This window comes from Engystomops pustulosus, chromosome 6, assembly GCF_040894005.1.
Source record: "Engystomops pustulosus chromosome 6, aEngPut4.maternal, whole genome shotgun sequence".
Lineage (NCBI taxonomy): Eukaryota > Metazoa > Chordata > Amphibia > Anura > Leptodactylidae > Engystomops > Engystomops pustulosus.
This window is the reverse complement of record NC_092416.1, coordinates 64,627,840-64,681,191: the sequence shown is the minus strand read 5'-3', so window position 1 is coordinate 64,681,191 and position 53,352 is coordinate 64,627,840. Positions and strand designations below refer to the sequence as shown.

The 53,352-nt window shown below is 42.6% G+C and overlaps 1 protein-coding gene across 3 annotated transcripts; it reads right to left on the bottom strand.

Moving 5' to 3' along the window:
• Positions 1-30,973: 30,973 nt before the first annotated feature.
• On the bottom strand, positions 30,974-49,540 carry LOC140135194 (nicotinamide N-methyltransferase-like). Of its 3 annotated transcripts, XM_072156347.1 has the most exons (4): positions 49,336-49,465; positions 47,133-47,331; positions 36,916-37,123; positions 30,974-35,202 (listed from the first exon to the last, which is right to left on the bottom strand). In XM_072156347.1, exons 2-4 carry the CDS (start codon positions 47,281-47,283, stop codon positions 34,779-34,781), a joined length of 783 nt encoding a protein of 260 aa, XP_072012448.1. In that variant the 5' UTR covers positions 47,284-47,331; positions 49,336-49,465; the 3' UTR covers positions 30,974-34,778. The 3 variants fall into 3 exon arrangements, with proteins under 3 accessions (XP_072012448.1, XP_072012449.1, XP_072012447.1); XM_072156348.1 differs by lacking the exon at positions 47,133-47,331 and having other exon boundaries at positions 49,336-49,540; XM_072156346.1 differs by lacking the exon at positions 49,336-49,465 and having other exon boundaries at positions 47,133-47,368.
• Between the last annotated feature and the right edge of the window lie 3,812 nt (positions 49,541-53,352).

Genomic DNA, 53,352 nt, shown 5'->3' with positions numbered 1-53,352 from the left:
GTGTGGAGGCAGCAGAAGCAGTAGCAGGAGCCCACAGGTGGCAGCAACAAGGATAGCCACAGAGTGACGTGGGATCCCCTTTATTAATAGGGGGAAACCCACATTCTTTTTTTTCATATATCTTTTTTATAAAAAAAATGACGTGGGGTACCCCCTTACTGAGCTGGGATAGCCCACTGTTAGGGGACTATTCCAGCGCAACAATAACAGCCTGCAGCCGCCCCACTACCTGACCATCTATAGACGTCAGGTACTGGTTTGTACCCGGCTCTTCCCGGCACCCCTGGTGGCGGTGGGTACCGAGGTAATAGTATTGGCGCATTTAAATTTGTCCAAAGAAAAGGGCAAACACTAAGGCCAGCCCTTAGTAATGTGCACTGTCAACTAAACACGTCAACTGCACCCTACTACTATGGCAAACTATACGAAGTGACACAAAAACCCACACATTTTTAATAACAAAAAGAAAGTTTTATTGAAAAAAAAAGCACACACACCCTCGTTGACCATTTTATTTGTAAAAAAAACATGCTGGTCATCGACGTAATCCTTCGAATCCGAAGTAGTCCACTGCATGTATGGTCCTGGAAGACCAAAAAACAAACACATACACAAAAAAAGGGCTCGTTGCCAAGGGGAGTGAGGTACATGCTCGTTGCCAAGGGGAGTGAGGTACATGCTAGTTGCAAAGGATAGTGAGGTGCATGCTCGTTGCCAAGGGGAGTGAGGTGCATGCTCGTTGCCAAGGGGAGTGAGGTACATGCTCGTTGCCAAGGGGAGTGAGGTGCATGCTCGTTGCCAAGGGGAGTGAGGTATATGCTCATTGCCATAGGGAGTGAGGTACATGCTCGTTGCCAAGGGGGTTGTGGTACATGCTCGTTGCCAAGGTATACACATATATACACATATAGATTTATTGTTCACCGCTTCAACGTCCTTGCCCGATCTCTATTAGCGCACATCAAGCGCCGAGAGTGAAGTTAGATTACACAGTACCTTTCTTGATGGAAAAAGGTGTGTTCGTATTCCACGCTCTCACTCAGCTTTCCTCCGGTCTTGCTGGACGAAAACTCCGTGTCAGGATCAGTGGATCCTCTGGACCACCGCGGGAGATGTAACTAGCCAACACCCGGAACCTAGCGGCACCTGGTATTTACCAGAGCCCGCCGCAAAGCGGGTTGGACTTGCTGCGGCAGGATACCACTAGGTCGTTCCCAGGTGTGACTAGCCCACGGTGGCAGCCGAGGTCGAGGTACCTTAGCGGATGACAATCTCATAGACAGGTCCAGGCACAGGGTCAGGGCAGGCGGCAGAGATGCAACATCAGGTCCAAGTCCGGGGTCAGCAACAGGAGGTCCAGGCAGAAGGGGACGGGAACACAGGCACAGGAACACAGCAACACGGAGGAACACTGGAAACACAGGACTTGGGAGCGGAGACACACAGGAACGCAGGAATACACAGGAACGCAGGAATACACAGGAACGCAGGAATACTCGCTTGGAAGCTTTCTCTAAGGCTATGAGGCACAAAGATCCGGCAAGGGTCACAGGAAGGGGAAGAAACTTATAGCAGGCCAGCGCCAATTATTGGCGCGGTGGCCCTTTAAATATAAGAGTGACGGCGCGCGCGCGCCCTAGGAGACGGGGACGCACGCGCCGAGCTGCGGGAGCCAGGGAGGACATCGCGGGAGCCAGGGAAGGTGAGCGGGACCCGGGACCGGGGGCAGCAGCAGGAACACGGTTGCGCCCGCGATCCGAGACAGCGATCGCGGGAGCACCCGTGACAGTACCCCCCCCCCTTCGGCCTCCCCCTCTTCTTCTTGCGGCCAATAAACCTCTGGAGGAGAGTCCGATCCAAAATGTTCTCTTCGGGCTCCCAGGATCTCTCCTCAGGCCCGAACCCCCTCCAGTCTACAAGAAAGAACCGCTTACCCCTCACGAACTTCATGTCCAGAACTTCCTTAACCTCATAGACGTCTGGGGAATCCGCCTGAGGAGCAGGAGGAGGAGATTGTTGGGAGAAGCGGTTCAGGATGACAGGTTTCAGGAGGGAGACATGGAAGGAGTTCGGTATGCACATAGAAGGAGGAAGGCGGAGTTTGTAGGCCACTTGATTGACGCCCTTGATTACCTCGAAAGGACCAAGGGGACCGAGCTTGTAGCTAGGTATCTTGAGTCGGACGTATCTGGAAGATAACCATACTTTTTCACCAGGAGAAAAGACGGGAGGAGCCCGACGCCTCTTATCAGCCTGGGTGTTGATACGGTCTGTAGCTCGCAGAAGAGACTGGCGGGTCTGGACCCAAATAGAGTTGAGGTCCAACAGCAGATCCTCAACAGCAGGGACATCAGAGGGAGTAGACAGCGGAAGAGGAGGGCGAGGAATACGTCCATAGACCACGAAGAATGGAGACAAGCCAGTAGACCCAGAGTCCAGGGAATTATATGAGAACTCAGCCCAGGGTAGGAGGTCAGCCCAGTTGTCCTGACGGGCTGAGACGAAGTGACGGAGATAGCAGCCCAAAGTCTGGTTCACCCTCTCCACTTGACCATTAGACTGAGGGTGGTAGGCAGAAGAAAAGTCAAGGTTGACCTGCAGTTGGTTACACAAGGAACACCAGAATTTTGACACAAACTGCACTCCACGATCGGACACGATGTGCAGCAGAAGACCATGCAGCCGGAAGATATGTCTGAAGAAAAGGCTGGCAAGCTGTGGAGAAGACGGAAGACCTGGAAGAGGAACAAAATGTGACATCTTCGAAAACCGGTCCGTCACCACCCAGATGACAGTACAGCCCGAGGAGACAGGCAGATCAGTGACAAAATCCATTGCCACGTGGGACCACGGGCGACTGGGTATCGGTAACGGTAATAACAGTCCAGCTGGCTTGAGACGAGAGGCTTTGTTGCGGGCACAGGAGGAGCAGGATCCCACAAACTCCCGAACATCTTTGACCAGGTCAGGCCACCAGTAGTAGCGGGAGATGAGGGCCACGGTGCGTTGCACCCCAGGGTGCCCAGCCACACGGGAAGAATGTCCCCAAGACAAAATCCTCTTCCGAAGAGCAGGTCTAACATATGTCTTGCCAGGAGGTAGCTGCCGAAGATCAACAGGAGCTGCAACAACAAGCTGGTCCGGAGAAATTATATGCCGAGGAGCTGGTTCCTCTCCAGTCACATCAGAGGCACGGGATAGAGCATCAGCCTTGACGTTCTTGTCAGCCGGACGAAAATGGATTAGCAGGTTGAAACGGGAAAAGAACAATGACCACTGGGCTTGCCTGGGATTCAGGCGCTTGGCTGACTGGAGGTATAACAAGTTCTTGTGGTCAGTGTACACACAAACAGGATGAAGAGCACCCTCCAGAAGATACCGCCATTCCTCCAGAGCAAGTTTAATGGCCAAGAGCTCTCGGTCACCAATCGAATAATTTCTTTCAGCTGGGGAAAATGTTTTTGAAAAGAAGCCACAAGTGGAAGTTAGGCCCCTGGGCCCTTTTTGGGTGAGGACCGCTCCAGCTCCCACGGAGGACGCATCCACCTCAAGAAAGAAAGGTTTGTCGGTATCAGGCCTAGAGAGTACTGGAGCTGAGGCAAAAGCGGACTTTAACTTGGAGAAGGCCTCTTCAGCTGTAGGAGACCAGGAACGTGGGTTGGCACCCTTCTTAGTGAGGGCCACGATGGGAGACACCACAGTGAAAAAATGGGGAATAAACTGTCGATAATAATTTGCAAACCCCAGGAACCTCTGTATGGCTCGGAGGCCCTCTGGGCGAGGCCACTGCAGAACTGCAGACAGTTTTGCGGGATCCATCTGGAGGCCCTTGTCGGAAATTATATAACCAAGAAATGGAAGACTGTGCTGGTGAAACTGGCATTTCTCCAGTTTGGCGTAGAGATGGTTGGCACGAAGTCGATCAAGAACTTGGCGTACGTGTCTCTGGTGGGATTCAAGGTCCGGAGAGTATACCAGGATGTCGTCCAGGTAGACCACGACACATGTATAGAGGAGGTCCCGGAAAATGTCATTAACAAATTCTTGAAAGACAGCAGGGGCATTACACAGTCCAAAGGGCATTACTAAATATTCAAAATGCCCATCCCGGGTATTCAACGCCGTCTTCCACTCGTCACCTTTGTGGATCCGGATGAGATTGTAAGCACCCCGAAGATCCAGTTTGGAGAACACCTTGGCGCCGCGCAGGCGATCAAAGAGTTCCGTGATCAACGGCAAGGGGTATCGTTTTTTAACCGTGATCTTATTCAGCCCACGATAGTCTATACAGGGACGTAAGGAGCCGTCTTTCTTGGTGACAAAGAAGAATCCTGCGCCAGCCGGAGAGGAGGACTTGCGTATGAAACCCCTCTTAAGATTCTCCTTGATGTATTCAGACATAGCAGCCATCTCAGGAACAGAAAGCGGATAGACCCTACCTCTGGGGAGAGTGGCACCCGGAAGGAGATCCACAGGGCAATCATAGGAACGATTATTGGCGCGCTGGCCCTTTAAATCTAAGAGTGACGGCGCGCGCGCGCCCTAGGAGACAGGGACGCACGCGCCGAGCTGCGGGAGCCAGGGAGGACATCGCGGGAGCCAGGGAAGGTGAGCGGGACCCGGGACCGGGGGCAGCAGCAGGAACACGGGTGCGCCCGCGATCCGAGACAGCGATCGTGGGACCACCCGTGACACTCCGGATCGTTGTTTGTTACCGGTGCGTGGGTAAAATCCTCCGACCAGGAACTGCTGCCACCGTGTGGTGTGTTCCACAAATTTCGCTGTCACTCCGGTTCACTCGTCAAAAGGAAGAGAAGATAACACGCGATAGTGCAGACAACTTTTTGGGTAATTAAGTTGAAACATTTATTCAATATACTCACAAACAAAAGTTAAAATAAGGCCTTTAGTAATTTAAAATTGCACGTTCGGTTTTCCTCGCCCGACTCCGAGTTTCGCCTACACAGCTTCTTCCGGGGCTTACCGACGTGCATGCATTGTTAGCTCTTTATAGTAATTACTCTCCCAGAATACATCAGTGAGATTTACTTGGATGAAACATCCAAGTGGAGGGGGAACATACATATTGAAAATGTATTAAAAGCATATCAAACTATATAAGAAAGTGTTAATACTAAAAAATTATTTTTCATCTTATCAGTAACTTTCTTCTTATATGGATTCCGTAATAAATGTTGATATATATAATAGCAAAGTATTATTCCATTCTAACACAGATATTTATGTATAACATTAAACATAAAATACGAGGTAGATTATGTATTAATACTAATGTGCAAAAATTAAAGTGCTCTGTGTTTAGTGTTCAGTAGTGATTATAAACCTCATACTCAGTTGCAGAGGGATACTAGAGGAAACATTTAATCTCAAAGTCTGCATTGAGTCCCATCGGGATCAGGGTTTTTAATTGATAAATCCAAAAGGATTCTCGTTGGCTCATTTTCTTTTCTAGATCATCTCCTCTCCAATGTGGGGATACCTGTTCAAGGGTAAAGAACTTAGTACCCTTGGGATTGTTTTGATGAAAATTCACATAATGGGCAGACAAAGAATGATCTAATTTACCATTTTTGATGTTCCTAAAATGTTCTCCAACCCTAACCTTCAGTTTCCTTATGGTTCTTCCAATATATTTTAAGCCACATGGACAGATAATCATATAAATAACTCGAATGGAGTCACACGTGGCAAAGTGTTTTCTATTAAAAACTTTATGGTTGATACTACTCCGTACTATACAGTCTTTCACATTCCTTAATTTCCTGTGAACAATTTTTGGTTCTGTTATAAGGTGTCCTATGACTGGATCAAGTTTTAAAATGTGCCAATTCTGTTTAAAAAATTTTTTGATAATGTGTGCGTCCTTCGTTTAATCAGTGATGAATGGAACAACTATTTTTTCATTATTTTCACCCATAATATTATGTTTATTCTTATTTTTCTTTTCACTATCACTCATTCTTGAGGTTTCTTGCTCTAATTCGGTTTGTGCTTTATTTAGCTCCTCTGTTTTATAATTTCTTTGTAAAAAGCCTGCTCTTCGTAATCCTCCTTCTTGGTGCAATTTCTTTTTATTCTTTTTAGTTGTCCCTTTGGAATGCTGTTCAACCACGGCGCATAATGGCAACTGCCGTATTGGATAAAACTATTACAATCAGTATCTTTAAAGAAGGTTTTAGTATAAATGGTGTTTTTGTCTTTAATAAGTTCTAGATCCAGGAAATGTATATTTGACATACTGTAATTGGAAGTAAAAGTTAAGTTAAAATCATTACAATTAATATACCTGATGAAGTCATTTAGTAATTCCTGGGGGCCCTGCCATAAAATTATGACGTCATCTATATACCTCTTATATAGTTTTAGATGGTCTTTGAATGGATTATTGTAAAAGATATGTTTTTCTTCCCAGGTGGCCATATATAAATTCGCATAACAGGGGGCAAGTTTAGCCCCCATGGCCGTTCCTGACTTTTGTAGGAAGAACTTTCCCTCAAACCAGAAATAGTTCCTTTCGAGACCAAAATTTATTAAATTAATTATGAAATTCTTCTGTTCCTCTAAAACCCGTATATCCTTCTCCAAAAATTCTCTTATGGCAGCTACACCTTTCAAGTGTGGTATGCAGGTGTATAGGGAGGTAACATCTCAGGTGCAAAGAATAGTGTCATTGTCTACTTCAATATCCTTAATGATTTGGAGTAGAGCCCCCGAGTCCTTAAGGTAAGCGGGGGTATTACATACATAGGACTGTAGGAATCTATCTATGTATTCTGAAATCCTACTCGATACAGAATCTAAACCGGCGACTATAGGTCGTCCTGGGGGGTCTTCTTATTCTTATGTAACTTAGGTAGGAAATATATAGTTGGAAATTTTGGGAATTTTATGTTTAAATATTCAAACTCCTTATTATCAATAATGCCCAACTCTTTGGCTCCCATTAAAATTGATCTCAATTCTATTTTAAACTTTTCAGTGGGATTCTCTTTTAATTTGCAATATGTTGTTTCATCTGATAAAATATGATACATCTCATCTAGATAATAACTCTTATCCATAATAACAATCCCCCCTTATCCGCTGGTTTTACTACTATTTTTGAAGGTCATGTAACGCATTCCTCTCTTTATTAGAGAGATTAGAGGTGGATATATGTTGTTTTGTAGGAGCGGATTGTTCCAATTGTTTAGTTACAATCCATTTGAAGGTGTTTATACAATCATTGCTCGACAAATTCGGGATGAATTGGGATTTTTCTTTCAATCCACTATGTACATACCTGGTGGGTTTTTGTGAAATTTCATAGGGATGTAACAAAAAATATTTTTTCAAATTAATGGACCGCACAAATTTTTGAATGTCTATATATGTGTCAAATTTGTTCATATTTCTATCTGGAATATATTTTAAACTTTTTGATAGAAGGCTAATATGAGCTGAGGTAAGTACTTTCTTGCTTAAATTAAAAATACCATTTTCTTGAGGGTCTATTTCTCTTTCTGTTTTTTTGGGGCCATCACATTCACCTCCATCTTTCTTACCTCCTCTTCTAATTTTTCTAGTTTTCTTTTTATAGGGGTTGATTTGTTTTCCTGAGTGACCTTCTTTGTTTCCTGTAGTCTCCCTAATTGTCCATTCCCCCTCTGTTGGTGGGGAAAATTCCGTTGATCATTCGGGGGGTTATATTGGAGTGAATTTCTAGATTCACCTCCACTTAGGAGTGGAGTGTATCTATTGGAGGTTGTGATGTCCCTATATTCAGAGGTTTCCCTCCTTCTATAGTCTGGTCTCCTCTCTGGATTTCTTCTAGCTATAAATTGATTCTCATTCGGTCTCCAAATCGGACGATTATAATTGTGTCTATTTTGTTGTCCATATTCATGGCGTTTATGGTAGGGATTTCTATAGTTCCAATTGGTTTCCCAATATGGATTATCGTTCCTACTTTGATGGTATCCATAGCTGGCGTTATTATTTCTATTGTTCCTAACACTTCCTTTATCTCCATACTTTTTGTAACTAAATCCATGGTGAGTGGATTGTGTTTGACTCTTGGTCAATTCATTATGTGGTGTCTCCTGTTTTTCTTTTGCCAGCTTTTTTTGCCATTTAAAAATTGTGTTATTCTCATAATCATTTTTTACTTTAGAATATTTACGTTGTTTTTTCAAATGTACCTCATTCTCCACTTTTTTTAAGGTTTTTTGGCATTGACCTGAAAGCTCTAAATAGTCTTCTAGATTCTTATATGGCTCCAATTTAGTTCTAAGTTCTTTGATAGACTCATTTATTAGTCTTAGCTTAGTTTTTCTCATATGTATGATAAATTCCATTACTTTAAATGAACAATGGCTTAACAAATTCTCCCAGTTAGTCTGGTCCTGCGGACTCTGTTCGCCATTTAGCGGCAGATTCCACCTAAGACCTTCCGGGATCATCTTTTCAGCCATATATTTTTCAAAAGATGCCACATCCCACATAAGGGTAATCTCTTTAGTCATCAAGTTTTGTAGCTGCTTAAAAACAGTTTCCAAATCATCCAGTTGTGATATTTCAACCGGATCACTTAGATTATTAATTTCCTTAACCATTTCTTTCTTAGTCATATCTCTAAATGAAAAGATATCCATGGTTACAAGGTGCGGTAGAGCCTAAGTGTACAGACTTTTACAAAAAGCACAAATAACAAAAATTTCACAAAAGCTCAAACCTTAACCTATTATGTAAAAGAAAAAACATTCGATAAGGGGGGGGGGGGGCGGCGGCGCAGGGGAACACAGGTGAGAAAGTCCAAAACACCTAAAGATTCAACCGAAGAAAAAGATATATTGTTCACCGCATCAACGTCCTTACCCGCTATCTATTAGCGCACATCAAGCGCCGAGAGTGAAGGTAGATTACACAGTACCTTTCTTGATGGAAAAAGGTGTGTTCGTATTCCACACTCTCACTCAGCTTTCCTCCGGTCTTGCTGGACGAAAACTTCGGATCGTTGTTTGTTACCGGTGCGTGGGTAAAATCCTCCTACCAGGAACTGCTGCCACCGTGTGGTGGTCACTCCAATTCACTCGTCAAAAGGAAGAGAAGATAACACGCGATAGTGCAGACAACTTTTTGGGTAATTAAGTTGAAACATTTATTCAATATACTCACAAACAAAAGTTAAAATAAGGCCTTTAGTAATTTAAAATTGCACGTTCGGTTTTCCTCGCCCGACTCCGAGTTTCACCTACACGGCTTCTTCCGGGGCTTACCGACGTGCATGCATTGTTAGCTCTTTATAGTAATTACTCTCCCAGAATACATCAGTGAGATTTACTTGGATAAAACATCCAAGTGGAGGGGGAACATACATATTAGAAAAGTATTAAAAGCATATCAAACAATATAAGAAAGTGTTAATACTAAAAAATTATTTTTCATCTTATCAGTAACTTCCTCCTTATATGGATTCCTTAATGAATGTTGATATATATAATAGCAAAGTATTATTCCATTCTAACACAGATATATATGTATAACATTAAACATAAAATACGAGGTAGATTATGTATTAATACTAATGTGCAAAAATTAAAGTGCTCTGTGTTTAGTGTTCAGTAGTGATTAAAAACCTCATACTCAGTTGCAGGGGGATACTAGAGGAAACATTTAATCTCAAAGTCTGCATTGAGTCCCATCGGGATCAGGGATTTTAATTGATAAATCCAAAAGGATATACACTCATATACACGCACCGGCCACTTTATTAGGTACACCATGCTAGTAACGGGTTGGACCCCCTTAGCCTTCAGAAATGCCTCAATTCTTCGTGGCATAGATTCAACAAGGTGCTGGAAACATTCCTCAGAGATTTTGGTCCATATTGACATGATGGCATCACACAGTTGCCGCAGATTTGTCGCATTGATACAAGGCAGAATGGATCCATGCTTTCATGTTGTTGACGCCAAATTCTGACTCTACCATCCGAATGTTGCAGCAGAAATCGAGACTCATCAGACCAGGCAACGTTTTTCCAATCTTCTACTGTCCAATTTCGATGAGCTTGTGCAAATTGTAGCCTCAGTTTCCTGTTCTTAACTGAAAGGAGTGGCACCCGGTGTGGTCTTCTGCTGCTGTAGCCCATCTGCCTCAAAGTTCGACGTACTGTGCGTTCAGAGATGCTCTTCTGCCTACCTTGGTTGTAACGGGTGGCGATTTGAGTCACTGTTGCCTTTCTATCAGCTCAAACCAGTCTGCCCATTCTCCTCTGACCTCTGGCATCAACAAGGCATTTCCGCCCACAGAACTGCCTCTCACTGGATGGTTTTTCTTTTTCGGACCATTCTCTGTAAACCCTAGAGATGGTTGTGCGTGAAAATCCCAGTAGATCAGCAGTTTCTGAAATACTCAGACCAGCCCTTCTGGCACCAACAACCATGCCACGTTCAAAGGCACTCAAATCACCTTTCTTCCCCATACTGATGCTCGGTTTGAACTGCAGGAGATTGTCTGGACCATGTCTACATGCCTAAATGCACTGAGTTGCCGCCATGTGATTGGCTGATTAGAAATTAAGTGTTAAAGAGCAGTTGGACAGGTGTACCTAATAAAGTGGCCGGTGAGTGTATATACACACACTTATATACACATATATACACGCACACACATATATACTCATATATACACACACGCCGGAAAGTATACTTACTGGTGGTAAGTAGTGAGTGGAGATCACGGTGGATCAGCATGGTGACAGGGCCTCGTCGTCTCTGTTGACTTCTCGCAGGCGCCTGCGCAATTGTTCCCCGCAGGCACAGACAGGCAGATCAGGGAATGTGCAGGCCGCATCAGAGAGCCGGCAGCGCTTGCGAAATACAAGCCAGCCAGCCCCCATGTAGTATACAGCCAGCCAGCCCCCATGTAGTATACAGCCTAGCTAGCCCCCGTGTATACAGCCTGCCCAGCCCCCGTGTATACAGCCTGCCCAGCCCTCGTGTATACAGCCTTCCCAGCCCATGTGTATACAGCCTAGCCAGCCCCCATGTATACAGGCTGCCCAACCCCCGTGTATACAGGCTGCCCAGCCACCGTGTATACAGCCTAGCCAGCCCCCGTGTTCAGAGCCTAGCCAGCCCCCATGTATACAGCCTGCCCAGCCCCCATTTATACATCCTGCCCCCGTGTATACAGCCTGCCCAGCCCCCATGTATACAGCCTAGCCAGCCCCCGTGTATGCAGCCTGCCCAGCCCCCGTGTATACAGCCTGCCCAGCCCCTGTGTATACAGCCTGCCCAGCCCCCATTTATACATCCTGCCCCCGTGTATACAGCCTGCCCAGCCCCCATGTATACAGCCTAGCCAGCCCCCGTGTATACAGCCAGCCCAGCCCCCGTGTATACAGCCTGCCCAGCCCCTGTGTATACAGCCTAGCCAGCCCCTATGTATACAGCCTGCCCAGCCCCCGTGTATACAGGCTGCCCAGCCCCCGTGTATACAGCCTGCCAGTCGGAAAAAAACAAACCATGAACTCACCTTCCTGGCGTTCCCCCAAAGCTCCGGTGCTTCATCCACTGAGTCCCGTGGTGACAGCTCAGTGAGCACTGGCGGCTCACAGACTGTGAAGTCAGCGCGGCGTCATGGTCTGTGCGACACCGGCACACACGGAGCTGTCACCGTGGGACGGAGTGGATGAAGCACCGGAGCTTCGGGGGAACACCAGGAAAGGTGAGTTCATGGTTTATTTTTTCCGACCGGCCCCTCCAGCCCCGGAGGGGCCCGCAGCAGCCCCAGACTGAGCCATATGGCCAGTCCGCCCCTGCATAAGGGGAAAAAAACAACTTCGTTCCCGCGAATCAGCATAAACTTCAGCTTCGTGATGAATCAAATTTTTCCTGAAATTCTAACCGAAGTTAGAATCATTAGAATCGATTCGCCCATCTCTCCTATATACACTCCAAGGTAAAAAAAATTAAATTGTACTTCACCTTTCTCCATTCCCCCGTAGTGTGCCATCCTTGTCTTCTTCCCTCGCAGTTATCTTCGGAGGTATATCAAGATGGCGGCGCCCTGCTGTGTGACGTCACACACTGCGCAGGCGTCGTGACATCACGCACTGCGTCGGTGCCAGCAGCAGGGCGCCGCCATCTTAGTTTAACATGGATTGTCCCCTGGGCGTGCACCCTGGAGCCCCCCCTGTTATCCGGCCCTGAGAGTAATGGTAGATATCTGCCCTCAGCTCCTGTCTTCCCCTATCCAAAAGGACAGGACTCCTGAAAAAGCTCGAGTACAGAGCTTGTGATTGTTCTGCCATGTCTGTGCCATGAGGATTGGTACCACATTAGCCATCTGCACATGTGACATGAAGGTACAAACATTCCTGTGTAACACTATACAGTATATCAGAGGTAATTACTAGAGATGAGCGAGCACTAAAATGCTCGGGTACTCGTTATTCGAGACAAACTTTTCCTGATGCTCGAGTGCTCGTCTCGAATAACGAGCCCCATTGAAGTCAATGGGAGACTCGAGCATTTTTCAAGGGGACCAAGGCTCTGCACAGGGAAGCTTGGCCAAACACCTGGGAACCTCAGAAAAGGATGGAAACACCACGGAAATGGACAGGAAACAGCAGGGGCAGCATGCATAAATGCCTCTGAGGCTGCTTAATCGCACCATTATGCCAAAATTATGGGCAACAGCATGGCCGTGACAGAGTGACCGAATGAGGCTAGATAGCATCTAAAACATGCAATAATTGACCCTGACACTATAGGGGATGGCATGCAGAGGCAGCGGCAGCAGTGGCATGCTAGAGAGTGTCATGGCACATACCCTAAATGGACTCAGGCTTCACCAAAGGAGGTGAGCAAGAAGCGCTGAAATGATTTCCTATGTGAACAAAAGGTTGACGGTATATTTAGTTGATAACACAGCATGGTGGCGACATAGTGACCAAGTTCCATAACATATCTGGTGAAACACACGAAAAATGAGCCTGACACAGCTCTTTTGATAAGGGGACGGCATGTGGAGGCAGCAATGGAGACGACTTCCATAATTAAGAGCGACAGTATGGAGCATTCATATTGCGCTGCTATGATTGCAACTTCACGTCTCCAGCATGGCGGCGACAGATGGGCACAGAGAGTTCCACTATGTATCTGGTAAAACACCTGAAAATTCTGCCTGACACAGCTCGTTTGATAAGGGGATGATGTGCTGCATATCCTCTCGTGCTCCAGCGTCTGGGGTATAGAGAGTTGAAAGTTGCGCGTGGAGACATTGGTGGACGCTGTGGAGCATCGTGGAGGCAAAATGGACAGGAAACAGCAGAGGCAGCATGCATGGCAGCCTCTGAGGCTGCCTAATCTTGGGATGGAGCTGGCGGTCCGCTGCCAGGCGAGCTTTCGCCTGTCCAAGCCCCTGTCTCTCGGCTCCTCCCCAACCAAAATGGGCCTGGGGGCCAGAAGCGTTTACTTTGAAAAAATTATAATTTTCAAATCAGGCCGGGTCGTTTGAATATTTCACCTAGGAATAATGGAATAGCATAGTGGTTCTATTTTTAATTGTTTTTTTCAGAAATGGTTCCATGAATAAGAGCGACAGTATGGGGCATCCATATTGCGCTGCTATGATTGCAACTTCAGGTCTCCAGCATGGCGGCGACAGATGGGCCGAGTTCCACTATGTATCTGGTGAAACACCTGAAAATTCTGCCTGACACAGCTCGTTTGATAAGGGGACGATGTATGGAGGCAGTGAAGTAGTAGTAGATTAAATGTGCTGCAGTTAAAACTATGTTAGTTGGATCTTGGGATGGAGCTGGCGCTCCGCTGCCAGGTGAGCTTTCACCTATCCAAGCCCCTGTCTCTCGGCTACTCCCCAAACAGCACTTCTAAGAACCTTTTGTATAAGATCAAGTGTAGTAGTGTTCTTATAAGTTTGGGTTATGGCGGGTGAGGGGAATGTAAACAGATGCGCAAGAAGCGCTTAAATAATATCGGTAAATGATAAAAGTTTGCCAGTATATTTTGTGAATTACACAGCAGGGTGGCGACAAAGTTAACAAGTTTGATGTGGAAGCCATGAAAACAACCCAAAATTCTGCCTGACACAGCTCGTTTGATAAGGGGACCATGTATGGAGGCAGTGAACTAGTAGTAGATTAAAGGTGTTGCAGTTAAAACTATGTTAGTTGGATCTTGGGATGGAGCTGGCGCTCCGCTGCCAGGCGAGCTTTCGCCAATCCAAGCCCCTGTCTCTAGGCTACTCCCCAAACAGCACTTCTAAGAACCTTTTGTATAAGATCAAGTGTAGTAGTGTTCTTATAAGTTTGGGTTATGGCGGGTGAGGGGAATGTAAACAGATGCGCAAGAAGCCCTGAAATAATATCGGTAAATGATAAAAGTTTGCCAGTATATTTTGTTGATTACACAGCAGGGTGGCGACAAAGTTAACAAGTTTGATGTGGAAGCCATGAAAACAACCCAAAATTCTGCCTGACACAGCTCGTTTGATAAGGGGACCATGTATGGAGGCAGCTATATGGACGACTTTTGGAGGCAGCTATGGCGATGACGTGTGGAGGTAGCAATGGAGACAACGTGTGGAGGCAGCTAAAAAGACGACGTGTGGAGGCTGCTATGGAGACAATTTAATTTGGTTAGTGCCTGTATGTGGCAGTCCAAAAAAGTTTTCAAACCAGAGGAGCAGGTAGGTGGTCCTACAGAAAAATTAAATAGATTGAGTGTCTGTATGTGGCACTCCCAAAAATTGTTTAAAACAGAGGACCGGGTAGGTGGCCCTCCAGAAAAATTAAATACATAGAGTACTATAGCTAGAGCCAGTTGGCCCTGGCAAAAAATAGCCGTTTCCTCTGCTTTAGTGTACAAAGAGGAGGAGAAGGAGGACAATGAGGAGGAGGAGTGCATACATTATTCAGGTTGAGCTTCTTTCACCTGGTGGAGAATGGAAATCCTGAGAAATCCAGGCTTTATTCATCTTGATAAGCGTCAGCCTGTCAGCGCTGTCAGTCGACAGGCGTGTACGCTTATCGGTGATGCCACCAGCTGCACTGAAAACCCGCTCGGACAACACGCTAGCGGCAGGGCAGGCAAGAACCTCCAAGGCGTACAGCGCCAGTTCGTGTCCAGCTTTGAAACCCAGTAGTTGTAGGGAGCTGTGTGATCATTTAGGATGATGGTATGGTCAGCTACGTACTCCCTCACCATCTTTCTGTAAACTGGCAAAGGCCTTGTAAAGCGTACCCCTGCCAGTGCTGGACAAGCTGCCTGCTCGCCTACTCTCCCTCGCTACTTGTCCCGCAGAAATACGCCCTCTGCCACTAGCGCTGTCAGAAGGGAAATACTGTTTCAGCTTGTGCACCAGGGCCTGCTGGTATTCATGCATTTTCACACTCCTTTCCTCTCCAGGGATGAGAGTGGAAAGATTTTGCTTGTACCGTGGGTCCAGGAGAGTGAATACCCAGTAATCGGTGCTGGAATAAATTCTTTGAATGCGAGGGTCACGGGATAGGCAGCCTAGCATGAAATCTGCCATATGCGCCAGAGTCCCAACGCGCAAGAATTCACTCCCCTCACTGGCCTGACTGTCCATCTCCTCCTCCTCCAACTCCTCTTCTTCTGCGCATACTCGCTGAACAGTGAAGGACTGAACAATGGACCCCTCTTCTGTCTTGCAAACATTCTCCTCCTCTTCCTCCTCATCCTCCTCCACCTCCTCCGATATGCGCTGAGAAACAGACCTGAGGGTGCTATGGTTATCAACAAGGGAATCTACTTCCCCCATCTCTTGTGACGAGCACAAAGCTTCCAACTTCATGCTGACCAGAGAGTTTTTCAACAGGCCAAGCAGCGGGATGGTGAGGCTCATGATGGCGGCATCGCCACTGATCATCTGTGTTGACTCCTCAAAGTTACTCAGCACTTGACAGATATCAGACATCCACGTCCACTCCTCATTGTAGACTTGAGGAAGCTGACTGACCTAACTACCAGTTCTGGTGGAAGTTGACATCTGGCAGTCTACAATCGCTCTGCGCTGCTGGTTAACTCTGGATAACATGGTTAATGTTGAATTCCACCTCTGCGCTGCCCTGAGAGTGGCAGCATCTCTGCTGGACTTCCTGAAATGCGCACAGATGCGGCGCACCTTTGTGAGCAAATCAGACAGATTGGGGTATGTCTTGAGGAAACGCTGAACTATGAGATTTAACACAAGGGCCAGGCATGGCACATGTGTCAGTCTGCCGAGTTGCAGAGCCGCCACCAGGTTACGGCCGTTGTCACACACAACCATGCCTGGCTTCAGGTTCAGCGGTGCCAGCCACAAATCAGTCTGCCCTGTAATAGCTCTTGGGCGGTGTGCCTTTTATCGCCTAGGCTCAGCAGTTTGGGCACCGCCTGCTGACGCTTAGCGATGGCACTGCTGCTGTGCCTAGAGCTACCGACTGATGGTGCCATGCCCACGGATGGTAATTCGGAGGAGGAGGTGGAGGAGGGGTGGGAGGAGGAGGAGGCATAGTAGGCCTTTGAGACCTGGACCGAGGTAGGCCCCGCAATCCTCGGCGTTGGCAGTATATGACCAGCCCCAGGGTCAGACTCGGTCCCAGCCTCCACCAAGTTAACCCAATGTGCCGTCAGCGACATATAGTGGCCCTGCCCGGCAGCACTCGTCCACGTGTCCGAAACGTGCAGGGCTGGGACGGCACATCGGAAAAAGTAGTGGCGGCTGGGGACCGAATACCGAGGGGCGGCCGCCGCCATGAGGTCTCTACCAGCCTATAGGGCAGCATCTCCAGGCTAAGCAGTTTGGAGATGTGGACGTTGAGGGCTTGGCCGTGTGGGTGGGTTGCACTATACTTCCTTTTGCGCTCCAGCGTCTGGGGTATGGAGAGCTGAACGCTGGTGGATGCTGTGGAGGATCGTGGAGGCGAAGATGGTGTTTTCGCACGGGAGGTGTTTGGGCCGGGGTCCTGGGCAGGGGGCTGACTAGCAGATGACAGAGGGGAAGGAGCAGTGGTGTGCCCGGCCGGAGGTGAACGGGCTTGGTGCCATTGAGTGGGGTGTTTAGCATTCATATGCCTGCGCATACTGGTGGTAGTTAAGCTAGTAGTGGTGGAACCCCTGCTGATCCTGGTTTGGCACAGGTTGCACACCACAGTCCGTCGGTCATCCGGTGTTTCTTTAAAGAACCTCCAGACTTCTAAAAATCTAGCCCTCGCCACGGGAGCTTGACTACGGGAAACATTTGGCGCTGATGCACCAGCTCTGGCCCTGCCTCTCCGTCTGGCCCCACCACTGCCTCTTCCAACCTGTTCTGGTATAGGACTCGCCTCCGTCTCAGAAGCACTGTGTTCACCCGGCCTATCAACCCAGCTTGGGTCTGTCACCTCATCATCCTCCGATCCCTCAGTCTTCTCCCCCCTCGGACTTCCTTCCCTGACAACAACTTCACCACTGTCTGACAACCGTGTCTCCTCATCGTCCGACACCTATTACACACTTCTTCCACTACGTCAATAATGTCATCATCACCCACAGACTGCGACCGGTGGAAAACCTGGGCATCGGAAAATAGCTCAGCAGCAACCGGACAAGTGGTTTGTGACTGTGGGAAGGGTCCAGAAAACAGTTCCTCAGAGAATGCCGGTTCAAATGCCAAATTTTCCTGGGAGGGGGCAGACTGGGGGGAAGGAGGCTGAGGTGGAGGAGCTGGAGGAGTGCTGATATTGGTGACATGGGTGGACTGCGTGGAAGACTGACTGGTGGACAAATGGCTAGAAGCATTGTCCGCAATCCACGACATCACCTCTTCGCACTGTTCTGGCCTCAACAGTGCTCTACCACGAGTCCCAGTAACTTGAGACATGATGAACCTAGGGAGTGTAGCTCTGCGGCGTTCCCCTGCTCCCTCATCAGCAGGTGGTGTCTCACCTCGCCCAGGACCAGGGCCTCTGACCCCTGCAGTAGTTGGACACCCACGTCCACGCTCTCGTCCTCTGCCCCTAGCCCTCAGGTTAAACATTTTCAAAATTAAAGTGTAAACTTTAAATTTTTTTTTTGTGTTTCTTTTGTTTTTTTTTTTAAACAAAACGATGCTATGCTATTGCTATGGCTAGTTTCTAACCTACACTGACAGCACACAACTGGATTTTGCGCTGTGCCTGATGACTTTGAGTTATAAAAAGAAATAAACGTAAAAAAAAAAAAATCAGCAGACTGTGCCTAATTCAAATCAAACCCCTAATAAATTGTCCCACTTCGGTGTTTGAGGTGGATATGTGTGTCACTAATAGCTAAACACAACGGTCGCAAGTCTCCCAGCAAATTCCTCACAATATGGTACTAGCTGCACTACTAGTGGCAGCAAGCCCAGCCACAAGCAAACCAAAAAAAAGTAAATATATAACGTTATTGTAGCCCTAAGAAGGGCTGTTGGGTTCTTGTAGAATCACTCCTGCCTAACACTATTCTAATAGAACACCCTAACGCTATCCCTGCAGCAGCAGCAGCTCTCTCCCTAGCGGCATCCAGACAGAGAATGATCCGAGCAGCGCGGGCAGGGGCTAGTCTATTCCATGATGGCATCACACAGTTGCCGCAGATTTGTCGGCTGCGCATCCATGATGCGAATCTCCCGTTCCACCACATCCCAAAGATGCTCTATTGGATTGAGATCTGGTGACTGTGGAGGCCATTTGAGTACAGTGAACTCATTGTCATGTTCAAGAAACCAGTCTGAGATGATTCCAGCTTTATGACATGGCACATTATCCTGCTGAAAGTAGCCATCAGATGTTGGGTACATTGAGGTCATAAAGGGATGGACATGGTCAGCAATAATACTCAGGTAGGCTGTGGCGTTGTAACGATGCTCAATTGGTACCAAGGGGCCCAAAGAGTGCCATCAAAATATTCCCCACATCATGACACCACCACCACCAGCCTGAACCGTTGATACAAGGCAGGATGGATCCAAGCTTTCATGTTGTTGACGCCAAATTCTGACCCTACCATCCGAATGTCGCAGCAGAAATCGAGACTCATCAGACCAGGCAACATTTTTCCAATCTTCTACTGTGCAATTTCGATGAGCTTGTGCAAAGTGTAGCCTCAGTTTCCTGTTCTTAGCTGAAAGGAGTGGCACCCGGTGTGGTCTTCTGCTGCTGTAGCCCATCTGCCTCAAAGTTCGACGTACTGTGCGTTCAGAGATGCTCTTCTGCCTTCCTTGGTTGTAACGGGTGGCGATTTGAGTCACTGTTGCCTTTCTATCAGCTCGAACCAGTCTGCCCATTCTCCTCTGACCTCTGGCATCAACAAGGCATTTCCGCCCACAGAACTGCCGCTCACTGGATGTTTTTTCTTGTTCAGACCATTCTTTGCAAACCCTAGAGATGGTTGTGCGTGAAAATCCCAGTAGATCAGCAGTTTCTGAAATATTCAGACCAGCTCTTCTGGCACCAACAACCATGCCTTGTTCAAAGGCACTCAAATCACCTTTCTTTCCCATACTGATGCTCGGTTTGAACTGCAGGAGATTTTCTTCACCTTGTCTACATGCCTAAATGCACTGAGTTGCCGCCATGTGATTGGCTGATTAGAAATTAAGTGTTAACGAGCAGTTGGACAGGTGTACCTAATAAAGTGGCCGGTGAGTGTATGTTCTGTGTTAGGTAACTGTTCTGTGTTAGGTAACTGCACACTAAAATTCTGGTTTTACAGTTCCCCCCTTTAGCATCGTCTTTCTCCCCCTTCGCCTAAGGCTCCAGAATTGTCATTCTGCATGTTCACTGACCAGAAACTCTATAAGGTATTGCGACCTTTGTGTACCATTGAGGAATTTTTTAGTAATATTTATTCACTATTTCATGTGGCCTGTAAGACATTGATGTTGTTTAGACAGTTTACCTTGTGACTTTTTAAGCTGATGGGCGAATCCGCCATTTATTGTAGGCAATCATAACACTACCTATTGTTCATCACTTAACGCAATATTTTATTTTCCTCTTTTTAATAGCATTATATTAAAGGTTGATTAATCCTGTCTGGACAGTTCAGTCAGCGCCGTGTTTATGAACGGCAGCCAGTCTTAAGGTTGAGGTTCTACCATGTTGTGTCTAGGACCTTATCATCACCCGTTGCTTTCTCTACCACCGAGCCCTCACCACTGGCCTCTTTCTCTGACTGCATATTGCAAAAAGACACTGCCATCTTCATCATAAGTCTTTTCTGGCAGTCCACAAGTCACCCTTATCCTCCAATAAAAGGACTTTGGAAGCTTGCAACTCTAGCTCTGCTACTGTGGCAGGGCAGGTTAGAGGGGACATGGAGCCCCAGCTAGGAAAATAATCATACAGCATGAGACCGGCTTATGTTACCTTAAAGGGGGTGAGATGGAGGGCTCTGCTCTTCTTGAGGGTGAGCGTAGTGAAGATAATCCCATGGAGGTTTATAGACTGTCATGTAATTGATAGACAGCCATGTAATATACCAATGCCTATCAGTACACACTGCACACCCTGGTGCCTACTTGCACTAAAGGAATTTAGGGCAGGCTGAGATGGAACACATCCTCTCCCTCCAGTTCCAGCTCTATCAGCAGCAGCACCATGGTTACATCCCTGCTACATTTCTGCTTTCCTCATTTTATAAGACATGCATTGTCAAACTATACTGTGATAGCACCTTTACATGGACAGCAGAGTTTTTATTAACTACTTATCCATGTGCACTAATCACAGACAACATAACTTTTATGATCCACAAGTAATGGTGTCTGGAAATGTGAACCTGCTCTTATACTGCAAAATCCAGTACTGTCAGTAATCTCAGGAATGCCTACAGGGGAAAGTTCAATAGCAGATAAAAGTTCACTTTAGCACAAGTGTGAACAGTGTCAAAGTATCCATAAATAACATACTGCACACACGTCTCTATGTACATATGCAGCTTATATAATGCATGCACTGGTTAATCCAGTGATAAAGCACTTTTGTCTCTCAACCATCCATCGCCCGTTTCAGTTAAAGGGGTATTCCCGTGAAGATAAGTTTCTTATATGTACTCAGGATAACAAAATAACACATTCCCTAATTCACTATTTATTTATTAACAAAAATGCAGCACTTCACAGATAAAATTCCAAACCTGTCTCTATCAGTCCTGGTGTACACAATTTCAGTTGACAAGTCCCTGTAATATCTTAGGGTCGGATGGCTGTCTTATTTGATTTTGTGTGAAATCGTGGAGCTGACATTTCTGTCACTCTCTGCTACGTGTACTGTAGCCCTGCCCCCTGCATGGAGCTCACAGACACTCACTGATTACTTCCTGTCAGGTGATCATGAGCAGAGCGAAGCTGCAAACTACAAATTACAAGGCACAGATTTGTGAGATGTAGCAGGCTCACAGTGTAACAGTGAAAAAGTCTGTCAGCCTGTGTCTGTCAGCCTCTGTGTAATCTCATGCATCTCTGATTTGTCTCATCTCTCTCTCTCTATGTGTCAGTGTGTTAGTACAAAGTCAGAAGCCAGATGAAAGTGTATATACACCTGTACCCTGATAATGTAAGCACATTGTCACCCCGCAGGACTAGATGGATTATAATGTGTCTGCATAGAGGCCCCGCCCACACCCTGGGAATTTGCACTGAGCAGCCAAGGGAGAGATAGGAGCTAAAACAGCAGTAACACTGAGTAAAAAGAAATGGGATGAGAGATTAATAGTTGAGTAGATCTAGTGAACATCAGCTCCTGTAGTATCTGTTAGTAATTTACTAAGACTTTCCATATACATATAGACTTTCCACTACATATACCATGTGTCTTCTGGGGTTTAGAGAGGGTTAAATTGTGCAAATGAAAATGTTTGATTAATTTGATGTAAAAAAATTGTCTATATATATATATATATATATATATATATATATATATATATACACTCACCGGCCACTTTATTAGGTACCCCCTTTTGCCTTCAGAACTGCCTCAATTCTTTGTGGCATAGATTCAACAAGGTGCTGGAAGCATTCCTCAGAGATTTTGGTCCATATTGACATGATGGCATCACACAGTTGCCGCAGATTTGTCGGCTGCACATCCATGATGCGAATCTCCCGTTCCACCACATCCCAAAGATGCTCTATTGGATTGAGATCTGGTGACTGTGGAGGCCATTTGAGTACAGTGAACTCATTGTCATGTTCAAGAAACCAGTCTGAGATGATTCCAGAAAATCCCAGTAGATCAGCAGTTTCTGAAATACTCAGACCAGCCCTTCTGGCACCAACAACCATGCCACGTTCAAAGGCACTCAAATCACCTTTCGTCCCCATACTGATGCTCGGTTTGAACTGCAGGAGATTGTCTTGACTATGTCTACATGCCTAAATGCACTGAGTTGCCGCCATGTGATTGGCTGATTTGAAATTAAGTGTTAACGAGCAGTTGGACAGGTGTACCTAATAAAGTGGCCGGTGAGTGTATATATAGAATAAAAACTTTTAAAAAAAGAGATAACACTGAGTAACATTATTATTGTGTTAACATCAGTAGAGGATTGAAATGTGAGAATTTTATTTCGTGGGAAAACCCCTTCAAAGTGCCATGCTGCATTCAGAGTTCCTTTCCCTCTGTGCTGTAATGCTCAAATGTTCCCAACACACTGGCTAAGAGATGTGGTGTTCTGAGTTATCCTGTAAAGGTGTACCCTCTGTCAACAGGCAAGGTCTTCAATGATTCCACTTGCTCTCCTCCACAAACACCTTTCCTCTCTACTTCTTGTGATAACAGCACCAACTCACTTGAAGCTAATCACAAAAATCCAATGTAAAAAAAGCCTTATAGTTAAAATCAATTCTCCTACTGGGTGGTTTTCCTTGTCCTACAAAGCAGTGGAACTCAACCGTATGGCCATGGGCCAAGACCGGGCCGTGCAATTTTATTTGATTTAATAAAATTAAATAAAGTTAAAGTCCCCTAAACAGAAACATACACTGTACATATCTAATAAATTAAAAAAACTAAATCACCCAAAAAACCCAAATATTTGGTATTGCCGCGTCCATAACAATCTGTACAATAACTCAAAAACATTATTGAATCCCCTCGGTGAGCGCCGCACAAACAAAAAAGTTCTGAAAAAGTAAAAAAAAAGTTATGTGTGCCAAAATGGTGCCACAGAGAAGACAAACATTAAAAAAGAAGCCCTAAACCAGCTCTGTCAACCTAAAAATATTAAAGTTATGTCTCCAAAAATATGGTGATATGAAAATAAATGAGATTTTCTCTATATTAGTTTTTTTCTTCAGTAAAATTGTAAAAATATATTTAAAAAAACTATATAAATGAGTAATCACCGTAACCGTAGTGATCCATAGAATAAAGATAATATGTTATTTTCATAGTACGGTGTATGGCTCCAAAAAACACATTTATTTAGCCAAAAAAAAAAAAAAATGTCACAATTGCACACAATTTTATTTTATCCCCTATAAAACAATTAAAGGGTTAAAAAAACTTGTGAAAGTTGTTTTACATATGTTAAGGGGTGTAGTTTCTATAATGGGGTAATTTATGGGGTTTTACTTTTATTTAGGCCTCCTAATGTGACTTGATACCTGCGCAGGTCCCTCAATAGCGTGATTTTATATTTTTTTATAAAGATGGGAAAAATCGCTAATAAGGTTCAAAGCCCCGTAACATCTTACAAAAATGACAGGATGAATAAAAAACCATGTCAACATAAATCAGACATTCGATTAATGTTAGCTATCAAGTTATTTTGCTGTTATGACTATGTATGGGAAAAGCAGAGCATTTAGAATTTCAATAATTTTCACCAAATATCCATTTTTTTCATAAATAAACGCAAAACATACCAACAATTTTTCAACTAACATGAAGTACAAAGTGTCATGAGAAAACCAGTTTCAAAATCTCCTGGATTCATATGTTCAAGCATTCCAAAGTTATAACCACTTATAGTGACACAGGGCAGATTTGAAAAAAATGGGCCGTGCCAGGAAGGTGAAAAGTGGCTTCAAGGGGCGTTAAGGGGTTAGAAGTAGTTTTTGGAGCTAAGAACATTGATGAGCTTTTCTACCATGTTTCCCCAAAAATAAGACAGTCCTAACCAGTCCCTGCAAGTCCCATCCACAGACTAAACATCAAACTGCCGATCATTACTTGTCTCTTTTTTTGTCTTTTTATCCCCCTTTTCTTTTTGTTCATTTATCCCTAATATTATTGTTGTCATAGTTTCTGCTGCTGTAACGCTGTGAATTTCCCCACTGTGGGACTAATAAAGGATTATCTTATCTTATCTTAATTTTTGCTCTTAAAGAGGCACAAGGTCTTATTTTCAGGGGATGTCTTATTTTTCCATGAACAAAAAGATCAACAACTTCTCCATCAAAACTCTGAATTTCATGCTGAATTTTTGGTGACACCATTTCTATTGGAATCATTGGCCCCAATACCTTGTGTTTAGCAATAGCACTTTCCTGAAACAAGCCCTTCTTTATCCGGGTAACTGCTTGAATAACATTTACAGGGCAACAGTCAGTCATTTCATCCCCAAATTTCTTCGCCCAAATTTCTTCACCTTTTGCAGCATCTAAATGATTTACTAATACTAATGTACGGTGTGAGGGGAGCTGTAGCAATGACTCCTTCTGGTCTTATTTGCAGGGAAGCCTTATATCTCTAAGCTGCTAAAAATTGTACTGGTTACTTATTTTCAGGGGTTGTCTTATTTTAGGGAAAATTGATTCCAGCATCCCCATCACTGAAGAGAGAGAGCAACGTAGCAAGGACTGCTAAGGAGCAGGCAAGTATTACTGATTGCCTGAAGGAAATCACACAGTTCAATGTCATATGTTTAACTTTATTACAATGTTAATATCATGCACATAACCAGAAGCGTTATTATATTATACCATACCCCATGATTTCTCAGATGATCACTTTAGCTCTGCCTCCTAGCACAAAAACAATTGAAGAAAGAAAGATAATCTATGTAAAATATTTACCTTTATTACAATAGTAATATAAAGCACGTAATTAGAAGTATTTTTTGGAACTAAGAACATTGATTTTCTAAGATAAGAACCTAATTGTAAATTAATTGGATTGGTTAGGGAAAGGCAGTCAGCATGGAGTTGCTACAGCAGGTACCCCTTTTTCCAGATTTTGTCTGTAAGTAGGGTGGATAGATGTTTGGAAGGCCCTAAAAGGTGACCTGTCGGTATACTCCTATTTTAATCGCTCTCATGATTCCTTCTCTAGGATCGATCTTGTCATGGCAAATGATTCAGCCCTTGGGTGGGTAAGGAAAATGCGTTACGATAATCGCCTGATTTTGGACCATTCCCCGTCAGTCATAGAATTATCCCATATGACTTAATCTCCCATAAGATTTTGAAAACTGAATGTACATAGGTTGACATTGTTAACGGAGGAGGACAAAATTAAGAACTCTGTGGCTTTGTTGCTGCAAACAGATCTACGGATGACCTTGGACGGATGTGGGATGCTCTGAAATCATTCTTGAGAGGTATTATGAATATAGGAATCATATGTATGTGTAAAAAGTTTGCCAGACAGGAAAAGACCCTGATGGAGGAAGTCAAGAAAAGAGAAAGAGAAGTTCAGAGGATTAGGACTCTAGAGTCTCTCAATAGATTAAATCAGGCACAGGAGGAGAATAACAAATTTATTACCAATAAGGCCATGCAAAAATTGTTGGTATTGGTTAAAAGTATATTGCTACCTCAAATCATCTATGTCTTATGTAATTGTCCTTGCTGGATAAATAAAAAATGGTTTGGTTTTATCCGTGCTATCATAAACAAATTACTTTGGGGGAGTTGGTGAGGAGGAGATACAATTCCATTCTATCCCTACTGGAATTGGGCCAATTAAGAGGTCGAGAATTAAAAAAACTTCCATTGGCCAATCTATTGGCGAATAATTGGAGTAATTTTAGGAGGACTTTAGCGATTAAGGGGGGATTTAGATTTACTCCTTTATGGGGTAAGTTAAACTTCCCTGAGCTACATCACATGTAGGATGTCGCCTTTTGGAAAAAAAGGCATTATTTCATTGGGTCAATTAGGTAAGAATGGATGTCTAACTTCTTTTCAGTTTTGGGTCAATGATGGTATTCTTCAGGAAAAGGATTTATTTAGATATTGGCAATTTTTTCACACATATAGGTTGGAAAAGAACTAGGATGGGTTTAAGTTGAATAAAAATGTGAATTGTACAGTTTTATTTGAATTAGGAGGGGTTGCAAAAAATGTATCTATGATTTATCAAATTTTAATGAATAGTATAGATCAAAAATGTAAGCACATTAGTCAAGAGAAATGGATAAATCAGGTTGGGTGTATCACAGAAGCACAATGGGATGATATCTACAGGAATGTGGTTAGATGTTCCATTAATCTAAATCACAGATGTACACAATTGAATTTTTTATATAGAACGCATTTTTCACCACAATTAATGTTTAGAATAGGGTTAAGGGTTAATGCTAGTTGTATGAGGTGTAAGAGACCCAATTCCGACGTTCTGCATGTTTTGTGGGAATGTCCGAGGATTGAGAGATATTGGTGCAAGATTTTTGAGACAATAGAGGACCAGCTTCAGTGCATTTCACCTTGTTCAGTTATGCATGGTTTGTTGGGTCTATTCCCTATTGTTAGAGATGTTTATCTGGGGCTCAAACCCCCCCATTGCATGGTGACTTTCAAATTAAATCTTTCATGGCTCCCGGTACCAGGAGGAGAGAACAAACCTAAGACGCAGACATGTTATTTAGCTGCACTCAAATCACACTGTTTATTTCACAACCACAGTCGTATATCAAAACAGAAAAAGCAGCAATGGGGGCGTGGAAAAGGAGATAAGAATACTGAAATTCTATTGGCCATAATGAATTTACCAGCACATTCTCGGAAAAGGTTAATAGGCCTTGTTCACAGACATGTTTATACTAATTTCCCTAAGAAGAAGACTCAGGCAAGTCAAAACAAGAGATAAGCTGGTGCTGGAGCAGAGAAATATATAACAAAAGATAAAGGACAGACTGGATTCTCATTAAATGTCAAGGGAATTAGTTGGCAGGCGAGCAAACAGGTTACAAAACTAATGAAGTTTGAATCATGACCTTAGCTGGACAATGCTTTACCCCTGGCATGACCCCCGGATAATACTTAAAATGGCTTCTGTTTTGTTCTCTTGCTCCAAGATGGCCGCCATAGAGGAATATATCATTAACACCTATAGACCTAGAACCTGTATTAAAAGGTGAATTGGTTTTGAAACTCTTATTTTTAGCTAGATTGTTGATTGAGAAGCATTGGAAAGACGAAAACGCTCCAGGTGTGAGGGAATGGCGAAATATGACAATTCGTTTTAAGTCTTATGAATGCGAATTTGAAAAGGGGTAGTAGGCCGAATCGAATATGGAAGTATTGGGATTTATAAGTAGGTACTTCAGGTGTAACCCTTTCATTTTTTTTTTTTTGGATCTCCAGTTGGCAGTGGGTGGGTGGTCGATGGGGGAGGGATTGAGGGTTTATTTGTGATAATGGGGCAGATTTACTTACCCGGTCCATTCGCGATCCAGCGGCGCGTTCTCTGCAGTGGATTCGGGTCCGGCCGGGATTCACTAAGGTAGTTCCTCCGCCGTCGCTGCTGCGCTGAATTTCCCCGAGGCCCGCTGGAATGCCTTGAAATTCACCGGCCTATACCTGGTGAAGGTAAGTGCAAGTTTCGCAACACATTTTTTTTTTTAATGCGGCGGTTCTTCCAAATCCGCCGGGTTTTCGTTTGGCCACGCCGCCCGATTTCCATTGCGTGCATGCCAGCGCCGATGCGCCACAATCCGATTGCGTGCACCAAAAACCCGGGGAAATCGGCACAAATCAGAAATATTCGGGTAACACGTCTGGAAAATGCGAATCGGGCCCTTAATAAATGACCCCCATTGTGTTGAAGCATTGGTTATATATTCGAAAAAAGGATCGATGTGGATAGGATGGTGTTTCTTTTTAGTGTTGCTTTTGTGTTTTATTGTTTGCCATTTATGATAAATGAACTCTGGAAAAAAAAAAAGATTGAAGGATTGCCTTAAGGAAATCACAGTTCAATGTGATATGTTCAACTTTATTACAATGTTTATATAATGCACATAACCAGAAGCTTTATTATATTATATTATACCCCATGATGTTTCAGGTGATCACATTGGCTCTGCCTCCCAGAATGAAGAGGAGATATTGACTTATTAACCATTTATCTAACTGAAAGTACATGGGAATAATCATATTCTGCAAACATACCACAGATCATAGCAAAACCTTTTTTGCTACAGTGTTGTAACTTTTTTTATCCTTGCTATGGCACTAATACATTTTGGAAGTTTTTAACCCCTTAACGCTCTGCGCCGTAGCTCTACGGCGCAGAGGTATAAGGGATGTATGAAGAGGGCTCACGGGCTGAGTCCTCTTCATACAGAGGTGGGGGTTTTTGCATTTTGCACAAAACCCCCACCGCTAATAACCCTCTAAACGCCGCCCGCAAAGTCGCGGGCGGCGTTTAAAAGACGGCGGCGCGCGGGCGCCGCCATCTTTTTTTCGATCGCCACGCCCCCGAACGTCATCGGGGGGCGGCGATTGGTTACCATGGTAGCCTTGGGTCTTCTCTTGACACGAGGCTACATGGTTTATGCAGGTTCGTTACAATGAGCCAGTGGCTCATTGTAATGTAAGACCTGCAAAAACGCCATATATTGCAATACTGTAGTATTGCAGTATATGGTAGGAGCGATCTGACCATCTAGGGTTAATGTACCCTAGATGGTCTAAAAAATAGTGAAAAAAAAAAGAAAAAAAAAAGTTTAAAAAATAAAAAAAATTAATAAAATATTAAAAGTTCAAATCACCCCCCTTTCCCTAGAACGGATATAAAACATAACAAACAGTAAAAATCACAGACATATTAGGTATCGCCGCGTCCCAAAATGCCCGATCTATCAAAATATAAAAACGGTTACGGCCGGCGGTGACCTCCGAGACGGGAAATGGCGCCCAAATGTCCGAAATGCGACTTTTACACCTTTTTACATAACATAAAAAATGAAATAAAAAATGATCAAAATGTCGCCCAGACCTCAAAATGGTAGCAATGAAAACGTCGCCTCATTTCGCAAAAAATGACCCCTCACACATTTCCGTGCGCCAAAGTATGAAAAAGTTATTAGCGTCAGAAGATGGCAAAAAATTTTTTTTCTTTTTTGTACACATTCATTTAATTTTTGAAAATGTATTAAAACACAATAAAACCTATATAAATTTGGTATCACCGCGATCGCACCGAACCAAAGAATAAAGTAGGCGTGTTATTTGGAGCGAAGAGTGAAAGTCGTAAAAACTGAGCCCACAAGAACGTGACGCACGTGCGGTTTTTTTTCAATTTTTCCACATTTGGAATTTTTTTTCAGCTTCGCAGTACACGGCATGTTAAAATAAATAACATTACGGGAAAGTAAAATTTGTTACGCACAAAATAAGCCCTCACACAGGTCTGTACACGTAAAAATGAAAAAGTTATGGATTTTTGAAGTTGGAGAGCGAGAAATTAGCCGAAAAACGCTCCGTCCTTAAGGGGTTAATCTACTTCAAGCTGGTGTGGACAGTGTTTCCCTTTTATCATAACAGACTAATGTGCTCTTACATGCCTGCCCTTCTTATGTCCAATTTATCTAGCTGAAAAGCTAGAAAAAACTGAACAGTACCAACTTTTTGGAACCCTCAACTCCAATCTGATCTGGAACCCTGAACCATATTCTGATCTGGAACCCAAACATGTTTTGAGTTTGTTCCCTCTACCCCTTTCTGGACCCTGTACCCTAGTCCTTAGCTTTTACTCTGAACCCTAATTTATAGAATTCACCCTGCACCTGAGCCTGTATCCTGATTCTGTGTCTGCTCCCCAATACTCTTATGTTTGCATTTTTATCTGAAACCCTAACAGGTGCTCCTTCCCTTCGTTATCCAGCCGTAGGCATAAAAAACAGGTAATACCTACACGCATAACAAATTCTTGAATGTATTTTTTTTCCTTTTACTGTGTACAAGTTGGTGAATTTTAGAGCTTCAAGGAAATCTACAATTTGATTTCATGCATTATGAACCAAAAATACCTTGAGAATGCTGTAGCTGCACTGATGCAGGAACATATCTTGTTTCATCCCTGAGTTGAGTGGTTTTGCTGCAAAAACAATTATGACATTCAGGATCTTGGGAAAGCTGGATTGCATGCTTCTTGCAGTTCATAAAAAGTGCTGAGCCAGGCAGCTCAGCAAAACCACATAGCTCCACATAGCTATAAATAAGTTATATTTCTGCGTCAGTGTAGCTACAGCATTCTCAAGGTATGTTTGGTTCACAATGCATAAAAACAAATGGTAGATTTTCTTTAATGAATTTAGTAATGACAAAATTTTAAAATTCCAAGCAGAACTCCCATTTTGTTTTCATTTCTGTAAAATACTCAAAGGGTTAACAATTTCTCTACGTGTTGTATTTATTAGTGTAAGGGGTATAATTTTTAAAATGGGGTGAATAGTGGGGGACCTCTATTGATTGGTTTTAAAGCCCCCATATAAATAAAAAAGTAGCTAAAATAATTAATTCTAAAATTCCTTTCAGCTGATGGAATTGTTAGATAGAAATCTTTCTATTGTAAATAAACAAAAGTACACTTAAAAATGATGCCAGCACAAAGCGGAGATGTGGTAAGTGTTAGTAATGTGGGTAGTAAGGCTATCTGCTTGGAAATCAGAACTTTTTGAATTTTGAAAATTGGTAATTTTACCAAAGATTTTACCAAATGTACCCCTTTTCATAAATATGTGCAAAAGATATCAACCAAAAATTCTGTTCAATAAACTTTATTGAATTTAGGCAATGACAAAGGATTGATTAACCACAGCAATTTGCAATTGTAAAAGTAACTCCAAGGGAAGACATAGCACATGTGGTAAAAGCAGTAAAAATATATGGCAATCAATAGCTGAATCTGACTGTGTATGGGGGACCTTGGCATTGTGAAATTCCAAGGGTTGAGCAGATATATGAGGCCATCTCCCACTATAAGTAGCTAAAAAGGGAGATATTAGAGACTATGCAGGTTAAATAACTTACAATAAATCACATATACCACACTAGACAAGTATATAGAGGGGTATCATAGGGTGATACAGATAGGGAGGTCAGAGTTAGGGGGTTAAGACACATAAGGTAGAGCATGTAAAGGGGGTGGGTGAGAAAAATGAAATCACGGAACTCAATCCAGGGGGACCAAATCTTGGTAAATACGGAGATCTGTGAGTCTGCCATACATTCCGTAGCTCTCATCTTTTCCATTCTCATTATATGGTTCAGAGCTTCTGCCAATGAGCTCTATCAGGACATCATGTTGATTTCCAGAGTTTGGGGATAATCTGTCATATAGCAGACAGGCAGTGCCTCAGAAAGCCCCTTTTTATCTTTGAGATCGAGCCAGGGAGCATAGACAGCAGCCCAATCACCGGTGTTGGTGAGGTAAGCCCAGGGCACAACCACCAGATGTGTAACATGGAACCATGTTCCTTATTGCATCTCCAGCAGATATCCAATACAGATGGAAGCATCCTATTAACTTCGTGGGGGTTTGGTACTGAAACAGCCTTATCCCACTTTTCCTCAGAGAATGTTTTATTCAATGCATTTTCCTGTGCCTGTCTGTAGGGGACAACTGACTTCATAGCCCTCTTTCTCAGCAGCCACCCAAAGATAGCAGAAATCTTCCTAGGAGAAGAGCTGGCTATAAATAGCTGCTCAATGTATGTGAGTTTACATGTGAGAATCTGGAAGGGGCCTAGTTATTTTATGAAACTTCTCAATTGGTCGGCCATAAACCATTTGCTACCTGTCTTTGGGAAACCAACCTTCTAGTGAGTATAGATCCCGTCCCTCCAGTGCATGGCAATTAATGGTGAAAATGGGTCAGGGATAGAGGTTAGGTTATGTCTTATCCTTAATTCGTATCCTTATTCTTTTCACCTACATATATACTGTAAATATGGTGAATATATATTTATGTGATGGATTTTTTATCTGATGTATTTAAATTTGGATTTTTATTTTATGTTCAATTAGCATTTGTTTTTTATATGGGTTTTGTTTGTTATACTATTGGGATTATACACACTACATTTGGGGATTTAATTGTTTTGAGGTTTTAGATTTTTATTTCAATTGATCCCTGATTCTGTACTGATTTATATGTTAATAGAGGGTAAATCACAAATTTTACTATTCTAGAGCTAGTTAAGACAAAGATTACATAATAAAAAACAGACACATCTCAATTGTAACTAACAGCTCTGCACCAGGCAATGCTTAGCTGTAACAACAGAGGAACATAGAGCAGAAAGTATTTCAGCAACAAGGTTCTCGATGTATAGACAGTGTTACATTTATTAAATTAGATTCTTTTTGTATAAAGTCGCACAATAAAAAAGTAGGCAGTTCGAGGGAAGTAGGCACTATTCACATTTGCCATTCCGCCACATACTGCTGCTTATGGCCCCTTTCACACTTGCGTTTTTCACGCGCGTTTTCTGCGCGTGCTTTTGACGTGCAGAACTTGCATTGCACTCTGAACCATTGTAATCAATGGGTCTTTTTAGACCAGCATTTTTTTTCACGCACACACGCGCGTTTTTTTTTAACGTGCGTTTAAATCTCGACATGCTCTACTTTTGCAAGTCACGCACATGAAAAACGCACCATACAAGTCTATGGAGATGCATCAAAAACGCATCGCACTCTGAGACACACGCAAGTGCAATGCAAGTGCAATGCCTTTTTCACGCATCAATTGCCATAGAAAAGATAGAGCTCAGTCCTGAGTCCATTTCACGCGCATTTTCTGCACGTGAAAAACGCATTGAAATTGCATTGAAATTGCATCATAAACGCGCGTGAAAAACTGAGACACTGAACAAACTCTGACTGAAAACTGATTGCACTCTGATGCAAAATGTGCGTTTCTCACTGACCAAACCCTGATCGCACCCTGATCAAACTCTGACGTGATCTGCAACGCAAGTGTGGAAGGGGCCTATGAGTCTTCATTTTTAGCTAGCACCTTTTTTCCCTCCAAATCTTTAGGTGGATTTGCATCTGTTTCTTTTTTTACTGTGCAGGTCCCCTAATCAGCTGATTAAACTAGTTATTAAATGTTTCCTGTATGATTATTGGTATTTCCTGAAAATGTAGAAACGGTGCTGAAATATTATAGAATTATTTTCCTTTTGGCTAACTGTCCTTTCCAATTACTGTGTTTTAGTTAATGTATGTTGGTATAACTTATTTATATTATATTGGTATTTATATTTAGCCATTATATGTTGGCTTTTATTTACAGTATTTTGGTAATATTTAATGATGGAATGATACTATTAGTCATGTCATGGTAGCGCTGGTATTACTTTGTCATGGTTTCATGGTATTATTTAATTTCAGTCAAATGGTAATATTTATTTACAGCATGGTTATATTATATAGTTAAAATATGAGGTTGGGAGTAACTTATCACTCTTTGCACTTTACTGATTTTTTAGAAATATTTGGCATTTCCACAAGCATGGAAAGCCTATAAAAACCAAGCTAACACTGTGCTCACCTTTCCAACACCCCTGCAGGTCCTCTTCTAGCGTCAGGTGCTCCGGCTTCGGGTTCCTCTTCAGGTCATAGCCGGAACACACAGTGACATCAGCCGCTTGCCAATGTCATTGTGTGTGTCGCTGGCATTGCGTAGAGACCCAAAGAGGAGCCGGAGAAACTTAAAGAGTAGCTGGAGGACCTGAACACAGACCCGGAGCACCCAAAGCAAGAAGGTAAGTAAAGTGTTCATTTTTTATAGACTCAAGTTTAGGCCAAGTTAGGCTAATACTCGAGTATATACAGAATATATATCTCAGATAACAATACCTGAGTTAAAGAAAAATTGGTTACATTTTAACCATCCTGTGTTTAAGCGGTTAAATTATCCTATATTTTTTCTCCTTTGAAACATAAATGCTGAGTAAAAATTTGTGTTAACTATGATGGAAGCTATACACCTCACATTTGATTTGTAAAGAAATATAAAAAGCCCTTTTCTTCATATTATTTCAAAGTCTGAGTGTATACCTATACACTAGTATACATCTGAGCATATTCTACTGAAGAGATACACCTTCCTGATTCAGGGGCGTAAGTAGGAGAGGCAAGGCCTCTGAATGGCTGAATGGGGCCCTCCTTCCCACTTAAAAAATATACATATTTGTATACTTACACATGCGAGTTACAATCACACATTTATATACTAATGCACACATATAGAGCATATACACACATATACAATGCCATATACAAACATTCAGCATATACACACATGTGCTATACACCATATACAAAACAGCATATACACACACAGCATATTTACATTGCACATATGTTATATACATATCCTGCTGTACAATGCACAGCATATTATGTATATAATAGTGTACATCATTCACTGTTTAGAGTGTCAGGTCAGATGATGGCCCCCTGACACTGTGGGCCCCATAGCAGCTGCTATGGCTGCTACCACTGTAGTTATTCCCCTGTCCTGATTACAGCATAGCTTTAATGCAAGGCGTACATTCCTACTTCTCCTTGTGAGCTGCAATAAACATGATGGCCTTATAATCAATCAGATCACAGACATTTGTTCTCTTTTTAACCTCACAGCGATCAATAACAAAACCTTCTCCAACTAGAGCTTTCCTGGCAAACTCCTCATCATATGTGAAAACATGGAGCTTATCTTTCCCAACTATATAATATGTTGCACCTAAACATCCAATAAATAGGAAGTGACCTCCAGGTTTCAGTAACTTTGAGAACTTTCTAATATATTTGATGAAATCGTTTTGGTCTTTGCAGATAACATTTAGAAGCCAAGCACTAATAATACAATCGGCTGGAGGTAAATCTATTGGCTCTGTCATATTCTCCTTCTCAAGGTCACATTTCAGGACATGTTGCAGCGCTGATCTAACTTCTCCTTCTTTGTCATGTGCCTGGTCACTGAAAGAAATGCAAAAAGTGAAAAAAAAATGTTAACCAGTCAACAATGTTCAGATGTTCACTGAAGAGTAGTAACACCACGCAGGAACAAACTCTTCCATGAGTATTGAAACCTGGATGCTGACACCACCAGTCTTGCCTGCGCCACAGCTGAACGAGACTAACAGAGGACCATGTGAGTCTTAACATGATTTATTCCCACATCATCTATGGACAGCAAACACTTATTTTATCTTTCCAGCACATTCTCTACCTCATGAAATACTTTGGGTACATTTAGAAACATCCTACCCAGTCTCATGTCTCTAGTTTATGGGGTCAGCACCCATATATTAACACCATTTGGTTGTATTTCCAAATGACATTGTGAAACCATTTTATATATACAATATTTATCCATTGTTGACTCATGGGGCACATTTACTTCCCCCGTCTCCGGAGTTCACCGAAAGTGCATTGTCCGCGCACAGTACCGCGATTCATTAAGATTGTGCGCCCGATATCCTGCATGTGTCGCTTCCCCGCTCAGGTCCCACAGAGTTCTCCATTTTTTTTGTGGTGCATGTAAGTGTCTGAATCAGTCTGATCATCTGATCGCACGCCCCCTAAATTGTGTTGCATGGAAGTCAGTGCAGCCGCGCCACTAAAACGATCATGTGCGCCAAAATCCAAGCGCAGACACTTAAAAAAGGTGCATAGTCCGATGAAAGTGAGCAGCGCTACCCTTAGTAAATGGGCCCCATTTTATATTTCCATATAGCACCAAATGCATCAGCGTGATACCTGCTTTATGTGAACTGTTTTCATTTCAGCTATACAGTCAGTCCATTGTTTAATTCATGAGCAGCTTTTCTAATGTGGCCAATATCACATTACTATAGCATTCTGACCGGTTTGAATTTTACTGATAACGTGACTGATAACCTGTGCACCTACCACTGTCTTTTTGATTACTTTATTTTCAGGACTCCATTCCTTGCCAACCAGGGCATGCAGCAGCTCACACCTCTATGTTATGCAGAGAGGTGATGGTTATATACCTACTTTCTTATAGAATAGCCGTTACCTCTCTCACATACATTATATATCTTTGTATTCTATCACACGAAGGATGCTCAGTGTGTTTTTGAAGAACCACTTCTTTTATATTCTTGGGGTAATGGGCTGACTAGCTATATACTGGGGGGGGGGCATGGACTGGCTTCCTTTATACTAGAGGGCATGGGCTAGCTGGCTATATACTGGGGGTATGGGCTGGCTATATCCTGGGGGCAGGGGCTGGCTATATACCGGGGGCATGGGCTGGCTGGCTATGTACTATCAGGCATTGGCTGGCTGGCCATATACTGGGGGCAGGGGCTAGCTATGTACTGGGGGCATGGGCCAGCTAGCTATATGCTAGGGGGGAAGGGTCTGAAAAGCTATATCCTGGGGAGAGGTTGTGACCAATGCATTTCCCACCCTAGGCTTATAATCAAGTCAATAGGCTTTCCTAGTTTTTTGTGTTAAAATTAAGTACCTCGGCTTATACATGGGTTGGCTTACACACAAATATATACAGAACTAAAATTTGATAATGATTAGATAAATAGTTATTAAAAAAGAACTGAGTGAAGACACTTTATATATCCTAGATATGCCCTAACAAATTTATGCAACTCGGCAATGACAATAGTAAACAGGTTTGCTGTAATATATCCTTAAATACTCTACCTTTTTCCTTCTATGTCTGCATGAAGTTGTGCTACATGTCCCCAGTGAAATGCTCCTGTACGAGTGTCCACCCATCTCTTCAGCTCCAGGATGCATCTGTCCTGGACCTTCAGGACTATGATGTGTTTGAAAAACTCACAGGCTGCATACAGATGATGAACAATGGAGCTAATGCTGAGGTCTATTAAGATATCTCCTTTAATATCACCTACAGGAAAGAAATTATTCTGAAATATTAAATATATCATCCCCTAGACTACAAGTACATATACTGTGGTTTCACCATGGCTAAGAGCAGAGATACCAACTCATAAACTGTGATTGTGCCACATATAGCACTTGTCAGCTGTAACTAACAGTCCATGATTGACACCATGCTGCAACACCTGAAAAGATAACTGTGATTTTGGATATTTATCCTTTAAATGCTAAGGTCAAACATGACTTCAGAGCTTCAAGGACACTTTTCTTTCCCTTCCTCCAGAATCCTTGAGAAATCTGCTAAAAAAAGTTATGAATTTTGTTAATATTGTCCCCAAAATATAAAAAAGTGGTCATAAGCCATGCTCTGAAACAAAAGTAGGAGATTTCCCTTCCCCTTAAAATAATTACTACACACATATTTATTTAATCAATAGACATATATACACTCAAATACACATTTACATATTTATAGACACAGTTATACAGTATGCACACAATTATTCACTTATATACACACACAGTTTATACAGATCATATATACACATACAGTGTAAACACATCCATACAGACACACATACAGTATATAAACATCATATATGTTTTCCATATCCCATCCACAAAAACAGATTTATATATTACCCAGATTCTTCCAGTGGAGCATCAATGGTTGTAATTACCCACATGCTTGCAGAGCAGCATTAATTGGCAAATACTCTATTAGGATAGTTTTACTTGTCAACACTAAACATCATATATACACACCATACAGCAGTGATGGCGAACCTTTAAGAGCCTGAGTGCCCAAACTTCAACCAAAAGCCACTTATTTATTGCAAGGTTTCAGCACAGCAATTTAAGCAGTATTTTATTTCTCCTTGTTCTTTGACAACTTTCAATCGTTCAGCCTCCTAAAGACACCAATGCAGTTGAAAGGAGGAGGGCAAATTCGCCTATCATTGTAGGAAGATTCTGTAGGAAGATTCTTTGAGTCCTGTCTGGTGAACTTCATGCTGGGGTGATGGCCTGGGTGCCCACAGAGAGGGCTCCGAGTTCCGCCTCTGGCACCAGTGGCATAGGTTCGCCACCACTGCCGTACAGTATTCATTCACCATATACATTTACATACAGTATATACACACTATATACACACACAGCATAAACACACCTTATACACATACATATATGCACACCATCTATATATACATAAAGTATATACAGCAACATTTATATACTATTTACACACATGCAGAATATACATTTCCTGGTCATCCTAAGGAAGCACATAAAAGGTTAAGTCTAGGCTTCCCCAATTGGACAGAAGAACAAGAGTTAATTAGTGATAATTACTGGCAGGCTGACTCCCCTATAAATGACCCCTGAGTCATAAAACAGACATGTTTTTTTTCTTCTGTGGAACAAGAACCTGAGGTTAATAGAAGAAACATGGTAGAGCTTGGCTCCCTATCCCACAGCTGGTCTTCATGCTCTTGAGATTTTAGAAACAAAGGAAGGCGGTGTAAACTTTTCGGAGCCACTGCATTGTGGAAGCTTCTATGCTTCAGGTAGCATGCTTCAAGCCCCACGGGGTCAATGCACACCAAGCGGATGTCATATTAGGTACCTATTCTGTAAACCCCTCGGGTCACTGCAAAAACATTGTGGGAAAGAAGATCACTATAAAGCAAGTACCTTTTCTTATCCTTTCCCCAATGTGTCTGCCACTCCTATATTCATGTTTGTGCTACTTCCGATAGCGTCCTGTCGCCATGCAGCCCACACGTGCGCACTGCAAAGTGTTTATGCCCGGCTCTGTTCTCATAGCCGTGGGCAGTACTGCCCATGCTTGAGATCTGCCTATTATCGCAACATCTCACCTATTTAAATAGCAGGAGGTGCGCAGCGTGGGTAGCAATCAGCCCTGCAGCCTACTCATTAGCAATGAAGTGGTTGTATCAAGGGTCCTGCTCGCCCTGGTGTCTTATGATTGCACTTCTCATTAATACTGTCTCTCTTGTAGATGCCAACTGGAAAAGGGAAAGGGACCAGGAAGTCTAAGCATAGACTGCAAGCTTGCCAGCAAGCATTACCTGAGGACCAGGAACCTGATGTGTGTGAGGGGTGTAATCCTGAGGCTAACACTCAAGCTAATTCCAGAATGCTTTTTGAGTGGCTGAAATCTACTATTTCCCAAGCCGTTGCAGAATCCTCTCTATCTCAACCCAGTAAATGTAAAAGATCAGCTGCTACAGCAAGATCGAGGTCACCAGCATCCTCTCAGGAGGAACAGTACAGTTCTGAGGGGGAGATTAGTTCTGTAGATGATGATGCAAATCCTGATGATTAATTCTTGTTTAACAAGGACAATGTGAATACGATTTTAAGGGAAGTAAAAGAATCTGTAGAAACTGAAAGATGAACAGAGGATTTAGCTATAGAAGAAGCCTTATATTATTTGCCCAAAAATAAAGCTAAAGCTTTTCCAAGTCACCCAGATCTGAAAAGCATAATGCAATCCACCTGGAAGAAACCAGAGAAGAAAGCCGAATCTAGTTTTACATATAAACTGCCACCAGAATATACAGCAGATTGGGAACTGATTTACCCCTAGCCAAAATGGCCATGAATTCAGTTTTTCAATCTGAAGAATCTGCCTTACTCAAAGACCCAATAGAAAGAAAAATGGTCTTACTCCCATATGGTCAATGTCTATAAGACTGAATCCAATTCCAGTAACCCAGGCACTCAGAATCTGGCTGAGCCAACTTTGCTATGACCTCAAGAAAGGGGTCAAGAGGGAAGAAATTCTGGAAGGCTTACCTATCCTCAATTCTGCAACGGATTTTTTATGTGATGCTCACATAGATTCTCTTAAGATTGTATCTACCAACCTAGCAACAGTTAGCTCCATTAGATGCATTCTTTGGATTAAACTATGCTCAGTTTGTTTGGGCCACAATTGGAAGAAATTCTGATGACCCTAAATGATGTCTTTCCCTAGGCCTAAAAGGAGACCTAATTTTAGATCTTTTCACAAAAAAACCAAAGATCACCACAGTTCAAAAGAATGTTTAAACCATAGAAGCGGGGAATTTTAGAGCCTGCTATGAACAGAGGAAATTCTCTCGTGATGGGAAACCGCCTGCATCACCTCCTAAGAAAAATGACTCCTGACATCAGGTCTATACCAATAGGAGCAAGACTTTTCTCAGGAATGGATGTTAACTTCCTCAGATGCCTGGGTTTCTGCGGGTTAAACGAAGGATATGCTCTGGAATTAAAATCCATGCCTCCAGACCGATTTTATACAAACAGGCCAGTCAACCCTGTGGTTCAGACTCTAGTACAGGAGTACATATCCAAGGAAGTATTGTAAGTTGTGCATCCATCACAAAGGGGCACAGGAATTTACTCCAGGATTTTTCCAGTTCCCAAGCCCAGAAACAAGTTGAGATTAGTGATCGACTTAACCTTTCCAAACCGATTTCTAGTCAAGAAAAGGTTCAAGGTGGAGTCCATAAGGTCGGTCATTGCCATTCTATCAAAAAACAACTTCATGTCAACTGTCAACCTGAAGGATGCCTGTCTGCATGTGCCCATAATGAAAAGTCACACAAAGTTTCTGAGAGTGGCCATCCAGCAAGGTTCAAAGATTCAACACTTTCAATTCCGGTGTCTACCTTTTGGAGCTCAGTGCCCAGGGTTTTCACCGAGGTGGCAGTAGTGATGACAGCAGGCCTCAGACTTCAGGGTATTTACATAATTCCTTATCTGGACGGCTGGCTGGTGATCACTCAAACACAAGAACTTCTATTGAAGCATCTGGAGATAACACTCATGTTAAGAGATCATGCCTTTATCCAATCAGACAACATGACGGTAGTATTCTACCTCAACAAACAGGGAGGCACCAAAAGTCCATCCTTATCCACGGAATGTGCCTTTATAATGAAATGTGCAGTAACCACAGTTCATAGCCATGCAGTACACCTCAAGGGTACTCTGAACACCAGGGCCAATTGGCTTTGCCGCAATCTTGTGAAGCCCTTAGAGTGGTCCCTCAACAGGGAAGTATTCAAGTTAGTGACTCAGAAGATGGGCAGCCTGCAAATGGATCTCATGGCCTTCAGGAACAATGCTTAGCTTCCATTATTCTGCTCCCTGAAGAAGGAAGAGGACCCCTCCAGAGTGGATGCACTCTCATTCAGTTTGGAGGGGTTGTTCTTGTATGTCCCTCTTTTATTGAGAACCCTTAAGAAGATTCAAAGAGAGAAGACAGGGGCTATTGCCATGATTCCATTCTTGCCGAGACGAGTTTGGTTCCCTCTACTGTTAACACTCCCATAAGGGGAATACTGGAATCTCCCTCTAAGGGAAAGATCTTTTTCTTCAGAACGGTATATATCACCCAGACCCGGAACATCTACATCTCACAACCTGGAAACTGAGAGGGGGGCGCTTTTAATCTCAGGATTCTTTGAAGAGGGGATCGAGACTTTGTCAGCCTAAAAAAAAAAAAAAGTACTTCGAATCTATAATAGAATCTGGGGCATTTTCAAGCAGTAGCGTGTTAACAAGAAACTGTCAGCTATATTAGTCCCTGTCCTACTGCAATTCCTGCAGTGCAATTCCCTATGTTACCAATTGGAAGGTCCTCCATCACCCTTGAATGTCATGGGCATAAGTGGCCAAAGTGTCATTGGATCAAATCTGTAAAGCATCAGTATGGTCTGGTCCTTCTACATTCATCAAACATTATCGCTTGGATGTAGGCTCCGGGCAAGCTCAGCCTTCATCAAGAAAGTGCTCAGTAAGGCTGCCTTATCGTAATCCTGTTTCCTGTAGCCTGAAGGCAGCACAAGTATCCCCCCCCCCCAATAATTTTTTGTTATTGCTTCATAAAAACCATGTCTGTTCTCTAACTCAAGGTGGTTATTTAAAGGGGAGTCAGCCTGCCAGTAATCATTGCTAATTAACTCTTGTTCTTCTGTCCAGTAGGGGAAACCTATACTGAACCCTTCATGTGCTGCCTAGTACTACAGGAAACAAAAAATTTTCCAGCATATACATTCATATACACATACGTGCATCATATGGATAACAAATAAACACATTCAGCATATCCAAATACAGGATATGCACACCATATACATACACAAATAGTATATACAATCATATACACATAGATGCATTATTTATACTCCTATACTGACATACACATACAATTATACACACATATTTATCTACTCAGGGTCTGTCTGTCAGGGTCTGTCAGTCTTTTCTTCTCCTCTTTGATGCTACCAGCTGGAGTCCCAGGTAAGAATAAAGCTAAGTAGCTGTAACCACATACAGTAAGTAGATTCAGGACATTAGGGATATATCTTTAATTAGAGATTAATATTTGTGGCAGTGAAAACAGCGGCTAATTTGGCATTGAACCTTTAAATAGCAAACAGAAAAGCGAGCATGCATTGATCCATGCAGAGAATTTAGGAGGTAACTGTTTTTTGTGGTACACTATTTTTGGGAATTCTGCTTTTGTTCCATATTTTCCTTTATATTCCCCATTAGTACAATAGGCTTCATAAGTGCCAATGCTGCACAGTGTACATTCTGTGTCATGTATGCTTTTCTCGAACAACCATTTGAGGGGGCATACTGCTGTGTAAGATAAGTGTAAATTGCTCATTTGGAAGAACAGATTCGGGATGTAAATGAGCAAGTTTCAAGGTTGCGGGCAATTGACAATATAGAGCAGAGGTCGGGAACCTATGGCTCTTGAGACAGATGTGGCTCTTTTGATGACAGCATCTGGCTTGCAGACAGGGCTCCTATCCAGGGGCTGACTGGCCAAATGACCTGTCGGGAAAAATCCTGGTGGGCCGATTAGACCTGGGTCGATGGTTCAGGTCTGGGGTCGGCGAAAAAAAAACCATGTACTCACCTTTCCGACGCTTTCAGACTGTATCAGCGGAGCTGCGGGGGAGCGTCGTAAAGGTGAGTATGTCATTGTTAATTATTTTAATGTGCTGAGCAGGGGGCTGGCTGGCTGTATACAGCGAGGGGGAGGCTGGCTTTATACGGGGGGGCAGGTTGGCTGTATACTAGGGAGGGACTGGCTGGCTACATACTGGGGGGGCAGGCTGGCTATATACTATGGATGGACTGGCTGGCTATATACTGGGGAGGGACTGGCTGGCTATATAATGTGGAGGGTGTGGATGGCTATATACTGGGGGGACTGGATCGCCATACACTAGGGGGCCTATCTGGCTATATACAGGGGATGACTGTATACTGGGGCGTGTCCTGCTATATATAGGGGGTGCTGGCTGTATACTGGGGGAACTGTCTGTATGTATACTTAGGGGGACAGGCTGGCTGTATAAAAGACGGAGGGCCGGCTGGGTGAATACAAAGTGGGATCAGGCTGCCTGTAATCTGGGGGGCAGTATTATAGTAGTTATAATAATGTACACAGAGTGCAGTATGATAGTAGTTATATTCTTGTACATAGGGGACAGTATTAAAGTAGTTATATTCCTGTACATAGGGGCAGTATTTCAGTAGTTATATTATTGTACATAGGGGGCAGTATTATAGTAGTTATAGTCTTGTACATAGGGGCAGTATTATAGTAGTTATATTCTTGTACATAGGGGGCAGTATTATAGTAGTTATGTTCTTGTACATAGGGGGCAGTATTATAATAGTTATATTCTTGTACATAGGGGGCAGTATTATAGTAGTTATTTTCTTGTACATAGGGGGCAGTATTATAGTAGTTATATTCTTGTACACAGGGGGCAGCATTATAGTAGTTATATTATTGTACATAGGGGAAGTATTATATTAGATATTTTCTTGTATATAGAAAGTGTCCCTTTAAACATATTGTACGTCAGAATTATATTTTAAAATATGTGGCGCTTATGGCTTTCTCAGCCAAAAAGGTTTCTGACCCCTGACATAGAGTGAAGATTGCTGCTCCGGGAACACAAACTCACTGGGGAAGAAGGGTGTGGGGATGGAAGTATGAAGGTGCAGAGTGAGGGGCAGCTAGTTGGGTAAAATGTAGAAGGCAGGGTAGAGGAAAGTTTTGCAGGGAGTCTAGTCCTGATTTGCTGCACCCCAATAAGTTTCCCAGGCTGGCGAATGAGGGGGCTATGAGCACAGGGGTAGCAATCCTGCAGCAAGACATGGCCTCTATCAATCAGGGAACAGTCTGTTCCACTAAGAAGGAGAATGGGAGCACAGGCAAGGTCTGGTAGTAGATTCCATTATTGGAGGAAAAGACAGGGCAATCTCTCACAAAGACCGTGCATACCAAGCAGTGTGTTTGCTGCATGCTCAGGCTTGGCATTTTTCCGATCAGGTAGACTAATTACTGGAAAGTGGTGGTGAGCATCCAGCAGTCATGGTCCACATTGGCACCAATGACAAAGTGAGAGGAAGGTGGAGGGTCCTTAAAAATTATTTCAGGGACTTAGGCCACACGCTCAGGCCAAGGACTTCAAAGGTAGTTTTCTTCGAAATACTACCTTTACCATGTGCCACACCAGAAAGGCAGCGGGAGATCAGGGAGGTAAATAAGTGGCTCAAAAGTTGGTGTAGGAAAGAGGGCTTTGGGTTCATGGAGAACTTGGCTGACTTTGCTGTCCGCTCCAGGCTCTATAGCCGGTATGGAGTGCATCTTAATGGGGAGGGTGCAGCTGTTTTGGGGTAAAATCGCTAGAAGGTTGGCAGAGAGTTTAAACTAGAGACTTGGGGGGAGGGCAACTACACTTGTGCAGGGCAAGAAGACAGTGTAGAAAACGAACTGGAAAGAGTCATGGTACATTAAGGAGGAAGGGGGGTTGGGATAAGATCTGGGAATAAGAACCAAATGAATAGGGACAGGGAAAAGCATATAAAATGTATGTACACAAATGCCAGAAGCCTCACAAACAAAATGGAGGAACTAGAACGCTTAATGTTAGAGGGTAAATATGATATAGTGGGTATCAGGTAAACATGGCTGGACAATAGCTATGACTGGGCTGTTAATGTAGATCACTATAGTCTTTTTAGAAATCTTCATATAAATAAAAAAGGGTGAGGGGTTTGTTTATATGCAAAATCTTGCCTCAACCCCATCCTGCGAAAATTACATTGGTGCCGAAAATGTTAATGTGGAGTCCCTATGGATGAAGATAAGGGGAGGAAAAAAGAATAATAAAATAATAAAATATTACTAGGTTTGCTATAAGGCTTCAAATATAATGGAGGCAGCAGAGTAATGAATGTGATGCCAAATGTATGTGCTTTAAAGCATGGTGAAGTACTCATCATGGGGACTTCAATTACACCGAAATAGGATATAGAGAGGCAGAGACCTTATTCTAACCAAAGACTTGGCAAAGTATCAAAATTACATGTTGGAGAGAACCAGGGTAATAGTGACCAATATATCATTAATTTTATTTTATGCTTTACTAAGATGGTTAGTAGAGGGGCAACAAAACCCTCTAAACTTCAGGAGGGCACATTTTCAGCAGGAAAGGAAGTACCTTATAGGCATAAACTGGGACAATGTTCTGTAAAACATAAACACCTAAAAAAAAATTAGACATTTTCACAAATACTGTGAAAAACACATGACATATAGGAAGACCGAGGAACACACCATGCAGGTCCGGGATACTGTTGTGGAGAGGTTTAAAGCTGGATTTGTATACAAAAAGATTTCACAAACATTTCAAGGAGCACTGTGCAAGCGATCATATTAAAATGGAAGTAATATCAGACCCCTGCAAATCTACCAAGACCCAGCCGTCCCTCTAAACTTTCCTCTCAAACAAGGAGAAGACTGATCACAGATGCAGCCAAAAGGTCCATGATCACTCTGGATGAACTGCAGAGATCTACAGCTGAAGTGGGAGAGTCTGTCTATAGGACAACAATCAGTCATACACTGCACAAATCTGGCCTTTATGGAAAAGTGGCAAGAAGAAAGCCATTTCTCAAGGATATCCATAAAAAGTCTTGTTTAAAGTTTGCCACAAGCCATCAGGGAGACACCAAACATGTGAAAGAAGGTGCGCTGGTCAGATGAAACCAAAATCAAACTTTTTTGGCCAAAATGCCAAACGATATGTTTGGTGTAAAAGCAACACAGGTCATCACCCTGAACACACCATACCCATGTCCGATTCAAAGTTCTTATCTTGTGTGATGCTGAATATCTGAAGAATAAAAGACGCTGACCCACATTTATTATTAGTGAGGCAATCAGCACTACCTGCTGTTTGCCTCACAAATGTGAAATGTGTACCACATTCATGAAGAGTAAAGTATGGTCTTCATGAATCTGGCGCACCCAGTTTTTTTCTGGTGCACTTAGTTTATCGCGTGTGCGTCACACTTATGTTGGAATTGCAATATAAATGTGGTTGCTGATGAGCACCTTTCCCTGCACAGTATTGTGTCACAGCGTGCACAGGGCAGCTACGACACAATACTGCTAGAATCACTACAGTTTGCACATATATTTATGTGCTGTGTGTGCCAGTATTCTGGCCCACTTGGCCCACATTTATTACTTGGTCTGTGCAAGATTTCTGGTGCAGTTTACACATCAATATAAGTGCAAACTGCTTGCCCCCTGAACAAGTCCACACCAAACCCCCTAGTGGTGGCCGTGATCACAAGTTATTCATTCCTAAAACATTTGAATTATACAAGATGGTGAAAACAAATGTTCTGAACTGATAAAACCCACTCCCCCTCTTACCACCCTCTTCGGACTCTTATTTATACTTATAATCTCTTATTTATACAATTATTGTGGTAATAAATGGACATCATTTTCGTAGTTACTTTTTCTGTGTTATAATCTGTCCATAATGTACAGAAAATTCTCCATAAGGATCAATAAAGGTTTTCTCTATTCTACTCATTTCAAAAGGCAATTTTCCAAAATATGAAATCAGTTGTACATTTAAAACAAACAAATCAAATAAAAGCAAGTTACATACCCAATCGGAAAGTTTTTGTAAGATGTTCAAGAGGAAATATCAAGGAATCGTCCCGCAAGGGCAAATCAGGCTTATCTGAAAAATAACTCTCTAGATATTCTCTGGAATCGCAGCCATGTACATGGTAGAGCTTAGGCTTACAGGGATCCATTCTCTTATAGTGTGGGATATATCGGTGCTCCAGCTATCTAAATAGTTACTTGGGATAAAGAATTACTCATAGCATCCTGAGTTTTTCTATTCTATTTCTATTCTATTCTATCAGCCACTCATGGGAATATACAGAATAAATAATCTTTAAATAAACAATTCTGCCTCTTTTTTTTAACCCCTTCGACCAGCCTAATTGTTACTTAACCCCTTAAGGATGTAGTCATTTTATAGCTCAAGGCTCAGCCCCATTTTTTGTAGTCAGACTTGCGTCGCTTTATATGGTTATAAATTTAGAACACTGTTACTTTTCAAAGTGATTATGACACTTTTTAATCCTCACATGTCTTACTTCATTTTAGTGGTAAATTTTAGCTGATAAGTTTTTAGTTTATTTACAAAAAAAAAAAAAGAAAAGAAAATTTTCAAAGAAATTGCCATTTTCGAAATTCAAAATCATTGCCCTTTCAGGCAGATAGATTTACCACCTAAATAGGTTGCTGAATAACATTTACCATATGTCCTCTTAAAATTTTCATTATTTTTGAAATGTCTGGAAAATTTATTTTGATGTCACATGGCTATAAACAGTGGTTTTCCGTGTTTTCAGAATTGACTATTTTGGAGATAATTACTGTTTTGAATGAAATTTAAATTATTTAACATTTAAAAACCCCCTATAGATAAACCCATTTTCAAATCCGCACCGCTCAAACTATCAGAAACAGCTTTTAGGAAGATTGTTAACACCTTGAGATCTATAGAGTAATTAAATCAAAATGGAGGTAAAATTTAGAATGGTCAAATTTTGTCAGATATATACCGTATATACTCGAGTATAAGCCGACCCAAGTATAAGCCGAGGCCCCTAATTTTACCACAAAAACCTGGTAAAACCTATATTTTTTTTACTCGAGTATAAGCCGAGTTTGAGTTTTCAGCACATTTTTGGTGCTGAAAAACTAGGCTTATACTCGAGTATATATTTATAAATTTATACATTTCCAAAAAGATAAAAAGAGAAAACTGATCTTACAATTTGTTATGCAATTTCTCCAAAGTACAGAGACACCCCCTCCCACATGTGGCCGTTACTAGCTGTATGGACGCTCAGCAAGGCGCAGAATGGAGGGAGCGCCTTGCAGCTGCCAGGATTTTAGTTTCCTCATTGGCCCCTTTTGTAGGCTATACAATTTGAAGTTTTTTGTTATTGGGGCCATGTGACAGGTTTTTTTTTGTGGGATGAGATGTTTTTTTTTCCAGTGTTACCATTTTGGGGTTGGTATGCCCTATTGTTGAAAATTTATGAACTGTTTTTTGAGGGCAAGAGTAAAAAATCATCAATTCTGTACTGGACTTTTTTTGGGGGTGTTCATCGTATAGCCCAATAATCATGTTATCTTTATTCTATGGGTCAATACGATTACGGGAATACGATACTTGAATATTTTTTGGACTTGGGACATAAATGTGGTTGCTGGTGCACACCTTTCCCTGCACTGTATTGTGTTGCGGCATGCATAGGGCAGCTATGACACAGTACTGCCAGAATCACTACAGTTTACACTTGTATGTATGTGCAGTGTGTGCTGGGTTTTCTGGCCCCACTTGGCCCACATTTATTAATTGGTCTGCACAAGATTTCTGGTGCAGTTTGCACATAAATATAAGTGCAAACTGCTTGCCCACTGAACAAGTCCCCACCAAACCCCCTAGTGGTGGCCGTGATCACAAGTTATTCATTCCTAAAACATTTGAATTGTACAAGATGGTGAAAACAAAACTTCTGAACTGATAAAACCCACTCCCCCTCTTACCACCCTCTTCGTACATCTCTTGCTTATACAATTATTGTGGTAATAAATGGACATCATTTTCGTAGTTACTCTTTCTGTGTTATATTTTGCCTGGATCCATAATGTAAAATTTCTCCATAAGGATCAATAAAGTTTTTCTCTATTCTACTCATTTATACTTTAAAAGGCAAGTTTCCAAAATATGAAATCAGTTGTACATTTAAAACAAACGAATCACAGAAAATCAAACTACATACCCAATTTGAAAGTCTTTGTAAGATGTTCAAGAGGAAATATCAAGGAATCATCCCGCAAGGGCATATCAGGCTTATCTGAACAATAACTCTCTAGATATTCTCTGGAATCGCAGCCATGTACATGGTAGAGCTTAGGCTTACAGGGATCCATTGTCTAATAATGTGGTACAGACCGGTGCTCCAGGTATCTAAATAGTTACTTGGGATAAAGAATTACTCATAGCATTCTGAGTTTTTCTATTCACCAGGCAGTCATGGGAATATACAGAATAAATAATCTTTAAATAAACAATTCTGCCTCTTTTTTAACCCCTTCGACCAGAACTAAGGTTTCTTTGTTTTTTTGCATTTCTATTTTTAATATTGCCATCCTAACTCTGTATATTTTACTGAAGTCATAACTATGTAACAAATTGTTTTTTGCAGGACTATTTGTGTTTTTGACTGTGACCAAATAAGTTCCAAATGCAGTGAATTTATTAATAAAAATGCCTCTTTCTGGTGAGCTCTGTTTTTATGGCTTTCACTGTGCGTTTCAAATGAAAGTCAATTTATTCTTAGGTTCGGTGTGATTACAGCAATAATACATTTATATAGGTTTTATTATGTCTTAAAGGAATCATTTATTAAGGTAGATCTGATGGTAGGTCCCCACCTACATTCCAAACCCTATTCTATCTTTAGCTAATCTTAGATTACAATTTACCCCAAACTACAGTTTATCTAACTAATATGCTAATATTTGGCAGAGGCTACTGGTTCATGGAATAGCCTCTTAGCAGGAGCAAAAGCTACTTCACTCCCCAATAGCCCCTGCTGTCCCTGCCTACCTGTACATCTCTGTCCTCGGTGCTACTATGCGCATGTGCTCTACATAGACTGATATCTATTCAGAGCTCTTAATATAATAATAATAATCTTTATTTATATAGCGCCATCAAATTACGTAGCGCTTTACAAATCATAGGGGACATATACAACTATATTACATTACAAAGAACAAACAGTCATATAGAACAATAGGAGTGATGGCCCTGCTCACAAGAGCTTACAGACTATGAGGATGAGGGGGTGACACAAGAGGTTGTATAATGGTCCAGAAAAATATGGAACGCTTCTTGCGCATTAACTCTAACTTCGGAGCTGACGGGGCACCGCTATGTGCATACAGTCTGCATAGATATGAATACGAACATAATGGTGCCTGAAGGAGCCTTGCATTCAGGATGGTAGTGTCTAGAGACAAGCAGGTAGAAACGGACAGCAGAGGTTTCATATACCCCTTGAAAAAAATACATATATATTGCTCAAAAGATAAAGGGAACACTCAAAAAAACCATCCTATAACTGAATGAATGAAATATGTTCATTGATTACTTTGTTCTGTACAAAGTTGCATGTGCTGACAACAAAAGTACAAAAAAACATCAATCGAAATCAAATTTATTAACCAATGGAGGCCTGGATTTGGAGTCACCCACAAAATTAAAACACACTACAGGCTGCTCCAACTTTTATATAAAGTCCTTAAGACAAGTCAAAATGAGGCTGAGCATTGTGTTTGGCCTCCACGTGCCTGTATGATGCCCCTACAATGTCAATGCATGCTCCTGACGAGGTTGCAGAAAGATCTCCCACCAAACCAGGACTAAAGCATCCGCCAACTCCTGGACAGTCTGTAGTGCAACTTGATGTGGGTTGATAGAACAAGACATGTTTTTTCAGAAGTGCTCAATCGGATTCAGGTTTGGGGAGTGAGCATACCAGTCAATAGCTTCCATGCTTTCATCTTTCAGGAACTGCTGACACAGTCCAGCCACATGAAGTCTAGTATTGTCCTGCATTAGGAGGACCCCAGGGCAAACCGCACCAGCATATGCTCTTACAAGTGGTCTAAGGATCTCATGTTGGTACCTAATGGCAGCTAGGCTACCTCTGGCAAGCACTCTTGTAAGCCCTCCAAAGAAATGCCACCCCACACTATTAGTAACCACTGCCAAACTGGTCATGCTGAAGGATATTGCAGGCAGCAGATCGCTTTCTGTGATGTGTGCTTTCATCTGTGAAGAGTACAGGGTGCCAGGAGCGTATTTAGCAATGGTGGTGTTCCCTAGTAAATGGCAAGCGTCCTGCATGGTTTTGCGCTGTTAACACAACCCCCATCTGTGGACGTCAGGCCCTTATACCTTCCTCATGGAGTCATTTTCGAACTGTTGGTCTAGAAACCTGCACATTTGTCGCTGGAGGTCATTTTGCAGGGCTCGGGCAGTGCTCCTCCTGTTCCTCCTTCCGCAAAGGCGGAGGTAGCTGTCCTTCTGCTGGGTTGTTGCCCTACTACAGCCCCCTCCATGTATCCTGGTGTACTGGCCTGGTAGCGCCTCCAGCCTCTGGACAAGCAGACACAGAAAACCTTCTGGCCACAGCTGGCATCGATGTGCCATCCTGGATGAGCTGCACAACCTGAGCCACTTGCGTTGGTTGTAGAGTTCGTCTTATGCTACCACGAGTATGAAAGCACCACCAACAATTAAAATTCACCAAAACATCAGCCAAAAGCATTGGAACTGATAAGTGGTCTGTGGTCCCCACCTGCAGAACGACTCCTTTATTGAGTGTGTCTTGCTAATTGCCTGTAAAATTGATTTTCAATCAGTGTTGCTTCCTAAGTGGATAGTTTTTTGATTTCATAGAAGTTTAAATTACTTGGAGTTATATTGTTTTGTTTGTGTTCCTTTTATTTTTTGAGCAGTGTATTTTGAATCATACTTAAAATTAACTCAAAATGTAATCAAAACTTTAATAATAGTTTCTGCACCCAGATCAAACAGTGTGGTCTTCAATGATAAAGATCTCTCAGAAAGGTTTTAAAAAAAATCCACCATTTGATTTGATGCATTATGAAGCAAGCATACCTTGATAGAGCTGTAGCTACACTGATGCAGGATCATATCTTGGTTAATCCCTGAGCTGATTAGTTATGCACTGCTCATAGAATGATATAATTACTATGTTACGTCTCAAGACAGAATAATTAATTGCTACACCATCCCCCAGCTGCTGTGCATCAGTTTTCAAGCTCAGGTTTATTAGTCCTGTCCTGACTAAGCTCCATGTGTTATGAAAAGCTCAGTGGGTAATGTGTTTATGTTGGCAGCCAGATTTCCCAAGGTCCTGAATTTTATAATTATTTTTTCAGAAAAACCACTCATCTCAGGGATTAACCAAGATATGATCCTGCATCAGTGTAGCTACAGCATTCTCAAGGTATATTTGGTCCATAATGCATAAAATCAAATGGTAGATTTCCTTTAAGATCCAAACTGTACATTTATTTTGCATATCTCCAGCAGCAAACAAAACATAAACAAAAATAATCCTGTGTATGTCCAGCTCTAAGGTGGCATTCGCTTGACTGAATGGAGGACGTATGGCGGACGTATGTACGGCCCCAAGCTTGCAGCCTTACATATGTTCCCCATAGAAGGCAATGGCTCTTCTCTGGACATTTTATTAAAGGTGGACTCTGCTCTGGACATTTCCTTAAAAGGGGGCGCTGCCATAAACATATTATTAGAGTTGGGCTCTGCTGTGAACATTTCATAATTAGGTGCAGCTGCTTCTGGACATTTTATTAGAGTAGTTGCTGCATTTCCTACCCTAGAGCTTATACTCAAGTCAAAAAATGTTCCCAGTTTTTTTGTGGTAAAATTAGATGGCTCCACTTATACAGAGTAAGTACAGTAGGAGGGGGAGTTTAGCTTCAGGGCCCACAGAGGCTGGGCCTGGTGCAGCAGTCGAGATCTCCTACACTGTCTGGGAGATCTGGTCTGGGCGGGAGTCAGGGTGGAGGGTTTCATGCAGTTAGGGAATGTAAGCAGCTTTCCCTAATAGATGGGTTATAAGAGCACCTTTGAAGCACATCATTAAATTACGAATGGTACAAGATTAAGTAGTACTTGATTCCTAAAATTGGGACACATGTTGGTTTGGTAGCTGGAGGGGGCATGACATTGTGTT

Excerpts from the sequence above, each read along its gene's own strand:
- LOC140135194 (XM_072156348.1), bottom strand. The coding sequence starts at position 49,486 with ATGGATCCCTGTAAGCCTAAGCTCTACCATGTACATGGCTGCGATTCC. Across the intron at positions 37,124-49,335 it reads TACAAAGACTTTCAAATTGG|GTGATATTAAAGGAGATATC; the intron begins GTATGTAGTTTG and ends TCTTTCCTGTAG. Across the intron at positions 35,203-36,915 it reads GCAGACATAGAAGGAAAAAG|TGACCAGGCACATGACAAAG; the intron begins GTAGAGTATTTA and ends CATTTCTTTCAG.